At 42.2% G+C, this 72,089-nt stretch overlaps 2 long non-coding RNA genes across 2 annotated transcripts; both read left to right on the top strand.

Moving 5' to 3' along the window:
• Positions 1-22,911: 22,911 nt before the first annotated feature.
• LOC145806017 (uncharacterized) lies at positions 22,912-26,297 on the top strand. Its single transcript, XR_014348415.1, has 4 exons — positions 22,912-23,266; positions 24,140-24,184; positions 24,260-24,366; positions 25,691-26,297. It is a non-coding gene; the product is annotated as an uncharacterized LOC145806017 (long non-coding RNA).
• A 2,411-nt stretch (positions 26,298-28,708) lies between these two features.
• Positions 28,709-31,849, top strand: LOC145806018 (uncharacterized). Its single transcript, XR_014348416.1, has 3 exons — positions 28,709-29,201; positions 30,075-30,301; positions 31,626-31,849. It is a non-coding gene; the product is annotated as an uncharacterized LOC145806018 (long non-coding RNA).
• Positions 31,850-72,089: the final 40,240 nt, after the last annotated feature.

A 72,089-nucleotide genomic window follows, 5' to 3' on the forward strand; every position in this document is an offset into this window, starting at 1 on the left:
CTTTGCAAGAGTGAATCTATATAAAGGGAGGCCTTCTCCTCCCTCCTCAAGGGTTCCAAGAAATTCTAGAGAGCTCTGAGATTAGGGTTAGCTCTTGTATATCTATCTATCTCTATATCTCCCTCTATTTCACTCTTGTGTGTGTATAAGGTGTATTTGTTCTTAGTTTTACAGTAAGACACCCAGTATCACACCTTACCTTGGTTGCTGAGGTGCCAAAGTGTTGTTGCTAAGGTTTTTGAGTGGATTTAGTCTTGGAAAGGCTGCTGGAGCTCCATTCTTGAAGAGGTCTACAAGGGTGAGATTTTTTCCCCTTTATTTCCCATTTTTGCATAGGCTTTTAGCCATCCTTGAATCTGTTTTTAAGCTTAACTTATAAAATATAAAATTTCTGATTTTAAGTGCTTAAAATAGTTGTTTAAGGTTGTTTTGGTGTTTGGGGTTTCTTGACCCCTCTTAGGCCTTGTTTGGCCCCCATTTTGTGCTATTTCGGTGAGCTTCGGGACCACCTTGTTTGGGCCTCCTCATCACTAAAATCCAGTGGGATTTCAGTGGTGGGGATGATGCTTTAAGGTCCTAAGAAGGAGAGCGCCATCCCCTCTACTTGTTGCCTTCAATATTGGCCATTTTAGCCTCATGTGTGAGCACCATTCTTGAGTTCGTGTTGGCCATGTGTAGCACGCGCCCGCGAGGGGGGCCCCGCTGCTACAGCTCAGACTCGATTTGTGTCACGGTTCTAAGTCTGAACCAAAGAGTCCAAATCCGGCAAATCGTTTTGAGAAAACAAATTTTTGAAAAGAAGTGCCAAACATGGACTGCTTTGCCAGATACAGAGTCGCCACCTAAATATTTTAAAATGGGAGAATTTAGGAAACCCTGACTCGGTGCCGAAGGCCACATGTCCGTCATCACCAGAGTTACCTCGGCTCGGGAGCTAGGGTACGATCGGGGAAGGTCAGCTATGAGCACCCCCTCTCGCTCGATCCGAAGATCGGCCTCTACTAACCGTGATATCCGTTTTTGAAAACATTATGTGTTCTTATCCCATTATTAGCCTAGAATTACTATGTTATGCGCACAGCAAACAAGTATAGACTAGATCGCCTAATTTGGAAATAAGCATTGCATATCCGTTTGTTTTGGGAAAATGTTTTGGAATTTGCTACCCGCAGGTAGGCTAAAAAACACGGATTTCAACGAGTGTTTCCAACTCAGACAATCCAACCTTCACCCACAGGCATTCAAACAGTTTATCACATAAGCATCTAGCCACATGGTAAGCATGCTGTCATGATAGAATTCACACACATGAGATATGCTAAAGCATAAATGCTTACCGAGTACTCCGAGCCAAAACAATAAACTAGTTAGCCAACATGCATGGTCCTAGTTCATGTCAAATTGACTAATGCAACACATGCAGGATGCAATTAGAATAGGCTCGGCTAACCTAAACGTGGCATGTGAAAATGCACAAGTAGCAAGTATTCAAGTTAGATTTGAAATACTAATGCAGTTAGCATGATGCACCGAGCCCGGTGCATGCAAGACAAATGTATGAATGCACGCATGCATAGCATAAGGTATGCTAATTTAAATATGCCCTAGCCTACCATCATAAGCGGGTAAATAAAAGGGAAGAAAGACGAGGGGTTGGAAGACATACACACACTCACGCACACTTATTACACAATTGCCCTCACTCGGAGGGTCCAAATAAATATTACAGCCCAAATAATAAACGCATAAATTATTACAAAATTTCTAATTAATTAACAGAATGAATACAAAAAGAAAGGTGGCCACAACCCCCACCTTGGGATGCGCGAATGATGCATGCTCGAACCCGTCTCGCCCGGAAAGTCCGCACCATATCACTGCCGCCTCTGTTTACATTGCCCTGCTTCTCTAAAAATTTCCAAAGTTCTAGGACAGGTTCCTGGCACACTATAGAATACCATCGGCTGGAGGCAATTCCTACCGGCCATGTATAGTTTCCATCTGCTGCTGTTGGAGTTATCGGCCATTCACCAATGGCTGGTCGGCATTAAATTCTGCCGGTCGGCAGAAACTTCCTGCAGAAGATAGTTTTGACAGCAACAGAGGACAGACAGTATATGGCATGGAATTTCAGGCACATGTGAGCATGGACATGTTTCCCATCATGTGTTGAACTCAGGGAAGCATGGCCCTCGATCCTCGAGCCATCAATTGTGCATGATGGCCTAAGTGATCAAGCTTGCCGTTTGATGTAAAAATGCATGCAACACACAAATGAGAACCAAGGCCCTATCATGTCTAAATCAAAGGCCCCGGTGACCGAGAGTTAAGACGCGTTACATCACTTATAGTATGAACGCTCCTTAACCCTCACACTTGGTTTGACACCCCAAACCAAGTAATGCAATGCATGTTATGCAAACATGGCTCAAAATGCAACATGATACTAATTATGCAAGGCATGCCAAATGCCGTGCAACTACTATGGCAAACATACAATGCTAGGCATGCAAGATGCAAATGTGATGCAAATATGGACCAATATACCATAAGGCTAGCATGGGACAACACCTTAATGAACCAAATAAGCAACAAGCATATGATAAGCATGCAATGGTGGACTTAAACCAAAAGGGGCAGACCTCAATCCACCCCAAAACAGTGGCCAAAAGTGCCCAAAATGATGGACAAACACTCATGCCAACGCAAGCCAATGGACCTAAGGCTAAGGCACAAAAAGAGGCAATTTACTTCCACCAATATGACCATTCATGGCATGAATTAGACAAGTAAAAACAGAATTTTAGTGTGCAAAAATGGACTCCAAAACCCACTAATATGGCAGCTTAAGTGGCCCCAATGAGATGCATGCACCAAAACTCATTTCTAGGCATAAAAGGGCACACCCTCAAAGCATGAAAGAGGTCACATATGCAGGCATACAAACATGATTTATGGACTAAAATATGACCCTAAATGATGCCAAATCATGAGGATGGTCTAAGCTACACATGTTAGAGGCCAATATACTCAAGGCTTACAAGCCAAAACACAAAAGGATGACACCAAACATGGCAAGCAAGACTGAAACAGATGGCTAACAGGCCTTAAACATGGTAGAATAATGCCAATACCTTCATGAAATTAGGCTAACATATGCATGAATCATGGCTTAAACACAAGACGCATTTCTAGACCAAATAGAGGAATGTAAAGCAAGTATGTTAAGCATGCAAAAGGGAACAAATCCGACCAAAAATAGAGATGACATATGACCTAGAGACACCCAAAAACCTCTGAAATACGGCCAAAATCGATCAAGCATGCATGTTACCCTTTAAGCCAAAAGACAAGGAAATAAGGCAATGAAGAGAGAGGGGTATCCCTCCCCTATACAAGACTTCAAACCACCTTCCTCACCACTGAAAATCCACTGGTTTTTAGTGGTAAGAAGACCAAGATACTCAAGCAAACAAGGCCTCACAAAGGAGGCACCAAAAAGGCCAAATAAGGCCTAAGAGGGTGAGTTTGAACTCAAACCACAAAACAACCTTAATGAAAGTTCTTAAGCATGAAAATATAAGCCTTTTTATGTTATGCACAAAGCCCAAATCAGCAAGCAAGACAGGTAAAAAAACTAGTGCAAGTTTGGGGAAACCAAAGCAAAGTGATTACCCTTGAAGAACACCTCAAGAACAGCCAATGTAGCCCTCTTTTTTTGATCAAAATCAGTCCAAAAACTCAAGAATCAACCCTCCAAGCCTCTCAATCTCGGAACAAGGTGTAATGGTGTGTGTTTTAGTGCAAAAGTAAGGCCAAAATGCACTTTTGGGCTACCAAACACACACTAAGGGAGGAGAGAGAGGAAAATATAGAGAGAGATTATATATCTAGCAGATATATGTATCTAAGCTCTGGTTTTTAGGTTTAAAACTCTAACCTTAAACAACGGAGGAGGAGGGCTCTATATATAGACTAAGCAAATGGTTCTTGGCTTCTCCAAGAAGCCAAGTGAAAGGGGCAAAGGGTGCAAAGGAGTCTAGGCTTCTTGGAGAAGCTAAAAAGCTGGCAAAGCTTCTCCAAGAAGCTTAGCCAAGGGTTCATCCTTCTAGAAGGAACCAAGGGGTTCAAAGGCTCAAACCAGCCAAAACTGAATGGGGAGGAGTGATGGTGCATTCCAGCTGGCACAGCTGGCATGCACCATGCCTCAAGGGTGCAAAGGAGTCACACCGGCCAGCAAAAGATGTCGCCGGCAAAGAAAAGTGCCGATCGGCAGTATATTATACCGACCGGCCATTGATTTTAAGAAACCAAGGCCGGCGGCACCCCTGAACAGCCGATGATGTGAGGGGATGCCTCACAAGGCATTCCCTGCCCCTCCAAGGCAAAACACAAGTGTTTGGTATAAAACCAGACACTAAACAAGCAAGTTCGGAGATCCCGAGGCAAGGCGCATAGCCGAGACCTCCGGGAACTCCAAACGAACACAAACATGGATGATCACCGGGTGTTCAAACGGTGACGTCCAAGTCTTGAGGACGGTCAAAAATGGGGTGTCTACACCATGTCTTAAGTGTCATTTGTGCTTATTTTGCCATGATATTGCACTATTTTAAGTTGGTTTAGACAGACCATGCTTGCTTTGCATACTTGTCTTGTAATGCCATGAAATTGCCTTAACATGTACTTAGCATCTAGACCACTATGCTTAGTTGTTTTGGCCTAGCTTTGTGAAGCTTTTATGCATGTTTTAGTATGCCTAAGGTCTGTTCATGGTTGTTTTGGCCATCCATGACATGCTTTGTATAGCCACCTTGCATTTTGGCTTGTTAGTCTTGGGTGTGTGAATGTTGAGCATGCATTGCTTGGCTTGTTTCAGTGGTTTGGCACCACTTATAGCATCAATTCAGTCCTTGTGCTATGCTTGTATGCTTGCATTTGATGTTCCTTTAAGGCCTTAAAGAGTTTGTGTTTCATGCTCCATGAATGTGTCATTGCGTATGCCATCATATTTAGGCCTCTAGGATGCCATGTCAATGTGTTTTTTGGCTTTGTTTTAACATGCTAAAACTCTAATTTTGGTTGTTCAAATCATGTCATGTTTGGTTTTGCTAAGTGTAGTTCAATACCTCTTTGGTGAGCCTTAAGCTTTGGGCTTGCTTGCATGCCTTACTTGCATGGTTTGTTTGGTTTGGCACCTTTCCTAGCATATTCTCGGAGTTTAACATGCTGGTTATATATCCATGCTTGTCCCTTTTAAGTGTGCTTAAAAGTCCCTCTTTTGTGCCTTAGTCTTTAGGCCAACCTGCATGCATGTTTGTATGTATTTTAGACTTCATGTTCTTGGCATTTGGCCACTGTTTTGGGCCCATTAGAGAGCTGTCCATCTTGGTGTAAGTCCATCATTCGCATGTTGTTGCATGCCCGCCTTGTGTGTTGTTGCATACTTGGCCTATCGCATGTGTTGCATGCTTGAATCACATTGCATTTGGCATGCATCCTTCCTTTTATCTTGGTTGCTCAACATGTAATATGTCTTGCACGTTTGCATGTTGGCATTGCATCTTGCATGCTTGTTAGCTTGTATATGTTGTTACATACCTCACATGCTTGTTTGCTTAGGTTGTGTGCCTAACATACATTGCTTGTGCCTATGCTCATATTGCATACTTAGCTCGCATGCTTAGGTTGCATTTGGCATGCATGCCTTGCCTCTTGAATTGATTATGATAGAGGTTGGGCCTTTTGCGTTTGTATGCATTACATTTGACATCAAAATGCACAACTTGACTCATTTGGCCATCACGCATTGAAATGCGCGATTGGTGATCCGAGGGTCAAGGACCATCCTCCTTGGAGTCATGAACATGATAAGGAGGGTGTTGGTGCACACATTTGCTTGAAATGCATTGCCATGCCTTGTTTGCCCTTTGCTGCTGTCAAAGCAGGATTCTGCAGGAATGGATGACCGATCGACTGCTTAAAGTGCTGACCGACCAATAATATTTGGCCGAGAGCTGAATATTTGGTCGATGACCAATTCCCTATGGTCGGTGGTGTTCCCCCTTAGCCGGTGACATCCCACAACCCTCAGTGAGTGATGCTGAAGCATTCTTGGGATTCATGTAAGTCTCAGAAGTGAAAAGCAGGGAAAACAGAGGCAGCTTATGCATGGCGGAAAATTTTCGGGCGAAGCCAATCCGAGCATGCGTGCATCTCTCTTCCCGAGGCATTTTACTTCTTTCAATAGCTTAATTGATTCGTTAATTGGTTAAGTGTTGTATAAATTAATTAATTAGCTTGTAGGTTAATTAATTTGTTTTATTCATTCGGTCTCTCCGAGCGAGGGCGAATTTGTAATAAGTGTGGGTGCATGTGTGCATGTCTTCCAACCCCCACTTCTTCCTCCCTTTTACTTACCTGCTTTTGATGGCTAGTATTAGGACATATTTAATTTAGCATCCTTATGCTATGCATGCGTGCATTCATTCATTTCTATTGCATGCACTGGGCTCGGCGCATCATACTAACTGCATAGTATTTCAAATCTAACTTGAATACGTGTTACTTGTTGCATTCCACATGCCACTCTTAGATTAGCCGAGCCAATTCTAGATTGCATTTTGTATGCGATGCATTAGCCACTTAATATGGACTTGGATCATACATTTGATTGCTAACATGTTCATTGTTTTGGCTTGGAGTACACTGTAAGTGTTTTATGCTTTAGCATCTCGCATGAGTGTGAATGTTAACATAACAGCATGCTTACCAAGTGGCTATATGCTTATGTGATAAATCTGCCTGAATGCCTGTGGGTCAAGGTTGGATTGTTTGAGTTGGAACAACTCATTGAAATCCATGTTTTAGCCTACTTGCGAGTAGCAAATTTCAAACTGATTTCCAAACAAACGGATATGCGATGCTTTGTTCTAAATTAGGCGATCTACTCTATACTTTTGTGTCATGCGCATCACATAGTAAGATTAGCTAATTAGTCGGAATAAGAATGCATAATGTTTTCAAAACTAGATATCATGGTTAGTAAAAGTCGATCTTTGATCGGGCGAGAGGGGGTGCTCATAGCTTACCTTCCCCAATCATATCCAAGTTCCTTAGCCGAGGCAACTTTGATGATGACAGACACGTGGCCTTGGGCAAACGAATCAGGGTTTCCTAAATTCCCCCATAAAAATATTTAAGTGGCGACTCTGTATTTGGCATGCATCCTTCCTTTTGTCTTGGTTGCTCAACATGTAATATGTCTTGCACATTTGCATGTTAGCATTGCATCTTGCATGCTTGTTAGCTTGCATATGTTGTCACGTGCCTCACGTGCTTCTTTGCTTAGGTTGTGTGCCTAACATACATTGCTTGTGCCTATGCTCATATTGCATACTTAGCTCGCATGCTTAGGTTGTATTTGGCATGCATGCCTTGCCTCTTGAATTGATTATGATAGAGGTTGGGCCTTATGTGTTTGTGTGCATTACATTTGACATCAAAATGCACAACTTGACTCATTTGGCCATCACGTATTGAAATGCGCGATTGTTGGTCCGAGGGTCAAGGACCATCCTCCTTTGAGCCATAAACATGATAAGGAGGGTGTTGGTTCACACATTTGCTTGAAATGCATTGCCATGCCAATGTTTGCCCTCTGCTGCTGTCAAATAGGATTCTGCAGGAATGGATGACCGATTGACTGCCTAAAGTGCCGACCGACCAATAATATTTGGCCGAGAGCTAAATATTTGGTCGATGAGCAATTCCCTATGGTCGATGGTGTTCCCCCTTAGCCGATGACATCCCACAACCCTCAGGGAGTGATGCTGAAGCATTTTTGGGATTTGTGTAAGTCTCAGAAGAGAAAAGTAGGGAAAACAGAGACAGCTTGTTCATGGCGACAGATTTTCGGGTGAATCCAATCCGAGCATGCGTGCATCCCTCTTCCCGAGGCCTTTTACTGCTTTTAGTAGCTTAATTGATTCGTTAATTGGTGAAGTGTTGTATAAATAAATTAATTAGCTTCTAGGTTAATTAATTTGTATTATTCATTCAGTCCCTCCGAGCGTGGGCAAATTTGCAATAAGTGTGGGTGCGTGTGTGCATGTCTTCCAACCCCAATTCTTTCTCCCTTTTATTTACCTGATTTTGATGGTTTGTATTAGGACATATTTAATTTAGCATTCTTATGCTATGCATGCGTGCATCCATTCATTTGTGTTGCATGCACTGGGCTTGGCGCATCATACTAACTGCATAGTATATCAAATCTAACTTGAATACGTGTAACTTGTTGCATTCCACATGCCGCTCTTGGATTAGCCGAGCCTATTCTAGATTGCATTTTGTATGCGATGCATTAGCCATTTAACATGGACTTGGATCGTACATTTGATTGCTAACATGTTCATTGTTTTGGCTTGGAGTACACTGTAAGTGTTTTATGCTTTAGCATTTCGCATGAGTGTGAATGTTAACATGATAACATGCTTACCATGTGGCTATATGCTTATGTGATAGATCTACCTGAATGCCTGTGGGTGAAGGTTGGATTGTTTGAGTTGGAACAACTCGTTGAAATCCATGTTTTAGCGTACTTGCGAGTAGCAAATTTCAAACCGATTTCCAAACAAACAGATATGCGATGCTTTGTTCTAAATTAGGCGAACTAGTCTATTCTTTTGTGTCGTGCACATCACATAGTAGGATTAGCTAATTAATTGGAATAAGAACGCATAATGTTTTCAAAACTAGATATCATGGTTAGTAGAGGCCGATCATTGATCGGGCGGGTGGGGGTGCTCATAGCTGACCTTCCCCAATCGTACCCATGTTCCCGAGCCGAGGCAACTTTGGTGATGACAGACACGTGGCCTTAGGCAAACGAGTCAGGGTTTCCTAAATTCCCCCATAAAAATATTTAGGTGGCGACTCTGTATCTGGCAAAGCAGTCCATGTCTGGCACTTCTTTCTAAAAAAATCTGTTTTCAAAAACAATTTGCCAGATTTGGACTCTTTGGTGATTTATCAATCTCAGATTGCACATTGTGAGATCAGATTAAGAACCGTGACAATTTGAGTCCGAATTGTAGTAAACCCACAAACGAACAAAACGGGATTCCTTCCCGGGGCGTTCGGGGACGTCTACAGTTTCTGGCGACTCTGCTGGGGAGTTTAGAGAGCTTAACTCGAACTCATGATATTTTGTTTTGATTACACTTATGTGTTTCTTTGCATTACATGTGCATTGGTGCGCCTAGGACACCGTGTTTGCCATCTGCTATTCCTAAATGGTTTGCTGGAGGCTGCGTTCCATATGGCTGACCGGTTACGGGCTCTACCACGATGGGAACACAAACCCCGGTACCCGGTTGTCACCGAGGCACCCTTTTGACCATTCGACCTAGTGCATGTTCAAAATCCATAGTGACCATTCCAAGCTAAGACAGGTTGCTACCTGATTATAGGTTGTTTAAAACCGCTGCGTGCGTAGTGAAACCCTAGTTCCTGACAAAATAGGACAGCGAAACCCTACCCCAAGATAGGGGTGTTTTGGTTCTCATTTATTTGCTATGTGCTTTTAGAGTGTATCTCTACAGGAACGCATATATCAGTTTGCAAGTTTAGTACCAGGCCTAAGGGCATCAGTATCAGTGTTTTGGGGAATCGGTTATATCAGCGGGTAACAGATTTAGTTTTTTGGGGCAGTGATTTTGGGGAACAGTGATCAGTAGTAGAGTACAGTTATTCAGCTACGCTTGTGTCTATTCCGTTTGGGCTGAAATGCTGCTTGTTTTCCCTTTCAGTTTAGAGATTTGGTGTTCTCCTTCGCTGAGGCAAGGCAGACGTCTAATCCGTCAATCGCCGGTTGCACAATCTCCGTTCAAGTTCAGCGGACTTATGATGACCCAAGGTTCGGAGGAAATTGTGGTTATAGCAGCCGCATTAGACCAAGGAATCATCTTGCAGGATAAGGCCAATGTTAATGTACCACATCTACCCAGGTCGCCTGTTGCGCACCCGATCTAGACACCCCAGTTGTATCAAGCTCGTGAGCCCACCACGTTCGAGTTGATGGGAATGATTGGTGACCTCTAGAGGTCTATGGTAGATCTCGCTTACGGAATGTCGGCTTCGCCAGCAACTGCACCATATGCCGGGAATTTCATACCGCAAGAGCCCCCGCTACTGGGATGAATTGTGATCGAGCTTAGCCAGCCTGAGGCTGTCTCAAGCTAGGGCAATGACATGTCAACAACAATCGGGTTCCGCTCTGATATAGCATCCCAAACCCTCGATCAGGCTGATGCTAGAGGTAAGAATAAAGTGGGAACAGATGCTGGTCCCGTTGAACAACTGCTATGGGCAGTCGAGGCTTTGAAAGCCGGGGGGTTCAATAAACAGCAAGTATCCGCAATTATGACTAAAACTATGGATGATGCTTTCCCCACTCCAGCCGAGGGCAGTTCAAGCCAGGCGAAAAATCGGGATAGGCCCCGTCATGCCAGAACAGTTCCTTCCACTCCCAATCCCATCCCTAGGAAAGATCAGAAAGCCGAGGCAGTGCATGTCAACCCTTTTGCTAGTGTGTCTAGCAAGAATCCTCAAACTTCGAAGTACTTTCCTCGAGGGCGCAGAGTCTTTCATGCCCTCTATATGCCTTTGTCTAGGGCATTTCAAATTTTGGCTAAAAAAGGGGCATCTTAAACCCCCCGAACCTCGTCCTCTCCCGAAGAATCTCCCTCTCACACATGATGCTGCCTTGTGCTGTGCGTACCACCAGCAAACCGGTCACAGCACCGACGGTTGTTTCCTCCTTCGCCACGAAGTGCAAGATTTGATCGACAATGAGGTCATCCTCTCACCTACCTCAGCAAAGTCTATTACCACTGAGTTGTTGGACTTCGAGGATACTGCAAGTATGTGATCCGGGGTTGGACCACCTGCGGACAGCGCTCAGTGTATTTCAGATGTGGCGTTTGGCACGCACTGTTGGGAGCATTTGCGAATGCAGTTTTGTAATTTCTGGCTTGGGTGTCGAGTCAATTCTTTGTTTTGTTTTCGGTCTGTCTCATTCCTTGAGTCAGTCTTTTGCTTAAGGGTCTGTCTTGTTGTGTCGAGTCAGTCCCATTGTATAGAAATCAGGTGATTCTAGGGTTGTTGCCTCGGATATCATTATTTTGTTTTGTAATTATCCTTTTGCTTTCTTTTGAGTCTGTCTCTGCTGTGGAGCCAGTTGCAACCAGGAAATCTGAATGAAACAGTTGCGGCTATCATGTTTTCGTGCTTATTGCTACTTTGAGCTAGTTGTGCCAGAGCATTTGAATGAAAAGGCGGAGCATCTCACTTACTCTTCTGCACCTCGAATTCATTACATTGACCTTAGTTTTTCAAAACATTTTTAACACTGTGGTGGTGAAAACGAAGAGGAAAGAATTCCTTGGGATTTGCAAAAATTTGATCAATGGAGATAAAGAAAGACATGCTAAGCCCTTAATGAACGAAATCATGCTTGTTAGTGTGAGTACTGAGAAGGACCCTGGCTTGATCCAGATTGGTTCCACACTGTCTTCAGCACGAGCGATTAGTCGCTTTCTTAAAAATTTTCAAAAAATGTTTTGCGCAGTCCTGCGAAGACCTGTGTGGAATAGCTCTTGAGATTGTGCAGCTTAGGATCGCTCTCAGCCACGAGACTTGACCCCCCCTTTTACTTTCAAACCTTGAACGTGCATTCAGAATGTTCAACGGCCAACCGCAATATAAGGCCTGTATGGCCAAATTAGAAGCACCCCTGGAACTAGGGGCAAAAGACGTTAGAGAATGCACTCGAAGAGTCCACGGCGAAGATCGGCCAGAATACCAAGTCCCAAAAGGGAGGAAAGAAGGAAGCATTGCTGAAGAACAACCGAGTTCCTATCCACAACATTTGGATGGACTTCTACAGCATCAGTGAACAGCAACCATTCAGATGGCTTTGAAATCCTAAAACCATTTGGCATGGACAAAGCTACGCTTTTACCCTTGAGAGGCTCGCTGGACCGAAAACTCGGAAGGGCAACCCAGGCAAAAGTTAGAGCAAGAAAAAGAAGAAAAAGAGCAAAAACAAAAGAGGAAAAGAAGAGAAAAGAATACAGAAAAAGAAGAAAAAGAAAAGAATACAAAAAAAGAAGAAAAAGAAAAGAATATAAAAAAAAGAAAAGAAAATTGAGAAGGAAAGAAAAACAAAGCTCGCAAGGTTGAAAACCCGGAAGGGCGGCCTTGGCAAAAGTTAGAGCGTAGATGGTGAGGGTTAATAAACGAGTGAACCCAAATCGGAACTACGTAAGGCTTGATTCCCATGTTTGAGATACGTAGGCAACTTCATCCTGAAGTCTAGGCATCAACGCTTTCAAAGTGATTGTGTCCAGATATTGGTTTTGACCATCTTCGTCTTCTCTGTATCCGAGAGTTCGGTTGCGATCATTACTAACAAGGAAGGTTTACAGTATGCTGCGGCGATTATCCAGACAAGGGGCAACTTTCCGTTGCTATGAGTCGCCATTCAAACAAGGGGCAACTTTCCGTTGCCATGCAGCTCTCTTCAAGCAAGGGGCAATTTCCCTTCGGATCCGAGGTTGTGCATCTCGAGAGTAAGTTTCATGCTCGTTGAGCACTAGCTGTTTGCCAAAGTGGTTTTTGAGAATTTTTACTAATGTTGACTATTTTTTCAAAAATTATTCCATCTTTTCCAAAACTGGACCATTTTTTTGGACCCAAAAAAGAAAAAAATTTCAGTGCTCATAGCCTGACTTGCATGATTGTCAAATAAAAAATCGAACAAGTATGTTAATCTAATTCTCATTTTGGTCAAAATTGTTTTAGTAGAAAACCAAAACAAAAAATGGTCAAAATAATGAACTAAGTGGCATAGTTGAGTCAGGCTTCCTGTCTTTCCCCCATCGCCAGCATACTTGCCAGAAAGGGCACAACTAGAGCTATCTATAAAGGGCTGAAAGCACTTTCACCCTCCGAGCAACGAGGTATCAAGCCAAGAGCGAAGCACGAGTCAGAATGGATCAAGATGCTCCACTCCCTCATCCGGAGCATCAACTAGACGTCGCCGGAAGAAGTAGCTGCGAGCTAACAGTGTTGGGCATGAACCCGCAACCTCTTGTTTATCCATCAAACCACCCAGGGGAGGGATTAAAAAAAAAATGAGGGAATGAAGAACAGAAAGATGTGCGTTGAGAGAAAAAGTGGAAAAAGGGCTTTTTCAGAAAAATAGAGCCTGAGGGTCGAGTGATGTGAGAATCACAAATAAGAAAGGGTGGGAATAATACCCGGAGAAACTGGCTCCTCGCGACCTGAGAGGTCTCTTGTCTTTGTAACACATCTGTGTGTCTTGTCTTTTGTTTTGTTTACCTCAACTTTTGTTTTAAGTCTTTTTCCAGTGTTACTCGATGTGTTTAGGTCGTGTACCTTTTGTTGAGTCGCAATACGCTGTGTTCAGTTGTAGGCTCAATACCCAGTTGAAAACCGTTTCCTCAAATCATTTTGCGCTCAGAGTGCTGTGCCATTCCCCACATTTGTGCAAAACATAATTTGGTTCTTTCATAAAACTGCATGGTCCACCCCCGATAAGTGTGAACAAAAAAATCTGGACCTATCTGAAGCTTTTGGGTTCCAGATTGCGAAGCAAGAAATTTTGGAGCATCTGAGTGTGTTTCAACTTCTGCAGAGTTCAGAATGAACCGTGTATTCAGAATGAGCAATATGCTGCTGTGGGCTATGAGTTCAGAATGAGCAGTGCTCAGAATGGGCTGTGTGTTCAGAATAAGCAATGCGTTGTATGAACTGTGTGTATAGGCTGTATGAAGAGTAAACCAGGCACTGTGTTATAGGCTATGTGTTCAGAATGAGCAGTGGGTTGTATGAGTTGTTTTGTCATTAGCTGGTTCACTACCTGGTTATTACAATACAAGTGTTTGATTTTCAGACAAAAGATCAATCTCATTTACATTGTTGTGTAATGTGATGCGATGCGGTGTATGAAATACACAAATGTAACACTTTTTCAGGTAAAAAGTTTATTTCATTTCATCATCTTTTCAAGTACAAAGTTTTGAAGAAAATAAAACCTGCCTGCGGCAGTACAAGGTACTCAAGCTACCAACAAAAAGAAAAAGTAAAACAAAAAGAAGAAAAGCAACAAAAATCTAGATCAGCATCGATCATCTTAGGCCTGAGAGTCTGTCCTCGTCCTCTTCCTGGACGAAGGTCCAGAAGCGTCATCGCCACCTCCATAGTCTGAGCCCGAGTCCGAGTCATCTCTGGTTTCCTCCTCAGATGCCTCCGCCTCCGTCTCTGCCTCGGACTCGTCATCATCTGGGATCGGTGCTCAAGAGCTACTCCCAACATGAGTGCGCCCCACTTTGGTGCGGGGGAATACTGTGCCACCTCGCCCTCCTCCTCGAGTAGGAACAGAAGGCCCAGCTGGAGCACCTCCTGTAGTAGGAATCTGGAATGGAGACTGCAAAGCACAAATGGCAAACGCATCAGTATGCTACGCAAAAGCAGAATATGAATGCTGTGAGCAGTGTATCAGTACAGGATGCAGTGTATGAGTACAGTGTATAAATACATAATGCAGTGACTGAGTGCAGTGTATGAATACCGTGAGGGTTGTGTATCAAGTGCTGTGTTGATAAGTGCGATGCATCAGATTGTGTAAAGTTTAAGTCGGTGGTCAGAAAGACTTACCGGGATACTGTAAATGGCCAGCAGGTCGAGGCTCCGCTGAAGCATCTCCATCATGGAGGCGGTCAACTCCAGGGACTAACGAGTATACTCGGAGGAAGCCTACAAGAATGTTAGAAGTATCAGTATTCTGCGGAATATCAAGAAAAATGAAATGAAATGACTGTGCAAAATGCAAAATGTAGTAGTACATACTGGGGGCAAGTCGTAGAACCCGACTAACTCGTGATCAGCCGGAGGGGGAGTGATGGGGATCTGGTAAGTCTCCCCACCCTGCCCTCTGCATGTCATCGTCGTGAGCAGTGCTGGCCAACTAGCCCCCCGTTCTCTCCGGGTTCCACTCCTACCACGGGCCCGATCCATCCTCTGTGCCTCTGCTCCTGCCCGAGCCACCCTCAGTGCTCCTGCTCTAGCCGCCGACGCTGCTGGCCTCTCCCTCTCAGCTCGACCGCCACTACTCAGAGGTTGCATGATATAGGTCGGGACGTACTCCGTGTAGTCGCCCTCGCCCCTGAAGCCCTTCGCATCCCAGCCGATGGTATAAGTGGCCATCTCCCGTGGGGTGTATCTCTCTATCTGCCTCATGGTCGTAGGAGGTGGACCCAGGGCTATCTGCTCTAGTAAACCTAAGGTCTGGTGCAGGAAACGCTTGCCCAGGTACCAAGCCCGACAGACCAGGGCCTCCAGAAGAATCCTGAACCGGGCAGTCTCCTCAGCACCAGCATACCGCTCCCGAACTCTTGCTGGCAATGAAGCCCAAGGCTGCCAGGTAATCTGCAAATGATACACAGTTGGTTATCTACTGTTATTGAAAGAACAATGTAAAGCAAAGCTTAAATGAACTACAAATTCTAAAATATCTCTGCAGCGGTAATGGTATCGAAGTAGCGACGGAAGAATAAGAATGACTCCCGTGGTCTCCGCACGCATCTCACATCGAAGCGTCGAGAGAATGGAACGCCGATGGGGGTCTCCTCATCTGGCACTGGGGCAAGCCTCAGGAAGTAGGCATAGACCCACAACTGCAGAGCAAATATCAGTATGCTTATCAGATAAAGCAGAATGCAGATAAAGCAGAATGTAGGATAAAGCAGAAATTGCAGAACCGTGTATTGTGCAGTGTATTGTGCAGAGTGTACAGTGTGTGCTGTATACAGTCAGTGTAAAGTAGATTGCTTGTTTGCAGTATATACGGTGTACAGTCAGTTGGCATTAGATTGTGCAGTATGTCAAGTATTATGCAGTATACAGTCAGTGTAAAGCAGATTATATGTGTGCCGTGTGTGCAGTATACAGTCAGCGTGAGACAGACCACAGTATGTGCAGTGTACAGAATACAGATAATGTAGAGCAGAAATGTAAAACAGAGAAAGAGGATGTACCGCCCAAGCCCGCCAGTAGCCTCCGAGCAACTGTCCGCTGAGGCGAGAGAATGAACTCATGTAGCTGTACAGTGTGGCCAAGCCTGCGCCACCCCAGTCATAGCGGCGGATCTGCGTGACGTCCACTAAAGCGCTCAGCAGACAGAGGGTCACAGTGTTCGCCTGGTTGGCGAAGAGAGTCGTCCCCAGCAAAAACATAAGGAAGCCACATACATACTGCTTCGCCTCCTCCTGAGCCATTGGCGCCTCTTCAGCTAAGGCTGGTTGAATCCTGAAGTGGTCCTCGAACCACGAATATCTGACAAATCCTAAATGGGCAAGAGGCGGTAGGTCGCCAAGCAAGTACATCTGAGCGGCCTCCCACTCGTCCATGTCTGTATCGAAGGGGATCAGATCACCTCCTACCATGATGCCGGTGAGCATCAAGAAATCGAAAGGAGTCATCGTCATGTCTCCCGTGGCGAAAAAGTGGAAGGAATCGGTAGTGTCCCACCACCTCTCCACCAGAGTGGCAAGAAGAGGCCTGCTCGCAGTAAGGCGCGACAGTACCCTACAGAAAGTGTCGAAGCCGGCCTGATTAACAATATGGCGGACCGCATCCGGTAGCTCCATATACCATCCTCTGGCGGGAACATTCCCATACCCCCAGAAGGTATGGGAATCCCCCTGTATTCAAAAGCAAACATTTGCGAAGCAATATTAAATGTACAGCTTTGAAGAACAGTCAAAATTGATACACATACAGCGTGTGTGCACGTTTTCAGATTCAAACAGATATCGAGTGCTGGTGTGCTCGAAGTGAACTACAGCATATGATGTATCAGTGTGTTTGAGTGGTTCAACCTAAATACAGCGTGTGTGCACGTTTTCAGATTCAAACAGATATCAAGTGCTGGTATGCTCGAAGTGAACTACATCATATGATGTGTCAGCGTGTCTGATTGGTTCAGTGAAAACACAGCGTGCGTGCGCATTTTCAGGTTCAAACAGATATCGGGTATCAGTGTGCTCACAGATGAATTACAGTGTGTAATATATCGGTGTATCCGGGCTAAGCAGTTAAAGAACAGAATCAACTATTGCAGTTATGTTCTACATTGCGAAAAATAAAACAGAGGGAAGACTGTACCTCAGAAGTGCCATAAGACAGATGTGACTCTAGCTCGCATAGAAGAAGCTCTCGTGGCACGCCCCTATCAAAAGTCCTAAACTGGCGAAGACCATCAGGAGGTAGCACGTGAATCGCCGTCCTGTAGGTCGCCGAATCGAACGGCCGGATGTGAAGAGGCAGGAGCTCAGCCTCGGGGTCCATCTCCTGCTCCAGAGGAGCCCTACCGCCTAGAATATCGTCTGCCATCTTAAGGGTAGTGCGAAAATGGCCGGAAGTGCGAAAATCGGGCGAAAATATGAAAAGTCAACTGAAAAATCAACCCCGAGAGGGCAGAAAAATGGCTGGAAAGGTCGGGGTGCGAAAAAGGCACAGAGATCAAGGTAAACTCGAGGGAAACAAACCCTGAGTGGCGGAAATCAAGAAAAAGACACCGAAACAAAGATTTGTTCAGTTCAAAATGTTCAAAACGGCGAGGGTTTCGCGAATCAAACGTTGAAATGGGCCCAAAAACCAAGGAAAGATGGGGATAGAAGATTGGGAAATAACCTAGAGACAGAGGGGGCTGTTTTTCGACCAAGAGGAAAGTGAAAATATAAGCCTTAAAGCCCTATATTTACAGACTCGTGCCGAATTGACCAAACTGTCCCGACACAGGCACTTTTGGCCAGTTGGCCAAATAGATGGCCGATAGACTTTTTTTGTGGCCGATGGATGGCCGGTGACCTCCCCCGCTGGCCGGTGAGTCTCCTACACCTTTGTTTGGGTCTTTTATGTGGTTTGGGGCCTCCATTGCTCAACACAGTGCAAGAAAATGCATTTCCGAAGCTTAACCGGTCTTTGTGCCGTGTCTTCTGTGCGTACCACTCGAATATGTGCAAGGTGTATCCTTTTTGTATACTTTTGTCTCTTGAGGGACTCGAAAATTGCTTTCCATACATTATGTTACAACGTTTTGTCGTGAACGCGTGTTGAGTTATACATTATCTTACTTGCATTGTTATGCATTTTAATATCGGTCTAGGAGACCTTAAATCCTCTGAAGGTGAAAATCCTTCAGTGTTTGTCGTGCCCAAACGGCTTTTGGTAGGTTTTATCTTAGGTTGCATTGTCATGCATCCCTCGACTCGCATTGTCATCCATATCACGTGTTCTCATACGCACCTTACATGCATTGTCATGCATTTTCCTTATCTCGTATTATCATGCGCAGTTCATTTGCATTGTCATGCATTTCAATAGACTCGCGTTGTCGCGCATTTGTGTCTCACTTGCATTGTCACGCATTTCAAAAACAAAAAACAAAAAAAAAAAACAACAAACATTCATTGTAAATATTGCATTTACATCCATTGTAAATAGTGCATTGTTATGCATTCATTGTAAATAGTGCATTGTCATGCATCATTGTAAATACTCCATTGCATATTGTATATATTGCATTGTAGCTTGCATGCATTCACTGCATCACCTCCATTTACGGCTTGCGCCTTCCCATGTCGAGCTTGGTCTGGTATGTGCCCGTACCTTTCGCGTTGAAGCACGGTTATGATATTATGTATACGCACCTAGTGTTGTGGGTGACGACACCGTTTCCGTGTTAAACGCGATTTGTATGTGTCCATGCCTTTCTTAGGCAAGATACATTTTGGCCACAGGCCTTATCCATTCAATCCATTGCATATTGTATATATTGCATTGTAGCTTGCATGCATTCATTGCATCACCTCCATCTATGGTTCACGCCTTTCCATGTTGAGCTTGGTCTGGTATGTGCCCATACTTTTCTCGTTGAAGCACAGTTATGATATTATGTGTACGCACCTAGTGTTGTGGGTGACGGCACCGTTTCTGTGTTAAACATGGCTTGTTTGTGTCCATGCCTTTCCTAGGCAAGATGTGTTTTGACAGTGAGCCTTATCAATTTCATTCATTGCATTGTAGTGTACTGTTTTGCATCCAACATTTAGGATCACAATCTTTCCCGAACAGAGCATGCCTCACTTGTATCATCCCACCCAATTACTTGTATCTTGTGTTCCGTCTACATACACATAGTTTTGCATGTATACGCGCCTATTCCACTGATGGGATTGTGGTTTGAGGGTGTCGACACCTTTTCTATGGTAGACGGATTTTGCATCTCCATCATCTTCATGATATTTGTGTGGTTTTGAACTGCTTATGGTTTGATCATCCCAAATGCATTGCACATCATTTGCATTGTTTATACATAGTTTTGTAAATATTGCATATCATTTTGCATCCTTTCCGCATTGTCATGCGTTGTCACACGAGTTGCATTGTCATGCACCCCTTCGCTTGCGTTGTCACGCACCTTTCAACTGCATTGTTATGCATGTTTCTAACGATATTCTACCTGTTAAGTTTTCTTTCTCTTTCAGGCACGATATTGTATGTACGGTTCATTTGAAGCTGGCACGACCAGACGAACCGCACAAGTATTGTATTCTCCGCATCAAACGTAGCGAGAATCACATAATTCTCTTACATCCTTTTTGCATTGTAATGTAGTTGGATTTGTGTTTGATTGCTTAAACTGTTGCATTTATTGTATGTATATGCTTCGTTACAGCTTTCTTTACATAATAATAAGTTATGCTCGGCTTTGTGCATTTTCTTGCATTTTGCCCCTGCCCTCGGGCCCATATCTTTGTTTGTAGCTTGTATGCTTTGTCTAAGTCTTCGGCCTTGTCAAAAATGGGTCGTCTCTGGGCTTTGACACTCAATCCCCTCATTGTTATGACTTTCGACTTCTGACAAAGAGGGGCAACTGTAGACACCCCATTTTTGACCGTCCTCAAGACTTGGACGTCACCATTTGAATACTCGGTGATCATCCATGTTCGTGTTCATCTTGAATTCTCGGAGGTCTCGGCCACGCTCCTTGTCTCAAGACCTCTCGACTTGCCTGTTTTGTGTTTGGTTTTGCACCAAACTCTTGTGTTTTGCTTTTGAGGGGCAGGGAATGGCTTGCTGGCCATCCCCACACCTCACCAGCCATGGCTTGAGGCCACCGACCATTGTTTTGTTGCCATCGGCCAAATGTTTGGCCGGTCGGCACTATTTTTGGTCGGCCGACCATTGTTTTGGTCAAATTGTCATTTTGGTTGGCGGACCACTGTGTATATGCTTTTGGCAGATATTTTGTGCCAGCTAGGATAGCTGGCATCCACTTTGCACTCCCTCCTTACACGTTTATGGAGGGATTTCACTCTTGCTCAGCTTGTTTTGCAAGAGTGAATCTCTATAAAGGGAGGCCTTCTCCTCCCTCCTCAAGGGTTCCAAGAAATTCCAGAGAGCTCAGAGATCAAGGTTGGGTCTTGTGTATCGATCTATCTCTATAACTCCCTCTATTTCACTCTTGTGTGTGTATAAGGTGTGTTTGTTCTTAGTTTTGCACTAGGACACCTAGTATCACACCTTACCTTGGTTGTTGAGGTGCCAAAGGGTTGTTGCTAAGGTTTTTGAGTGGATTTAAGCTTGGAAAGGCTGCTGGAGCTCCATTCTTGAAGAGGTCTACAAGGGTGAGATTTTTCCCCCTTTATTCCCCATTTTTGCATAGGCTTTTAGCCATCCTTGCATCTATTTTTAAGCTTAACTTATAACATATAAAAGTTCTAATTTTAAGTGCCTAAAATAGTTGTTTAAGGTTGTTTTGGTGTTTGGGGTTGTTTGACCCCTCTTAGGCCTTGTTTGGCCCCCATTTTGTGCTATTTTGGTGAGCTCTAGCACCACCTTGTTTGGGCCTCCTCACCACTGAAATCCCACTGGATTTCAGTGGTGGGGATGGTGCTTTAAGGTCCTAAGAAGGAGAGGGCAATCCCCTCTCCTTGTTGCCTTTAATATTGGCCATTTTAGCCTCATGTGTAAGCACTTTTCTTGAGTTCATGTTAGCCATGTCTTAAGTGTCATTTGTGCTTATTTTTCCATGATATAGCACTGTTTTAAGTTGGTTTAGACACACCATTCTTGCTTTGCATACTTGTCATGTAATGCCATGAAATTGCCTTAACATGTACTTAGCATCTAGACCACTATGCTTACTTGTTTTGGCCTATCTTTGTGAAGCTTTTATGCATGTTTTAGTATGCCTAAGGTCTATTCGTGGTTGTTTTGGCCATCCATGACATGCTTTGTATAGCCACCTTCCATTTTGGCTTGTTAGTCTTGGGTGTGTGAGTGTTGAGCATGCATTGCTTGGCTTGTTTCAGTGGTTTGGCACCACTTATAGCATCATTTCAGTCCTTGCGGTATACTTGTATGCTTGCATTTGATGTTCCTTTAAGGCCTTAAAGAGTTTGTGTTTCATGCTCCATGAATGTGTCATTGCGTATGCCATCATGTTTAGTCCTCTAGGATGCCATGTTAATGTGTTTTTTGGCTTTGTTTTAACATGCTAAAACTCTAATTTTGGTTGTTCAAATCATGTCATGTTTGGTTTTGCGAAGTGTAGTTCAATACCTCTTTGTTGAGCCTTAAGCTTTGGGCTTGCTTGCATGCCTTACTTGCATGGTTTGTTTGGTGTGGCACCTTTTCTAGCATGTTTTCAGAGTTTAACATGTTGGTTATATATCCGTGCTTGTCCCTTTTAAGTGTGCTTAAAAGTCCCTCTTTTGTGCCTTAGTCTTTAGGCCAACTTCCATGCATGTTTGTATGTATTTTAGACTTCATGTTCTTGGCATTTGGCCACTGTTTTGGGCCTAGTAGAGAGCTATCCATCTTGGTGTAAGTCCATCATTCGCATGTTGTTGCATGCTCGCCATGTGTGTTGTTGCATACTTGGCCTATCGCATGTGTGGCATGCTTGAATCACATTGCATTTCGCATGCATCCTTCCTTTTGTCTTGGTTGCTCAACATGTAATATGTTTTGCACGTTTGCATGTTGGCATTGCATCTTGCATACTTGTTAGCTTGCATATGTTGTTACATGCCTCACATGCTTGTTTGCTTAGGTTGTGTGCCTAACATACATTGCTTGTGCCTATGCTCATATTGCATACTTAGCTCGCATGCTTAGGTTGCATCTGGCATGCATGCCTTGCCTCTTGAATTGATTATGATAGAGGTTGGGCCTTTTGTGTTTGTGTGCATTACATTTGACATCAAAATGCACAACTTGACTCATTTGGCCATCACGCATTGAAATGCACGATTGGTGGTCCGAGGGTCAAGGACCATCCTCCTTTGAGTCATGAACGTGATAAGGAGGGTGTTGGTGCACACATTTGCTTGAAATGCATTGCCATGCCTTGTTTGCACTATGCTGTTGTGTACCCAAGACGAAACTGGACTTGTGGCACTGTGAATCAAGTTTGGAGGACCAAACTTTTTAAGGTGGGGAGGATGTAACGACCCCAAAATCCGTATTAGAGATTACCTTTACGGCCTATTGGGTTAATGCATTTTGATTTATTGATATGTGTTCAAATTGAGGAATTATTTGTTGAGCTACGACTGTAAAATTGAAATTACCGACCTTTACGGGTTCAGAAATCACAATTGAGGACTTGGATGTGTTAATGAAAATTTTTAGAACTATTTGGGAAACCTAATTGGAAATCTAATTTGTTTGATTTGTTAATGTGCGTTTGGGTGGTTAACTTTGTACTGCAAATTGAAGGCCTTAGAGGTTTCAGAAACCAGAATAGGGGACATATTTATGATCATCATAATTTTTAGAGTCATCTGGAAAGTTTAATTGAAATTTAATTTTTCGCGATTCGTAAGGGCGTGTTTGGCCCTCCTTATTTGTGATAAAGCTTGTATAATTAATATATAGGTGTGTATGAGTTATATAAGTGGTGAACTCATACTTTTGGAGTCAAAAAACAAAATATCTAAAGAGAGAGAGAGGAAACCGTGAAAGGGAGAGAGGGAAGAGTGTCAATTTTCTCAACATCCATGGAGGCTTTGAAGATGAAGGAAGAGAATTGAAGGAAAGAAAGAAGATCACCCATGGGACTTGGAGGAATTGAAGAGAGCTAAGAGGTAGACAAAGATTGAGTTAGGTATGAAAATCTATCTTGAAATCTTGTGTTTAAAGTATGAATTTGGTAAAATCATAGAGATCTTGGAAGATTTAAACCCATTTGGGGTTAAGGTTTATCTATGTATTTACTTGAGCTAATTTGAGGAATTAGAAATTGAGTTCTTTAATTTTGTTTATGAGTGGAGCTCAAGCTCATGGATATCATGAAATAAACTTTAGATTATGCAAGAATCATGTGAATTTGTGGGTTGTGGGTTGTGTTTTTAAGAACCTTGAAGATCATGAAAGATTAAGCATTAATCTTGAACTTTGAGACAAAGATTGAATTGTTTGAAATGAAATTACACTTGGTTGATGTTAGTTTATCATGTTATAGGGCAATTCTACATGTTTTTGAGTGATTTATGTTAAGAACCAAGCTTAAAAATGGAAAAAACCAAGTGTTGGAGCAAAAAGAGCCATTTTCGGACTACACACTGCCCAGAGCCGCACGTGCGGCCCTGTTTCCCGCACGTGCGGGAGATAGCTTTGTCCCGCCATCTTTGAATAAGCATATCTTTTGCCTCGGGGCTCCGTTTTGAGTGATTCTTGAGCCTAAAATCAAGCCCCGGAAGTCTAGTTTCCAATGGAAGTGGTCTCACTCCCAAATTCTAAATACAAAAATAGTTATGCCCAAATTAGTGACAACTGTTCACTTTCTGTCAACTAATTTTATACCATTTCTTCGCCTAAACCATTTTCCATTGATTTCTCCTGTTTCTGTGACATGGAGTATAACTTATTAAGAAATAATGAGCTTGGTACCACCATGGCTAATTGATTGAATGATCAAAGAGAATAAGTTAATGAGCGAGTATAATCTCATATTATGTGTTGTGCACTGTACTTGTAGGTCGAGACGAGGATATCGTCCTATTACCACCGGGAACCAATCACTGTGAGTAGTAGTTCTGCAATAGTACGTTTACTTACCGTAAATAATTCTTATTGTTAACGCACTGTTCTTTGTAAGCATTTATGTTGTTTAGGGATCGGTGAGAACATTGAAAGATTATGTGCACTTCGGTATGACGCTGAAACTACTCTACATTCTGGTTATGGTTAATGGTTATCCTTAAGGTATAACAACCTGTAAATTACCTATAACTCCGCACAAGAATTATTAATATTATGCAACTGGTTGGTAAGAAGGGATTATGACTATAAACCCCGCTTAATGGGAACATGATATTTTGAACGTCCTATCCTGGACTCCTACAGCCTTATTTAGTTCTATACATGTTTTATGACATAGACATCTGCCTAAAATGGATTAACGAAATGAAAATCGAACAGAACCATGGGTTTCCTCATACGTCAAAGAATTGAATATCAATAACATTGTTATATGACTCACGTTATGGTGCGAATTGTTCTATTCCGATGAATAGTACTGTAACGACACATGTGTTTCTGTAAATAATTATTATTAATACTTTGTTATATGTAAGATGACTATGGCTACATGTAATGAATCATAAAGGGAAATTTATGTGCACCATTGTGAACGGTATTCGTATGAACCTGGCATTATTATGTTATGTTTATTCACTTCGTTTATGCTATGACATAATATGAATTGTTCAGTCTTCAAGAACTATTGATTCCCAGTACGAAACTAAGTGCTGCAATGCGAACCACCTCTTGAGTCCATACATACAAGAACTGGGCTTGAAGCCAATTTGGTCCCTTTATGGGTCACCCGGTTATGTGAAATTATGAAAGATATAATTTGTGAAGATATGAAAGGAATAACTTGTGAACTTATGAAAGATATAATTTGTGAAGATATGAAAGGAATAACTTGTGAACTTATGAAAGATATAATTTGTGATGATATGAAAGGAATAACTTGTGAACTTATGAAAGATATAATCTGTGAAGATATGAAAGGAATAACTTGTGAACTTATGAAAGAAATAATTTGTGAAGATATGAAAGGTATAATTTGTGAACTTATGAGGCCGAGGGCCACTTTGTGAATTTGTGAACTTATGAGGCCAAGGGCCACTTTGTGAATTTGTGAACTTTTGAGGCCGAGGGCCAACTTGTGAATTCTGAAATTATGAGGCCGAGGGCCAACTTGTGAAGTATGAATCTGTAACTTGTGAAACTATGAATCTCAAAGGCCGAGGGCCAATTTGTGAAGTTATGCATCTAAGTTATGCCAAGGGCTAATTTGTGAATGTGTGAACCCATCAGGCCAAGGGCCAACCTATGAAGTTATGAACCGACAAGACTGTTCTGAAATGTGTACAGAATCAAACTAACCACAGGATTTTTTCATTTACTTATCTAATTATAAAAATGTGTACATTGTAAGTAAATTAAGTTAATCTTTAAATTGTTTATGTACTACTGTTCACTGAGCTTGACTCACTTTGTCTTATGTCTGTTTCTGTAGGCACTCCACCTGGAGGTCAGTTTTAACCCATGGCATCCGTGCCTCTTTTGTCAACCTCAGAGTATCCAGGCACTTAAGTGAAGGCAGCCTTTTTGCTAAACTTTTGATTTTACACTCTGATTGTTTGCTTAAGGTTGATGTATATATAATTCCTTTGCCTGTCCATGTTGTTTTACGCCCAATTCTAAGGGCTGGGTCTGTATATATATATGTACATAACTAACTCTCTGGTGCACGTCACTGTATGTTTATTTGCCTTATGTTCTGTCTGTGATCCTGGCATGATAGTGGTCGCTCAATGGATGCAGTTCTTTTATTTATGTTAATTTATATTGGTAAATGCTTCCGTTCAGGCCCCATATGATATGTATACCAGGTTATGCGTCCGTTTCTGTGTAGGTCATGCCCAAACTTTTAGGGGCAAGTTTGGGGCGTGACAAGTGGTATCAGAGCACGAGTTGCTATCTCACACACGAGTCCATTGAGCCTTAGGGTGTCTAGAAAAGACTTAGGCATCATGCATGACATTTTGAATGAAAATGGAAAATTGATAGCAACGTTAAATGTACTCTGTTAACGCTAACGATTATAACCCATGTCCATTATATATTCTTTGTGTATATTGTGAATGATTGTTATGTAGAACATAATAAGACATGCAGATGCGATTAAATCAACAAAATTACACTGCAGAAGCGTGGTAAGGGTTCGAGCTGATCGGTAAGACAATCCATTTGTCAATGATTAAATAAGATGTAAGGTATCGGTTGTTATTTGTGGATTGGAAGTTACTTACCATCTGTTTAGGTGAAGTGATTAAACTCTAAGTATAGAATATTTCTAAGACTAAAGAAAATGATATAGTCCTCTTTGCCACAACAATGTTTAGATCTGTGATTTCGAGCAATTACTACACATGAGTATTTTGATAAAATGTGTTTGTGTGCTAACTGAAGTTGTGCTGAGTACGATTGGCTGTAAGAAGAAGTTAGGCATATGATGACCCCTATTAGAATTGTGTGTAATTTGTTTATGGAAACCTGCGATCTGAAATCTGTAATATGAAATTTGAAGTTGAAATTTGAAAGCTAACTCTGTTATTCGTAATCTATTTTGTTATGTGTAAACTGTAATCCGTAATCAGGATTTCTTATAAAGAGTGGTTGAACAACATGGAGGACCTTACCCACATTACGTGTCTGTTTACATGAGACTTGTAACAAGATAGACAGTTATGGACTACTTCGAGATCAAACTAAATGATTGATAAACGGATAAGTTACTGTAAGAATTAAAAATTCTGTTTCTGTATACTAATGACTTAAGATTGAGAAATCATTTCTGTGATATACTTCTGCGTAAATGTGCAAATGTTAGATATTGCAATTGTTCTGCACGACACTGTGAACTTTAGAAAAAAGAAGAAGAAGAAGAAGAAGAAGAAGAGTGGGCATGGGCATATTCTATATTGATGGTGAGTTAACAGTATGTACTGGACATTTACCTCCTCCGGTGTATTTATATTGATTTGTATAATATGTGCGACGTGATTCCGAGTTGATTTCTTATTTTATTAAACTGATCTGGCTAAGTGTTCTAACTCTGATATTAAGTGGTCAAATTATTTCGTCGCTAAATTGTTGAATTTCAAGCCAATATGGAATCTGGATGGATGTGAATACTGTAAACTTAAGGAAATCTATGACCTTATGGTTATGACTGATTAATCAAGCATGATTTTGAATTTGATTTTTGACTTTGTTTTGAGTGGCTCCCTTTGCTCAAAATAATGGTTGTTATAGTTGTATTTAATATTCGATTGAATTTATGACGGTATGACCAAGTATCTACAATGGTATGTTTGCGTGAATTTATAACACTATAGGTTATTTACTTTGGTATAGTCATAACTACTTGATTTCTCCTTGTGTTACTGTATTTAGAAGTAATACTGTGAAGAATTAACGATATTGATTGGGATTCTTCTTCCCATCGTTCTGATCTTGTTACGAATTAGTATATATGGTTTTAAATCCATATAACGAAATGATTTTGTTGTGTTTTCGGAAATGGAAAATACAAAGAACAATTGTGAAGCTAGAGACTACATGCCTATACGACTTATTCATGTCTGTTGAAATGATGTACAGCTTGGGTTACCAGCTTATCACTAAGTGACTTCTATTATAGGAATTACCAAGTGCTGAGATTTGTATACGGACTATTAATGCCTGTTAACCATAAAGGTTTGAGCCGCATTTGATTTTACTAATAATTTACCCTGAACATGTAATTCCTTGATATGGGATTTGAGCTGTTCTTTGGAGTCTGTTAGAAATTTGATTTGAATTGATAATTTATAATAGGTACGGCAGAAGTCACGAAGTCGTTGATTTAGAACATATGTGTTATTCTAGATTTAATTGTTGTAAGAAGCATATGCCTTTGAAACGTGAGTATGTAGTAAATGTCTCCTTAACCTTTGAGGAATTACGATAATGGGGGTTGTTGTGAACCTAAAGAATTTGAATTATGTTTAATAGCTTATGAGTTGCATGCAATCGAATACTCGAATGAATTCATTTCTGTGAGTAATAAATTGAAATGTACAAGATTCATGAATAATGAGATGATGTTTTGATGATATTCAGTATTTTTATTAATTGGGTTACCAATTAGCTAGTAAAGATGAATTACTTGTGACTCTTGGAGCAAACTCCATTGAAATTGACTATATAGGATTGTGAATTGTTAAATAATTGAGAAATGTTGTGTACCCAAGACGAAACTGGACTTGTGGCAGGGTGAATCAAGTTTGGAGGACCAAACTTTTTAAGGTGGGGAGGATGTAACGACCCCAAAATCCGTATTAGAGATTACCTTTATGGCCTATTGGGTTAATGCATTTTGATTTATTGATATGTGTTCAAATTGAGGAATTATTTGTTGAGCCACGACTGTAAAATTGAAATTACCGACCTTTACGAGTTCAGAAATCACAATTGAGGACTTGGATGTGTTAATGAAAATTTTTAGAACTATTTGGGAAACCTAATTGGAAATCTAATTTGTTTGATTTGTTAATGTGCGTTTGGGTGGTTAACTTTGTACTGCAAATTGAAGGCCTTAGAGGCTTCAGAAACCAGAATAGGGGACATATTTATGATCATCATAATTTTTAGAGTCATCTGGAAAGTTTAATTGAAATTTAATTTTTCGCGATTCGTAAGGGCGTGTTTGGCCCTCCTTATTTGTGATAAAGCTTGTATAATTAATATATAGGTGTGTATGAGTTATATAAGTGGTGAACTCATACTTTTGGAGTCAAAAAACAAAATATCTAAAGAGAGAGAGAGGAAACCGTGAAAGGGAGAGAGGGAAGAGTGTCAATTTTCTCAACATCCATGGAGGCTTTGAAGATGAAGGAAGAGAATTGAAGGAAAGAAAGAAGATCACCCATGGGACTTGGAGGAATTGAAGAGAGCTAAGAGGTAGACAAAGATTGAGTTAGGTATGAAAATCTATCTTGAAATCTTGTGTTTAAAGTATGAATTTGGTAAAATCATAGAGATCTTGGAAGATTTAAACCCATTTGGGGTTAAGGTTTATCTATGTATTTACTTGAGCTAATTTGAGGAATTAGAAATTGAGTTCTTTAATTTTGTTTATGAGTGGAGCTCAAGCTCATGGATATCATGAAATAAACTTTAGATTATGCAAGAATCATGTGAATTTGTGGGTTGTGGGTTGTGTTTTTAAGAACCTTGAAGATCATGAAAGATTAAGCATTAATCTTGAACTTTGAGACAAAGATTGAATTGTTTGAAATGAAATTACACTTGGTTGATGTTAGTTTATCATGTTATAGGGAAATTCTACATGTTTTTGAGTGATTTATGTTAAGAACCAAGCTTAAAAATGGAAAAAACCAAGTGTTGGAGCAAAAAGAGCCATTTTCGGACTACACACTGCCCAGAGCCGCACGTGCGGCCCTGTTTCCCGCACGTGCGGGAGATAGCTTTGTCCCGCCATCTTTGAATAAGCATATCTTTTGCCTCGGGGCTCCGTTTTGAGTGATTCTTGAGCCTAAAATCAAGCCCCGGAAGTCTAGTTTCCAATGGAAGTGGTCTCACTCCCAAATTATAAATACAAAAATAGTTATGCCCAAATTAGTGACAACTGTTCACTTTCTGTCAACTAATTTTATACCATTTCTTCGCCTAAACCATTTTCCATTGATTTCTCCTGTTTCTGTGACATGGAGTATAACTTATTAAGAAATAATGAGCTTGGTACCGCCATGGCTAATTGATTGAATGATCAAAGAGAATAAGTAAATGAGCGAGTATAATCTCATATTATGTGTTGTGCACTGTACTTGTAGGTCGAGACGAGGATATCGTCCTATTACCACCGGGAACCAATCACTGTGAGTAGTAGTTCTGCAATCGTACGTTTACTTACCGTAAATAATTCTTATTGTTAACGCACTGTTCTTTGTAAGCATTTATGTTGTTTAGGGATCGGTGAGAACATTGAAAGATTATGTGCACTTCGGTATGACGCTGAAACTACTCTACATTCTGGTTATGGTTAATGGTTATCCTTAAGGTATAACAACCTGTAAATTACCTATAACTCCGCACAAGAATTATTAATATTATGCAACTGGTTGGTAAGAAGGGATTATGAATATAAACCCCGCTTAATGGGAACATGATATTTTGAACGTCCTATCCTGGACTCCTACAGCCTTATTTAGTTCTATACATGTTTTATGACATAGACATCTGCCTAAAATGGATTAACGAAATGAAAATCGAACAGAACCATGGGTTTCCTTATACGTCAAAGAATTGAATATCAATAACATTGTTATATGACTCACGTTATGGTGCGAATTGTTCTATTCCGATGAATAGTACTGTAACGACACATGTGTTTCTGTAAATAATTATTATTAATACTTTGTTATATGTAAGATGACTATGGCTACATGTAATGAATCATAAAGGGAAATTTATGTGCACCGTTGTGAACGGTATTCGTAAGAACCTGGCATTATTATGTTATGTTTATTCACTTCGTTTATGCTATGACATAATATGAATTGTTCAGTCTTCAAGAACTATTGATTCCTAGTACGAAACTAAGTGCTGCAATGCGAACCACCTCTTGAGTCCATACATACAAGAACTGGGCTTAAAGCCAATTTGGTCCCTTTATGGGTCACCCGGTTATGTGAAATTATGAAAGATATAATTTGTGAAGATATGAAAGGAATAACTTGTGAACTTATGAAAGATATAATTTGTGAAGATATGAAAGGAATAACTTGTGAACTTATGAAAGATATAATTTGTGATGATATGAAAGGAATAACTTGTGAACTTATGAAAGATATAATCTGTGAAGATATGAAAGGAATAACTTGTGAACTTATGAAAGAAATAATTTGTGAAGATATGAAAGGTATAATTTGTGAACTTATGAGGCCGAGGGCCACTTTGTGAATTTGTGAACTTATGAGGCCAAGGGCCACTTTGTGAATTTGTGAACTTTTGAGGCCGAGGGCCAACTTGTGAATTCTGAAATTATGAGGCCGAGGGCCAACTTGTGAAGTATGAATCTGTAACTTGTGAAGCTATGAATCTCAAAGGCCGAGGGCCAATTTGTGAAGTTATGCATCTAAGTTAAGCCATGGGCTAATTTGTGAATGTGTGAACCCATCAGGCCAAGGGCCAACCTATGAAGTTATGAACCGACAAGACTGTTCTGAAATGTGTACAGAATCAAACTAACCACAGGATTTTTGCATTTACTTATCTAATTATAAAAATGTGTACATTGTAAGTAAATTAAGTTAATCTTTAAATTGTTTATGTACTACTGTTCACTGAGCTTGACTCACTTTGTCTTATGTCTGTTTCTGTAGGCACTCCACCTGGAGGTCAGTTTTAACCCATGGCATCCGTGCCTCTTTTGTCAACCTCAGAGTATCCAGGCACTTAAGTGAAGGCAGCCTTTTTGCTAAACTTTTGATTTTACACTCTGATTGTTTGCTTAAGGTTGATGTATATATAATTCCTTTGCCTGTCCATGTTGTTTTACGCCCAATTCTAAGGGCTGGGTCTGTATATATATATGTACATAACTAACTCTCTGGAGCACGTCACTGTATGTTTATTTGCCTTATGTTCTGTCTGTGATCCTGGCATGATAGTGGTCGCTCAATGGATGCAGTTCTTTTATTTATGTTAATTTATATTGGTAAATGCTTCCGTTCAGGCCCCATATGATATGTATACCAGGTTATGCGTCCGTTTCTGTGTAGGTCATGCCCAAACATTTAGGGGCAAGTTTGGGGCGTGACAATTTTGGTCCAGAAGCTGCTGGCTCTTTTGACCACAGGGGTAACTCTCATTTTCTCCCTTTTTAGCATTATTTTGCTTCATATCATAGCCTAGTTTTCCTGCATATTTGGGCTTTGTCATAAACTAGAAAAAGTCTTGTTTTAAGCTTCTTAACATGTTTGTTTAAGACCTCTTTTCTATTGGGGGTCATCTACCCCCTTGCATGCTTCATTTCTCTTTGTTTTGAGCCATGCATTAGGGCCTTTGTGTTAAGCTTTGTTGGCCCTTTTGACCACTGAAATCCAATGGATTTTCAGTGGTTATTATGTGTTTTTGAGCATCAAAATCAGAGAGGGGTGACCCTCTCACCCCTTGTCTTGTTTTCTAGCATTATTGGCCTTACAAAGGAGCCCATATTTGCACACTTCTTGAGCATGTTTCAGGCCATTACTTGTGAGTTTTATGACATGCATGAACTCTTTCCAGAGTTTTTTTTGCCATGTTAGGTGTCTATCTTGAATGTGTAGAGTAATACTCTTCATGGCCTTTCAAGGGAGCCTTCATTTCCATGCTTCCTAGCCTCATTTCAGGCCCTTTTCAGTGAGTTTTAAGGCCTTCATAACCTCTGTCCGGAGTTGTTTTTGCCATGTTAGGTGTCTATTATACATGCGTAGAATAACCCTCTTATTGGCCTTTCAAAGGGACATATCATTCTTGCATGCATTGACTGAGTTTCAGTGGGTTTTTGGTCATATTTTTGCATGGCATACTTCTGTTTTTGGTTGGTTTTGTGACCTCTCATGTGCTTCATATAATTGTAGTCCCAATCATGGTTCACTAGCTTGTTTTGCATGATGTTTTGGCCGCCTTTCCTAGCATATTTTGGCCATGCCTTAAACTGATTTTATGCATGTTTTGAACTGCCTTAGCTCTGTTTTTGGGTCTCATGGTCGAATGATGTTTTTTTTACATGCCTGTAGTTCAATATCCATGCTTAACTTTGAGTTTTGAGGTCCATCGCATGCATATACTGAGGTGTTTTCATGTTTTGGGCCCATTGCACATCATATTTCGGAGCTTATATGCATGCCATATTCCCATAATTTCCACTCTTTATGTGCATTAGAGAGTCGAGCTTGTATGTCTCATTTACCGACCACTACATGGGCTTCATTTGAATGCATTCCGAGCCATCATTTTAGACCAATTTCCCACTGTCTTGGACCTGCCTAGGGTCTGTTTGGGGTTGGTTTTTCCATTTGTGCATGGCTTCGTGTACCTCTACTGTAACGGACTTCACTAGTCTCGGTACTCGGGCCATCTAGCATGCATCGGGTGAAGTGTTTGCATGATTCGGGACCATTGCGCATCATATTTCAGAGCTGGATCATGTGCCATTCTATGCCATATTTCATCATTTGCCATGCTTTGTTAGAGTTGCATGTTGTTCCTTAAGATCGGTTCTTTGCATTCGTGCATGTTTGCATGTATTTCGGTTGTCTCATTTTCATCATATGGCCACTGATTTGAGTGTGGCTGAGGTCCACTCATACTGGTTTAAGTCCACCTTGCATTGTGTATGCCATTTGGTTCATGTTGCTGCAAGTTTGACCATCGCATTGTGTATGCTTTGATTATGCCTTTGTGTATGTCCATCTCCGTATGTGTGCATTGTGTATGCCATTTTAGTCCATAGTATTGCGTATGCTAGGTTGCATGTGCGCATATCATCCCTCGCATGGCAGCATGATTTGGTTGCATTGCATTTAGGGTTGCATGTTAGCCGCATTGTGTATGCCATCTCATTGCATTGTGTTTGGAGTACGGTTAGTCCAAGCACGGGAAACGAGGAACGTTTCGTACTCAAAATGAAGAAACGTGTCTCAATTCCCGGTCGCCGACCCTCCCGATTATCCATGATAGAGTCGTTGGCTTTAGTTGCTTATATGTGCATTCATGTCCCATTGAGTCGTGAAATTCGACTCCTCGGCCATTATGCATCGAGATGCATGATTGATGGCACGAGGATCGAGGACTACACTCCCTAGAGCTTGTGCAATGATAGGGAGAGTGGTTATGCACACATTTGTTGAAAATACATTGCCATTTCTCTCTCTTGCCTTTGTTGCAGAAAAACCAGAAACCAAAGGTGGAAACTGGTCGGCCGACCAGATTTTCTGGCAGGCCGACCACCCTCTTTGGTCTCTACCACAAAGGGTGGTCGGGAGGTGGTCTCCCATGCTATTAACTGGTCGGTGGCCTTCCCGAGGTGGAGTTTCAGCCTTCTGAAGCTTTGTGCAAGTTTTTGAGATCAATTGCAAACAAGGGTGAGGCGAGGCATCGTGATGGAATTTACTAACAAGGCGACTCGAGCACGCATATACCTTTCATCATTCAGAACAGAGCTGAGGTGGTCCATTTAGCTTGCATGCTAATTTATTTGATTTTCTAGTTAATTTGTTGATTAATTTGGGTTTTGTAATATTTAATTAGCTAGAGTAATTAATTATTTATTCGAACCCTCCGAGCGAGGGCACAACTGTAATAAGTGTGCATCTGTGTGATGTATGTCTTCCAACCCCACGTCTTTCTCCCTTTTATTTACCAGCTTATGATGGTTAGATTAGGGCATGTTTCAATTAGCATACTTATGCTTGCATGTTTGCATCATTCATCTATATTGCATGCACCAGGCTCAGCGCATCATACTAACTGCATTGTATTTCAATTCCGAGTTGAATACGTGTATTAGTTGTTGCATTTCATATGCCATTTTAGAATAGCCGAGCCTATCTTAGTTGCATTTTTGCATGTGTTGCATTTGGCATCTTAACATGAACTAGGATCATGCATTGATTACTAACTAGTTTTTGTTTTGGCTTGGAGTACTCGGTAAGTATTTATGCTTTAGCATCCTTGCATGCGTGTGAGTGACTGGCATGATAGCATGTTTACTATGAGGCTAACTGCTTATGTGATGTACCTGCCTGAATACCTGTGGATGAAGGTTGGATTATCTGAATTGGAATAATACATTGACTGTGAGTTTTAAGCCCATTTGAGAGTGGCAAATCATCTTGTTTTCTAATCCCACTTGAGGCTGGCAAATTCACATTTTAGCCTACTTGCGAGTAACAAACCGTTTCAAAAGCAAACATGAGGTGTTTTGTTCCAATTCAGGCGATCCAATCTATACTTGTATGCTGTGTGCATCATGCAGTAAATATAGGCTAATAACCGGAATAAGAGCACATAATGTTTTCGAAACTCGATATTCTGGTTAGTAGAGGCCGATCTTTGATCAGGCGAGCGGGGGTGCTCACGAAGTGACCTTCCCCAATCGTACCCAAGTTCCCAAGCCGAGGCAACTTTGGTGATGACGGACGCGTGGCCTTAGGCAAACGAGTCAGGGTTTCCTAAATTCCCCAAAATAAAATATTTAGGTGGCGGCTCTGTATCTGGGAAAGCAGTCCATGTTTGGCACTTCTTTCAAAAAAATCTATTTTCAAAAACAATTTGCCGGATTTGGACTCTTGGATGATTCATCGGTCTTGCATTGCACTCTGCGAGATTAGATACAGGACCGTGACATTTGAGTCCTGAACTGTAGTGAGCCCCAACGAATAAAACGGGATTCCCTCCCGGGACGTTCGGGGACACCTACAGTTTCTGGCGACTCTACCGGGGAATTAGAGAACTTGACTCAAGCTCGTGATATTTAGTTTTGACTACACTTATGTGTTTCTTTGCATTGCATTTGCATTGGTGCGCCTAGGACACCGTGTTTGCCGTATGCTATTCCTGAACGGTTTGCCGGAGGCTCGTTTCAAGAAGCGTGCCAGAAAGCTGACCGGTTTCAGGCTCTGCCACGACGGGAACACAAACCCAGGTTTTACCGGGGCACCCTCTTTGACCCTTCGACGTAGCGCATATTCGGAATCCATAGTGACCATTCCAAACTAGGACAGGTTGCTTACCCGATCGTAGGTTGTTTGAAACCGCTGCGTGCGTAGTGAAACCGTAGTTCCTGACAAAATAGGATAGGGAAACCCTAACATAGGGGTGTTTTGGCTCTCATTTGTTTGCTATGTGCTTTTAGAGTGTGTCTCTACAGGAATGCATATATCAGTGTGCAAGTCTGAGTATCAGGCTTGAGGGCACCAATATTTGGGAATTAGTTTTACCTAAGGGTATCAGTTTGCAGGCAGAATTTGGGGCAGAATCCAGTAGAGAGCACAGTGATTCAGCTTTTCTCATATCTATTTTGGTGAAATCAGGCTGAGATGCTGTCTATTTTCTTCTTTTACAAGGTCTCAGAACCATAGCTTCAGAAGGCTCCAATATCCTCCGGTACATTGGGCTTGTGCTGATAGACTTTGTTAGGTCAGAGATTCAGTTCAAGGGCAAATCAGTGTTCCTTCGCCTGAGGCAGGGTAAAAAGACCAGTCAGGCGCAGATCATCAGTTCAACAGTCCTCGGATCAGCTGTCATTATCCATCTCACCTGTGCGCAGTTGGGTTGAGATATCTATTTTTACAGAGACAGATATATTGATAGATCAGTTAGATCAGGGCAGTATGGCAGGAATGGAGGAGATGATGCGTCAACTCAAAGAAAGTATGAAAATCATGCAGCAGGACGCTGTTTGTCAAGCCAAATTTGCGAAAAAACAGGCCGAGGTCATGGCTCAACAAGCAGAGTTGATCGCCAGGTTACAGCAACAAACCGGAGCATCTGCTTCACACCAAGCCCCTCCTCCACCAGGAGTTCCAGCACCCGAAGAGGCACCAAATGTCCAGGGAGATACGGACATTCTGACAAGACCGGCTCCGCTCCAAATCCTACCCAAATTATCCAAAACACCCACCAACCTGCCGGATTCTCCCTTTGAGTCCGAGGTGGACCCCACAACATTGAAGGTGAGCAAGCTTGAAAAGCTGTTCAAGAAATCTCAGGGCATCAAGTCCATCCTGGACATTGAGGATGGGTACACTGATGCGGCCGTGACGCTGCCAGACTGCTTTAAAATGCCACATATTGACCGCTTTGACGGGTCCGGGGATCCCATGGTGCACTTACGGCTTTTTGCAGACATATTAAGGCCGATGGGCCTCACCAGACTACAGAAGCTTTCTTTATTCGGCTGGACCCTGTCGGGTGTGGCGGCCACCTGGTGATGGCGCATGTTGTGCTCGTTCTGAGGTTACAGAGTCTCGGCTGAGTGCCTTGCCTCCGGACTTCGGGAGTCTTTTGTGCTTTGCCTCAGTTTGCGAACCAAGTTTTGTTTTCTCTTTCCGAAGGGAGGGAGAGGTCTCGTAGACCATCTCTCAGTGGCCGTAGGCTACTTTTCGTGGTCGTAGACCACTGTTCCCGTTTGGAGACAAGTTTTTGATTTTCGGAGCCGTCGGCCGTGCGCCTCGGTTCGGGACTGCTTAACTTTCTCCATTTGCTCCAATTTTTGGCACACACCTTGTTTCCTCTCTTTAGAGGGACACTGTGGCCCGGGGAGACCACCTTCGTGGCCGGACGCCACTTTCGATGCTTAATAGTCAGTTTTCGGGGCCCCAAGCTGCGCATTTTTGCCCCCGAACCTTCGTTTTGCATCGGTGTGGATTTATTTTTGGCATGGACCCTAGTTTTATTGTTTGGAAGGTGGTACAAGGGTGGGAGACCACATTTTCTTCTTGGAGACCACTTTTCTCCCGCTGGCCGATTTTCTTGTCAGGTAGCTGGTCTCCCTCACTTCTGGGCCACAATTTCTAGTCTCCCATACCACCACTGAGTTACATTCACTTGGGAGACCACCAATATGGGCTGGCCGACAACCTTTCAAGCTTGACCCTTTTGAACCTGGTCGGCCGACCAGGGCAAGGGGTCGGCCGACCACCTGAACTGATCGGTCAGCTTTCTCTTTTTTTGTCTCACTGAGTGCTATCCAGCTGTGCCAGCTAGGAGGTATTTGCTCCATCCTCTATACACGTGTATGGAGGATTGACCCTCTTGTTTTGGCTTCTTAAAGAAGTTGGACCCTTTTCTCTAAGCTCCTTAGAGAAGCTTGACTTTTCTTAGCTTCTTGAGGAAGCTTGACCCCTTCGGTCTAGATTCCTCAAGAAGCTTGACCCTTTTGGTTTAGCTTCCTTATGAAGCTTGGCCCCTTTGCTCCAAGCTTCTAAGAGAAGCCTTGGACCTCTTCTTCTATAAGAGAGACCCTCCTCTCCACTTGCAAGGGTTGAGAAATTTTGGCTAAGGCATATACATACACCTCTCTTTATCTCTCAACATCCAAGCTCCAAAGCTCCATTGTTCTTGCACCAATGGACTACACCTCCTATCCTAACACCTCCACCATCACTCTAAGCACCTTGGAGCTAGTTTTCAGAGGTGGAAGGCTTACTATTTTGGTCCAGAAGTTGCTGGCTCTTTTGACTACAAGGGTAACTCTCATTTTTCCCCTTTTTGGCATTATGTTGCTTCATATCTTAGACTAGTTTTCAAGCATATTTGGGCTTTGTCATAAACTGAAAAAAGTCTTGTTTTAAGCTTCTTAACATGTTTGTTTAAGACCTCTTTTCTTTTGGGGGTCATCTACCCCCTTGCATGCTTCATTTCTCTTTGTTTTGAGCCATGCATTAGGGCCTTTGTGTTGAGCTTTGTTAGCCATTTTGACCACTGAAATCTAGTGGATTTTCAGTGATTATTATGTGTTTTTGAGCATCAAAATCAGAGAGGGGTGACCCTCTCACTCCTTGTCTTGTTTTCTAGCATTATTGGCCTTACAAATGAGCCCATATTTGCACACTTCTTGAGCATGTTTTAGGCCATTATTTGTTTGTTTTATGACCTGCATGAACTCTTTCCAAAGTTTTTTTTTTCATGTTAGGTGTCTATCTTGCATATGTAGAGTAATACTCTTCATGGTCTTTCAAAGGAGCCTTCATTTCCATGCTTCCTAGCCTCATTTCAGGCCCTTTTCAGTGAGTTTTAGGGCCTTCATAACCTCTGTCCAGAGTTGGTTTTGCCATGTTAGGTGTCTATTATACATGTGTAGAATAACCTTCTTATTGGCGTTTCAAAGGGACATATCATTCTTGCATGCATTGACTGAGTTTCAGTGGGTTTTTGGTCATATTTTTGCATGGCATACTTGTGTTTTTGGTTGGTTTGGTGACCTCTCCTGTGCTGCATATAGTTGTAGTGCAAATCATGGTTCACTAGCTTGTTTTGCATGATGTTTTGGCCGCCTTTCCTAGCATATTTTTGCCATGCCTTATACTGATTTTGTGTATGTTTTGGACTGCCTTAGCTTTGTTTTTGGGTCTCATGGTCGAATGATGTTTTTTTTGCATGCTTGTAGTTCAATATCCATGCTTAACTTTGAGTTTTGAGGTCCATCGCATGCATATACTTAGGTGTTTTCATGTTTGGGGGCCATTGCACATCATATTTCAGAGCGTATATGCATGCCATATTCCCATGATTTCCACTCTTTAAGTGTATTAGAGAGTCGAGCTTGTATGCCTCATTTACCGACCACTGCATGGGCTTCATTTGAATGCATTCCGAGCCATCATTTTAGACCAGTTTCCCACTGTCTTGGACCTGCCTAGGGTCTGTTTGGGGTTGGTTTTGCCATTTGTGCATGGCTTCGTGTACCTCTAGAGTAACGCACTTCACTAGTCTCGGTATTTGGGCCATCTAGCGTGCATCGGGTGAAGTGTTTGCATGATTCAGGACCATTGTGCATCATATTTCAGAGCTGGATCATGTGCCATTCTATGCCATATTCCATCCTTTGCCATGCTTTGTTAGAGTTGCATGTTGTGCCTTAAGATCGGTTTTTTGCATTCGTGAATGTTTGCATGGATTTCGGTTGTCCCATTTTCATCATATGGCCACTGATTTGAGTGTGGCTAAGGTCCACTCATACTGGTTTAAGTCCACCTTGCATTGTGTATGCCATTTGGTTCATGTTGTTGCAAGTTTGACCATCGCATTGTGTATGCTTTGATTATGCTTTTGTGTATGTCCATCTTCCTATGTGTGCATTATGTATGCCATATAGCTCATGTGCATTGTGTATGCCATTTTAGTCCATAGCATTGCGTATGCTAGGTTGCATGTGCTCATATCATCCCTCACATGCCAGCATGATTTGGTTGCATTGCATTTAGGGTTGCATTTTAGCCGCATTGTGTATGCCATCTCATTGCATTGTGTTTGGAGTAGGGTTACTCCAAACACGGGAATCGAGGGACCTTTCATACTCAAAGTGATGAAACGTGTCTCAATTCCCGGTCGCTGACACACCGGATTATCCATGATAGAGTCATTGGCTTTAGTTGCTTATATGTGCATTCATGTCCCATTGAGTCGTGAAATTCGACCACTCGGCCATTATGCATCGAGATGCGTGATTGATGGCACGAGGATCGGGGACTACACTCCCTAGAGCTTGTGCAATGATAGAGAGAGTGGTCATGCACACATTTGTTGAAAATACATTTCCTTTTCTCTCTCTTGCCTTTGTTGCAGAAAAACCAGAAACTAGAGGTGGAAACTGGTTGGCCGACTAGATTTTCTGGCAAGCCGACCACCCTCTCTGGTCTCCACCACAAAGGGTGGTCGGTGGCCTTCCCAAGGTGGAGTTTCAGCTTTCTGGAGCTTTGTGCAAGTTTCTGAGATCAATTGCAAACAAGGGTGAGGCGAGGCATCGCGATGGAATTTACCGGCAAGGAGACTCGAGCACGCATACACCTTTCATCATTCAGAACAGAGCTGAGGCGGTCCATTTAGCTTGCATGCTAATTTATTTGATTTTCTAGGTAATTTGTTGATTAATTGGGGTTTTGTAATATTTAATTAGCTAGAGTAATTAATTATTTATTCGGACTGTATTATTTATTCGGACCCTCCGAGCGAGGGCACAATTGTAATAAGTGTGCGTGTGTGTGATGTTTGTCTTCCAACCCCACGTCTTTCTCCCTCTTATTTACCAGCTTATGATGGTTAGACTAGGGCATGTTTCAATTAGCATACTTATGCTTGCATGTTTGCATCATTCATCTATATTGCATGCACCGGGCTCGGCGCATCATACTAACTGCATTGTATTTCAATTTCGAGTTAAATACGTGTATCAGTTGTTGCATTTCATATGCCATTTTAGAATAGCCGAGCCTATATTAGTTGCATTTTTGCATGTGTTGCATTTCCCATCTTAACATGAACTAGGATCATGCATTGATTACTAACTAGTTTCTGTTTTAGCTTGGAGTACTCGGTAAGTATTTATGCTTTAGCATCCTTGCATGTGTGTGAGTGACTGCCATGATAGCATGTTTACCATGAGGTTAACTGCTTATGTGATATACATGCCTGAATGCCTTTGGGTGAAGGTTGGATTATCTGAATTGGAGTAATGCATTGACTATGAGTTTTAAGCCCACTGGAGAGTGGCAAATCATCTTGTTTTCTAAGCCCACCTGAGGGTGGCAAATACACATTTTAGCTTACTTGTGAGTAGCAAACCGTTTCAAAAGCAAACATGAGGCGTTTTGTTCCAATTCAGGCGATCTAATCTATACTTGTATGCTGTGTGCATCACGTAGTAAATCTAGGCTAATAACCGGAATAAGAGCACATAATGTTTTCAAAACTCGATATCATGGTTAGTAGAGGCCGATCTTTGATCGGGCGAGCGGGGGTGCTCACGAAGTGACCTTCCCCAATTGTACCCAAGTTCCCAAGCCGAGGCAACTTTGGTGATGACGGACGCGTGGCCTTAGGAAAACGAGTCAGGATTTCCTAAATTCTCCAAAATAAAATATTTAGGTGGCGACTCTGTATCTGGCAAAGCAGTCCATGTTTGGCACTTCTTTCAAAAAAATCTATTTTAAAAAAAGATTTGCTGGATTTGGACTCTTTGATGATTCATCGGTCTTGCATTACACTCTGCGAGATTAGATACAGGACCGTGACATTTGAGTCATGAACTGTAGTGAGCCCCAATGAACAAAACGGGATTCCCTCCCGGGACGTTTGGGGAGGTCTACAACGTGCGATGGGGATCATCAGAGCCTAGAATAGCTGCCAACAAATCAAACACATGCTTCTTTTCTTTCCCGACATGCCGAGAACTTACTCTAGTCCCCTCCAAAGCAGTGATGGATTCCTTATATGCACCTTGCAATGATCATGAATGTGATGCCCCTTGCATGGGCACTCTTAGCTTGTTTATGAATTCAACACATGGACTTGTTTTAGAGCTTGGAGTGAACCTTTGATTATGGAATTTAGGCAATGCCACTCTGTTGAGCTTTGAGCGACAAATATGTTATGGTGACTCTATGAAAAGTGCTTTTCATCGACAAGTATGCTACGATAACTCGATGAAGAGCGCAGAGTGAGACAAACATCAGGCACAACACAACAAAACTCACAACTAACCCAAAAGCAGAAAAAAAAATAAAAGGCTTAAGGTAACTGATCATTCATAGTTCCCCTTGTATTACTCATGCTCCCTTTAGAACACAAATTCACAAAACCCAAGTTTCGATTCCTTTTTTGCTCAAGATAGAGATTTTACTGATACGTTCAAGTATTAAAATTTCTCCACTTGTTGAGTCAAGCTAGTTCTTTCTTACCCAACTTAAGTATATGATATACACAGCAGTCGATGTAGCTCATGGATTGATATGAAGCTGACGATGTGAATTGGGCAGGATGATTATGTCAAGATGGATGAAATGGATATGGTTGAGACCGAACTTCTAGATGAAGTTGCCTACGTATCCCAAGAATGGGAATCAAGTCAACGTAGTTCATGGCTGAGGTTCACTTGGGTGTTGACACTCTCCTTTTGCGCTCTAACTTTTGCCAAAGTCGCCCCTTTGGGGTTTTCAACCTTGCGAGCTATATTTATTTGATTTCTCATTTTTTAAGCTCTAACTTTTGCCTAGGTCGCCCTTTTGGGTTTTTAGCCTGGCGATCCTCTCAAGGATAACATGACAACATTTGTGGGGAATTTCATCAATAGTCATCCTTACCCGAACACTGGAAATGGCTTCTCCATGATTTGAGCTTCGTTCTCCATTCTTTTATGCATGTCTTTGTCCTATATTTTGCTCCATTTGGCCTCCCCAAATTTAGACAGAAGTCCATTTCCTCACAGTTGCCTAGATTTCATTCAAATGAATCACGGTTGATTGGATTCCATTCCAATGGATGCCCTTGGCTTGATGGTTGACTTCTTTTCCCTTTTTATTTTTTCTCTTTTTCATTTCATTTCTTTTTCTCCTTCTCTTTTCATCTTTCTCTTTTTTTTTTCTTCTTTTTTCCCTTTCTTTCTCTTTCTTTTTGGTTTCTTTTATCTTTTTCTCTTGGAAATAATGAAAACACTAGGGGAGAAATTCTGTTTTTTTGTAAGGTCTGACATCCACCTTGTGCTTACAGAAATGATCACCTAACGGCGAAGAGAATGTCCAGGACAATGTAGAATACCATGCACGATTTTGAGTCTATCTTTGCAAGTTTTGTAAAGAAACAACTTAAAATTTTTGAAATCAAGCACAACTTTGTGCCGATAAGTCAAAGTTCACTCAAACCATTTATGGAATCATTCTAAACACTCGAGCTTATTAATAGAATCTCATTAAAAAAACAAATTCAAAACTTTTTCTATTTTTCAAAGGTCACACATGCATTACTGTAGGCACAATAAAATGATCGGAAATTTGATTCCCACTTTCTTATTATTAAAACAACAAAATAAAGACCTGAGGGTACATAGGAGTGACTCAAATGAGCAATGCAAGAAAAGACAAAGAAAGCAAAACTCACAACACAACTATTTGCAGGACACAACTCAAAACACAATAAGCATTTCTGAGACAAAAGGGGTTTTCCCTCTCCAAGTCCATCTGTAGAATTTTAAAAACAACTTCAAGTAGCCCACGGGAAGGTCTAGACCTGCCTTCAAGTCAGCAATACTAACATTCACACTCAGAAGTATTGATTTTTGACATTCAAATCAGGTCTCACAGATTGAACCTCACAATTACGTTGCACCCATAGATCTTCTTGACCGAAACAATTGCTTTTTCTCAGCATGCCCCCAGTTCAGAAGGTCCTCCAAGTGCTTTCGACAATTCCCCTAGCTGAGACTGAGGTTCATCATTCCAACTATCAGTGCCGGCATCTCTAGAGAGCCCACTGCTTCATCAAGCTTGAACTCACCAAGATCGACTAAACTTTCCATCTCTTCAAAGATTTTATTCCTTTTGCTCAGATCAGAATCAGCAGATTCAGGAATGAACATAATGGGTTTGGGCTCATTGGCGGGTATAATGTGTTAGCCAGGGTAATTGTTGGTTGTTGGCAAGCTGTGAGTGGGTTTTATGTTATGGAGTGGCAATCTATTACGGTAAGTGAGAGGGTTATTGACAGCTTTGGGATTTTTCAGGTAGGGTGATGACCTTATTGTGAATCAAGTCTTGAATTTCATGGCGAATGTGGAAGCAACGTTCAGTATGGTGACCATACTGCTGATGGAATGTGTAATATTGGGTAAGGTCATGTTTAGGTGGGAGAGGATTAGGGAGAGGTCAAGGATTGAGCAGTTTGAGATATCCTTTCTCCATCTGTACCTTCAAGGCACAGGTTAGGCTCACAGGGAGATGATCATTTTTGGGAGCAGGGAACACTTGTTTTGGAAATAGTGGCAAATGGGTTGGCGGGTGTTGGTTGGGTATTCATGGGCCTGGGACTAGAATTAGGATGGGTGTTTGTGGTAAAACATCCCTTTTTACGGCTTACCTCCCTGATTCGAAATGCTCTCAACCTGAGCCACAAAAGTGTCATCCACCGTCATTAAAACAACTACGAGCACTTGTTACTTGTTTAACCCTTCAACCTTCAAAGTCTCAATAGCCCACTAGAGATGTACATAGGGATCAATACTTGTCCCGGCCTTGTTCTTGCCACTTGCTTCAGCTTGACCAAGGGATTGGGTGGCTATATCAAAGCAAGACCCGTTTGTTGTTGATCTATCATCACCTAGACTTAAGATAGCTTCATGTTGGCCCTTTTCAACTGCAGCTCGCCCCAAGATTAAGGAGCTTTTTGACGGGATTGAAAACCAAATGTTAAATCTGCCACCATTCCTTGAAGGTCTTCAATCATTCCCAACATCTCAGCAGTAGTGGGTTCGGCCATTTGGTGCTCTTGGCATACTCGAACTGGATTGGGTGTATCCATGATGCACAAATTGGTACTTTCAACAATGAACACCTTTGGCTTGGGCAGATGGACTGAGGTGATGTATATGTTGGGGTTGAAGGTAGATGGGAGTATATGGATGAGGTTAAGCTAAAGAGAAGGTACTTCGTCATGGATGGGACATGGGTTGGTGGTAACATTAGGTTCTTGAGTTGGAGCTATTGTCTGGTTGTCGATAAGATTCTAAACCTCATGACGAAGGCGGTATCAACGATCGGTGCCATGATTGTGCTGCTGATGGTACGCACAGTATTTGGTGGGGTTATGTCTAGCATGGAGTGGGTCAGGAAGAGGTTGGGGATCAAGGGGTTTGAGATACCCTTTTCCATCAAGACTTTTAGTGCGCTGGTTAGGCTCATATGGAGGGGGGGTGAAAGTTCTACCTTGAGCTCAAGTTGGGCCGGTTGTTTGTGGCCTTGTATTGGCAAAGGGGTCGGTAGTTTTAGGACTGGCGCCAATGGTATTGATTTCAATGGGTCTGGGAATAGTGCTACTACTAGCATTGGTACTCCCAGAAAACACCCTCCTTGTTGGTTCTCTTGTTCTGGGAATAATTCCTTTGTCCAATGCATTCCCAAGCTGAACCCCTAATTCACGCAATGTTTTGAAAGTGAATAGTGGAGCGACTATTAACTTTTGTAACATATCAGGCTCAAGGTTCTGCACCACTATCCGTATTTGGTCCCTCTCAGAAGGCCGATCTGTCATTTGTGCTGCTTTTACTCTCCACCTTGCAACAAATTCCATAAAAGTTTCTTCAAGATTCTGGTGGGTTGTTTCAAGCTCTTGGGTGGTCATTTCAATTTGTGTATTGTAAGAATACTGATTGACAAACGCCTCAGCCAACTTTTCCCAGTTTTGTTTCACTTTATCCTCTAACTTGGCATACCAAGTGACTGCTATACCGGACTAGGTTCTTCAATATGGAGAGAGTTTCTGAGGCTTGGTCAGACCCATCGGTTTCAAGACGTCCAAGAAAATCTGAATATGTACCATAGGATCTCTAGACCCGTCAACATAGTCAATGGGTGGCATTTTAAATCTATTTGGGAGCCTTACGACAGCCTTAGTGTACCCATCCTCAATATTGGGAATAGAGCTAATTCCTTGTTCCTTTCTGAATTGCTTCTCAACGTTAGTAATTTTTAACAAGGTCGATTTGAGCTCATTAATATCAAGGGGAAAAAGCCCATTATTAGGCTGCACTGGGGGTCTGAAAACCCGAGCTCGAACCAACCCTTCTCGAAGATCTGGACTCTACAAATCTTCAGTTGGCGGAGGTAGGTCAAAACTCGATTGGGAGCCTGGGACTGGATGTGCAGCAGATGCCCCAGATGGGCGTTGCATTTCAACATTAGACTCATCTTGCATGGCAATTCCCTAGTTTAGGGCCTCTATCATGGCCATAACTTCTTATGGACTTTGTGCCATCACGTGTCTGCCTACTGAGTTGGCAATTTTGGGGAATTGTATGGGTGTAAGCTGAGAGTTGGCTAACAAGGATTTTGACTTGGTTATACTTGATGTATCTGAACTGATTAGTCTAGACTGGTTTGAATGGATTGGGCTTTTTTAGAATGGATCTTTCGGTATTGGATGGATATTTTCTTTTTGGGATCAGATGGACTAGACCTTTTTTGAGTAGATTTTTTTCTTGAATTGGATGGACTGGGCCATTGCTGAGTTGGGTACGACTCTTTCTTTTGGCTCAGTCAAACCTAGTACTGAAAACAATTGCCGCATCAAATTGGAATACCGGGTATTCCAGTCAAAGCAAAGCAAGATACAATTTTTTTGGTCCTAGTTCTGGTTTTGCTGAAAATTCTCCCATATCAAATAGAAACCCTTGGATTTCAACCCAAATTATGATTCTGATGTGATCCTCATGGTTGAAAAAAATCGCCCCAAGATTAAGACTCTCTCAGGATTGCATCAGACATTGCCAAAGATTTCACATTTTGTACAAAAACATTCAAAACACCCGTATGAGAGGTTAGGGTTTCCCTGTCTTAGCTTTGGAGTGATCTACAGCTTTACTACTCAAACAAGCGGCATCACATCATCCCGCATATGGGAGAGTATCTTGTCCTAAGTTTGGAACAATCACTATAGCTTTACTATATGCAGCTAGGCCGATTGGCCAAAAAAGGGTACCTCGCCAAGATTACCTAATATACCTCTCACACCTAACACCGAGAAGTGAAAGGAGGATCAAACAATACAGTGGTAGTCCAGATCCAAGGATTGTGTTCCCAACATGGCAGAGCCTATGACCGGTCAGCCTTTTGGTAAGCTTTTGGGCAAACCTCCGGCAAACCATCCAGGAATAACAGATGGCAAACACAGTGACTTAAGCACACCAACGCAATGCAAAGTACATATAAGTGTAGATAAAATTTCACATCATGAAGTTCGATTCAAGTTCTCTAAATTCCCTAATAGAGTCACCAGAAATTATAGCGTACTTTTGTACTTCTTTCGGATATGATATCCCTACAGTTCGGACTCCCGTGGTTCTGAACCTGATTTCACAAGTGCAATGTGAAATAGATAAACACAAATGAATCCAAATCTGGCAATTCTTTTGAAAAATTGATTTTGAATCAAAATGCCAAAAATGGACTGCTTTGCCAGCTTATAGAGTCGCCACCTAAATATTTTTGAGAAATTTAGGAAACCCGAGACTCGTGCCAAAGGCTACTTATCTGCCATCACCAAAGTGTCTCAGCTCGAGAACTTAGGTACGAGAGGGGAAGGTCATGAATTGAGCACCCCACTCGCCTGATCAAAGATCGGCCTCTACTAATCACGATGTGATTCTTGTTTACGATATATGCTCTTATTATGATTTATTTAGGCTAATTTACTATGTGATGTTATAAGTATAGACTAATTTGCAAAAATTGGGGCACTTTGATTCTATGTTTGTTTGAATATCTACCACTTGGAAAAGTGATCTCATATGTACATCTAAGCAAATCACCCCAATTTAAGCAATTAGTCTTCATCCACTGGCATTCAAATAAGTATATCATTTAAGCACTTAGTCTCATGGTATATATGCTAGATATGGCCACAATCACACACATGCAATATGCTAAAATAATAAGTGCTTACCTAGTACTCCGAGGCAAGCCAAAAGAAGCAAAAGAATTAGATAGCATGCATGTCTCTAACTAATGCAACATGACTCATGCAACACATGCAATATGCAATTTAAATAGGCTTGGCATGTGAATCAATTTGATAGCATTAGGTTCAAGCACGTTTTCAAAGAAGTAATACATAACAATGTGAGTTAGAATGATGCGCCGAGCCTAATGCATGCAAGACAATGGATGCAAATCATAGGAAATGCTAAACGAAATATGATGCTCTAAACTAACCATCATAAGGAAATAAATAAAAGGAAAAAAGACGTGGGGTTGGAAGACATACACACATTATTATATATTTGCCCTCGCATAAGAGGGTCCAAATAAATGTCCTAGCTAATTAAGTTAATTATTACAACACCACTAATTAATTAACTAACTATTCTAGCTACTTAATTAAGTACAACACAAACTAACTAGCTATTCTAACTAATTAGTTAATTACAAATTCACTACTTGAAGCATAATATACTACTTATTAAAACATAATGTTAATGGGCCCTAAGAGACGAGGGATGGATGATGCATGGATGCAGATTTCCATCCGAAAATGCTCTCCTTTTTGCTGCCAGAAAACTTCTGTTGTACAGCCAGAAAATTGCACGGTTTTTGCCTGGCCTCTGCTCTGTCCTGCAGGAAAAATAACACTGCCTGGTTGAAAAAATGGTAGTCGGCTGGCCACTAATGTGTGGTACTGCCTTGCTACAACAGACAAGAAACAGAGCACAAACAGAGTATTTTCAGGAGATGTTTGTCCACCCTGCCTCTCCTTATCATTAAACAGATCAAAGAAAGGGTAGGCTTGATTCACAAGCCATCAATCGGTGCAAATTTGTTACGTGATGACTTATGCACCAAGGTATACAATTTCAATAAATGCACAATGGAAGAAGCACAAACGTCTTACCTATCATGGTTTTGATCAAGGGGAGTAGTTGACCTTGGAACCTTGAGCCATTTTCATCACTAACAAGTATGAAATGACTCAAGACTCCATGGGTTCAATTAACGTCCGATTGAATCCTAGTTGATTTTATTATCTTGCTTCATTTTAGCCCCAATTTTATTACTCCATTTAATTACCTTTCCATTCATTCATCGGTTGAGTTCAAAAATAAAGATTAAGTCCACTAACGGAGAAGAGTGTCAAAACGAGGGTAGTTTTAGGCATGGGAAAGAGATCATGCCGTTGGTAATGAACCTTCGAAGAGATTATACCCTTAAGTGCAAGGTCACCTCACAAGCTTAAACAACACTCACTTTGAAGCAACTCTCAAAACAAATGAAATGCCAAGAAAAGAGGGGAAGTGCAAAGGTAATTAGAGGTGAACACAAGTATGAAAAACATGAAATAAATGCTATCAACTCAAATAGGTTGGTGGCTAAGGCTTAAACCACCAAATCTATGAGGACCATTACACTACAAGACTACTATACAAAGCATAAATGAAAATAATCTAAAACAATGCTGGAATTAAGGTAAAAAAAAATTTAAAAAAAAAAAAGAAGCTAAAAGAGTAAGCTAAAATAATGAAGAAATTAAGCTAGTAAACAAGCCAAACGAGGGGTGGCTAACCCCTCCACTTTTGGGATTTCAAAATCACATTTTTAGCCTTTGGAAACCTCTGAAAATCGTTGCTAAAAAGTTGGGAAAAAAAGTTGAGACAGAGATAGGACACACAAGGGAAAAAACTTAAGAGACAAGGTTCAAAGAAGGATGGTTAACCCCTCCACCTTTGGTAGCTTTACGCCAGAAGTTTCAACCCATAAAAATAGTATAAAAATAGTCCAAAAATAGTAAGAAAAGATAGGAAAGAAGTAATGAAGAGATGCTCAAAATTATACCTCTTGAAGCAAGGTAACTCTTTTGTTAACAAACCCACAAGTTCTCACTCTCAAAGGCTGAGATTTGAGCTCAAGAACCTCAACAAGAAGAGTCAAATTTTTGGTTTAGGAAGTGTAGAGAGAGAGTGTGTAGGTTACGAGAGAGAGAGAGAGAGAGAGAGAGAGAGAGAGAGAGAGAGAGAGAGATTTTCAAATTTGAACCTTTCGAATTTTTTGTAACCTAATTTCAAGAAGGGTGGTCATCTATATATAGAAAAACATGTTGCTTTGTTGGAAATATCTGTACAGACATAGTTGGTGCAGTGCATGCACCTATGGGGACAACTAACACAACTGGTAGTAAAATATCTGTTTTTTTGCCAGCCACTAAAAGGGGGCGGCCATCCACTAATAGTGTCTGGCCAAGAACTTGTAAAAAGTGGCCGACCTTCCACAAAAATCTATTTTCAAGCCCGGTTTCAAACGGGCATATCTCCCTCATCCGGACTCGGTTTTAGGTGATTCTTGAGTCCAAATGGAAGCCCTGGAAATATAATTTCCAATGGTAATAGTGTCACATATAAATTCTAAGTGTGCAAAGAGATATGCCAATTTCATTGAAGGCTGCTCATTTCTATCTTAACGATTGAAGCCCAACCTCTTCCCCAACTAGTTTTCTTCCCTGCCCACTTGTTTTCTTTACCTCTAAACCTATAAATAAGATGTTTTAAAGATTTTTCAAAGAGTTAACCTCCCTTTCATTTATTTTCGCATTGTCCTTACTCGATTTATCGAAAAGTGTAATATTTTAAACGAAATGCGAGCCTTGGAACATCGTAAAAATATTTGAAAAAAAATATTTTGAAAAAAAGAGTTTTAAGATCTAAAATAGTTTTGGTCATAATGGGGTGTAAGGCTGGGATTTAGAAGCTCTTCTTGCTTAAGAAATTGAACGTTTGTACAACATAACTTTCATTATCGAGTGATCGACATGAGGCACCCAAGTCTTAAGAGCGGTCAAAAATGGGGTGTCTACAACTACCCTATTTGCAAACAGGGAGAATACCATTGGATTATATTTTCTGAGCACGATGGGGGCCATCTCCCCGAATGAGGATTACGATTGAGGAGGCGCTAGCCTTTGCTACATTGTATAGTTATGCAAGCTCCTCCTCTCGTCGGAAGGCGAGGCTGCCTGGGAGGTATTAGAGTACATGGGAGGTAGCTTCGACCCTCTTTCAGTTTGCTTTGCGACATTTTCTATTTTGTACATTTATGACTTTATTTCAACTCGCAATTGGATGCCATCCCTCATTTCTTCTGCAGACATGGGCATATTCTTACTTCTTTGAGCTTGCCTCGGTTCCTATATGTGAGATTGATTGAGCGGTGCCACAGTCTTTATATTTTGATAAGGCCCTCAGGCCACATGACTGCCAGTCTCGCAGCTTCACCCATTTCCACTATTTCTTTGACACTATGACTCATGCCCAGGTAAACATTCTGAACTTAGAACTCATACTGATTTGTTTCATTCACTTGCTTCCTTTATCTGGACTACTGATTGCGACTCCTTCTATCAAACATGTAGGTAGACTAGCACCCTTAGGTGGCCACGTCCGAAGCTAAGAGAAAGCTCGGAGGTCTCGGCTACGCGCCTTGCCTTAGGATCTCTGGACTTGCTTGTTTTGTGTTTGGTTTTGCACCAAACACTTGTTGTTTTGCTTCTGAGGGCAAAGAATGGCATGTTAGTCATCCCCACAGCTCACCGGCCATGGCTTGAGGTCACCGGCCCTGTTTTGTTGCTACCGACCATTGGTGATGGCCGCTCAGCACTCTTTATGGTTGGCCGACCATTGTTCTGGTCAATCTATCATTTTTGGCTGGCCGACCACTGTTCATCTAGTTTTGGCAAATATTTTATGCCAGCTGTGTTAGCTAGCATCCACAATGCCCCCCTCCATACACGTGTATGAAGGGATTTCCCTCTTGCTTAGCTTGTTTTGTAAGCTTTGCAAGATTGGAATTCCTATAAAGGCAAGGCTTCTCCTCCCTTCTCAAGGGTTCCAAAAAAGTTCCAGAGGTCTGAAACTTAGGGTTAGGATATTTGTATCTATCTATCTCTATATCTCCCTCTCCTTGCATATTTGTGTGTGTTGAAGGTTGTTTTGTTCTTAGTTTTGCACTAAGACACCTAGTATTACACCATACCTTGGTTGCTGAGGTGCGAAAGGGTTCTTCTTGGAGTTTTTGAGCTGGTTTTGACCTAAGGAGGCTGCTGGAGTGGTCTTCTTGAAGAAGGTCTTCAAGGGTAAGAACCTTACCCCTTTATTCCCCATTTTTGCACAAGCTTTTGACCTATCTTGCATCTGTTTTTGAGCTTAGTGAATAACTAATAAAAGTTCTAATTTTGTGTGTTTTAGAACTTTGTTTAAGGTTTCTTTGAGGTTTGGGGTTGTTTCCCCCCTCCAAGGCCTTGTTAGGCCTTGTTTAGGGCCATACCTTTTGGCCCTCGCTTTGAGCTTTGCATGACCTCTCTACCACTGAAATACAGAGGAATTTCAGTGGTGGAGAGGTGGTTTTGAGGTCCTTAATGGGAGAGGGTCATCCTCTCTCCATGTTGCCTTTGATGCTTGCACAAATGGCTTGTGTTGTAGCTTGTATGCCTAGCTTGCTTTAGCTTCATTTCAGCCAGTATTTGTGCTTATTTTTTCATGATATAGCACTGTTTTAAGTTGGTTTAGACATACCACGCATGCTTTGCATACTTGTCTTGTAATGACATGAAATTGCCTCAACATGCATCAGGATGTACCATGACTTTCTAGCATGATTTTGGTTTAGCTTTGTGAAGATTTTATGCATGTTTTGGTATGCTTAAGGTCTGATTTTGGTTGTTTGGATCATCCATGACTTTCTTTGTATAGCTACCATGCAACCTAGCTTGTAGGCTTTGAGTATTGGATCCTCTAGCATGCTTTACTTGCATTATATCAGGGACTTGGAGTCACTTACCATGTCATTTCAGTCCATATGGCATGCTTGTTTACTCACAATTGATGCTTCTTTAATGTCTTAAAGAGTTTGTGTTTCATGCTCCATGTTTGTGCCATTGTGTATGCCATCATGTGTAGGCATCTGGGATGCCATCTAAGTGTGTCTTTGGCTTTATTTTGGTCTGCCTTGGGACTGTTTTCAGTCCCTTTGGCCCTTTGAGGCTTGGTTGGCATGGTCATGGCTTGAGCCCTTTGGCTAGCCTTGAGCCTTGGACCTTGTTGCATGCATTGCTTGATTTGTTTAGTTCGTTAGGCACCTTTTCTAACATGATTTCAGAGCTTACGATGTATGCCATTTGTCCATGTTTGTTCCTTTTAAGTGTGCTTAAAAGTTGCCTCTTTATGCTTAAGTATTGGACCATGTATGCATGCATGTTTGTATGAACATTTGCCTCCATTTCCTTAGCATATTGGCCACTATTTTGGACCTAGTAGAGAGCTGTCCATCGTGGTGTAAGTCCATCCTTTGCGTGTTGTTGCATGCTCGGCCTATCACATGTTGTTGCATGCTTGAATCACTTTGCATTTGGCATGCATTTTCTTTGTTAAGTTGCCTTACATGCTTCCATGCTTAGTCCTCTTTACATGTTGTTTCATGTTTGTCATTAGCATGGTTGTTACATGCCTCGCATGCTTGTTTGCTTAGGTTGTGTGCCTAGTACACATTGCTTGTTTGCATGTTCATGTTGCATACTTAGCTTGCATGCTTAGGATGCATAACATTGTGCATATCATGCATGCCTTGCCTCTTGATCAAGCATGATAGAGGTCGGGTCCTTTATGTGTTTTGTGTGCATTCCATTTGACATTGAAATTGTACACTTTGGCCTCTTGAACCATCATGCATTGAAATGCATGATTGGTGGTCCGAGGGTCGAGGACTAAACTCCCTTGAGTTCATAACATGATGGCGAGGTTGGTTGTGCAAACATTTGATGTGAAATGCATTGCCATGTCTTGTCTGTCCTCTGCTGCTATCAAAACAGGGTTCTGCGGGAAGATATGGTCGACCGACCATTTTCAGTGCCGATCGTCCAATAATGGATGGCCGAGAGCATCATAGATGGTCGATGACCACTTTATCATGGCCGGTGACCATTCCTCTTGGTCGGTGACCTTCCACAGTGATCAGGGAGTGATGCTGAAGCATCCTTAGGACTTGTGCAGTCTTCAGAGATGCAGAGCAGTGTAAACAGAGGCAGCTTGTGCATGGTGGTGGATTTCCGAGCGGAGCTGAGCACGCATGCATTGGACCCTCTTCCCGAGGCTATTTTACCGCTTTATTAGCTTAGTTAATTTTCTTAACTAATTACGTGGTCTGTAACTATTTAATTAGCTTGTTAGTTAGTTAAATTTGTATTATTCTTTTGGTCCCTCCGAGAGAGGGCGAATTGTGTAATAAGCGTGCGTGTGTGTGGTGCATGTCTTCCAACCCCACGTCTTTCTCCCTTTTATTTAGCAGCTTATGATGGTTAGATTAGGGCATGTTTCAATTAGCATACTTATGATTGCATGTTTGCATCGTTCATCTGTATTACGTGCATCGGGCTCGGCGCATCATACTAACTGCATGGTATTTCAATTCCAATTTGAATACGTGCATCGAGTTGTTGCATTTCACATGCCATCCTTAGATTAGCCAAGCATGTTCTAGTGACATTTTGTATGCGATGCATTAGCCATTTGAACATGGACTTGGATCATACAATGATTGCTAACATGTTCTTTATTTTGGCTCGGAGTACACTGTGAGTGTTTATGCTTTAGCATATTGCATGTATATGAGTGTTAACATGAAAGCATGCTTGCCATGAGGCTAATTGCTTAGTTGATTTACTGTCTGAGTGCCTGTGGGTGAAGGTTGGGTTGCTTGAATTGGAATAATTCGTCGAAACCCGTGTTTTAGCCAACTTGCGAGTAGCAAACCTCAAACCATTTTCCAAACAAAACGGATATGCGATGCTTTGTTCCAAATTAGGCGATCTAGTCTATACTTGTGTGTTGTGCACATCACAAAGTAAATTCTAGCTAATTAACTGCAATAAGAACACATATGCTTTCAAAACAAAATATCATGGTTAGTATAGACTGATCTTCGGATCGGGCGAGCGGGGGTGCTCATAGCTGACCTTCCACAATCGTACCTAAGTTCCCGAGTTGAGGCAACTTTGGTGATGACGGACACGTGGCCTTAGGCAACGAGTCAGGGTTTCCTAAATTCTCTAAAACAAAATATTTAGATGGCGACTTTGTATCTGGCAAAGCAGTCTATGTTTGGCACTTCTTTCAAAAATCTATTTTTCAAAATGATTTGCCAGATTTGGACTCTTTGGTGATTTATCAATCTCACATCGCACATTGTGAGATCAGATTAAGAGCCGTGACAATTTGAGCCCGAACTGTAGAGAGCCCAAATAAACAAAACGGGATTCCCTCCCAGGACGTTCGGGGACGTCTACAGCAGTGCTTATCACCCACAGATAGATGGCCAATCTAAACAAACCGTTCAAACCTTGGAAGATATGCTCAAAACGCGTGTGTTAGATTTCCAACAAAATTAGGACACTTATTTGCCATTGGCCGAGTTTGTGTACAACAACAGCTATCACTCAAGTATTGAGATGGCTCCTTACGAAGCTCTTTATGGTAGGAAGTGTTGATCTCCAATTTGTTGGGCCAAAGTAGGTGATAGACCGTTATTGGGACCAGAACTTGTGCAAGAGACGACTGTGAAAGTAAAATTGATTCAGCAACAGTTCAAAACCGCATTGAGTCATCAAAAGAGGTATCCAAATGTTCGAAGAAAAGATAGAGAACATGAAGTCGGTGACCATGTGTTTATCAAGGTGACTTCTATGAAATGGCAGGCATGGTTTGGGGTTAAAGGAAAACTGGCACCGCAGTACATTCGCTCGTATGAAATCCTTGACAAAATTAATTCGGTGACGTATCAAGTGGCCTTTCCTCCAGTTATGGAGAATATGCACAATGTTTTTCAAATCTCAATGCTTTGGGATTATTTAAGAGATTCGGTACATGTGATTGAGCCAACTCATGTGCTACTGAAAGATGATTTTACTTATGAGGAACAACCAATCTAAACTATCAACCGAAGAATCAAGAGATTGAGGAACAAGGAGATTCCATTGGTGAAGCTTGATTGGTAAAATCATGGAGGAACTCATGCAACATTGGAAATAGAAGAAGATATGATGAAAAGATATCCGGACTTGTTTCCATTGGACCCTACGTTCTTCCGAAATGAAAGTAATTTGAGTTTGCAGAAAGAAACTCTTTAAGGAGGGAAGACTATAACAACCCTGACCTGTGATTAGCTTATCATCCTCAATTAATAATGCCTAATAAGAAATTAAGATGAAATTATGAGTTAATTGCACGTGCTATGTGTTAATTGTGTTTATATCTGTCTATAGTAGGAATATCTATCTGTGTTTCTATTTCAGTATGTGAATTGAAGGCCTTATCAATATCCGAACACGAATTTGACTAGGTCATCATGTAATTTAAAATTTTTGGCATTTTATGGTAGGTTTAATTGAAATTCGATTCGGAACCAAATAATTAGAACAAAAAAATTGTAATTGGTTAGTTTAATCAATGATTAATTAATTTAGCCTAACCAAGCCAATATAAGGCTTACATGATTCTATAACTCATTTATATTAAATACTCCCTCATGTTCTTTGAGCTCAACAAATGTTTGTGTGTGTGTGTGTGTGTGTGAGAGAGAGAGAGAGAGAGAGAGAGAGAGATCAAAGACAGAGAATTGAAAGAGAGTTGGTGAGATTAGAAAGATTTTGGAAGAATTAAACTTCCGTACTTGAGAATTCAACGCTTAAGGTAGGAATTCACCCTTTTAATTGTGTAATAGAGTTGTTTAATGCATGAATTTAAGGAAATTAGAGATTAAAGACAAGAAACAAGCTAAAGAGTAGACTTGAGAATCAATTCATACATGCATGTGCATTTCATTGCATTTTAAGCATGTTTTCTATGAAATTTTCTCATGCATGTAATAATTCGAACTTAGTTTTGGGAATTTGTCATGTTTTCCATCATTTTACCTTATTTGATCATGATTTGGAGGGTTTACATTCAAAAGATTACATGCATGTTATACATATGTACATTTCAAGTTTGACTTTGAACAATTCGCTTGCTTTTGGGCCTTTATTTTGTGAAATGATCTTTAATTCATAATGTTTTACAAGTTTACAAGTGTTTTCGTAAGTTTTGGCCCAAAATGATGAGTTTTGATGCATTGGAATTGAGTTTTGCAGCTTAGAGAGCAATCTGGAAATTCCAGAATTTGCACTCTTCACTCGAGCGGGAAAAGTTGCGCTCGAGTGAAGAATGCAAGCTTTCAGTAGTTTTGTAGAGTTTGGGGGTTGGCTCAAGTGGTAAAGTTGTGCTTGAGCGACCACCCTTATTTTTGAACCTTGACTCGAGCGAAAAAAGTTGCGGTCGAGCGTAAAATTCAAGCTCCCAGTACTTTTGTAGATAAAACCTTCGCTTGAGCGACCGCCCTCTCTTTTAGACTTGGCTCCAGCAACCTAGATCTTCGCTCGAGCATAAAATGAGAGCTCTTAGATGTTTTGTAGACGATGGGGTCCACTGGAGCAAAGGAAGTTGTGCTCAAGCGAAATGCCTTGTTTTTTAAAATTTGACTAAGTGCTTCAAATCACATTTTGGGATACTCATTGTATCTTAGGCATTCCTAAGTCTTAATCATGATATAATAATGAGGATAAGGATTAGAAACACACCAAGATAGAAAAAAATTAAGTATGAAACTTTATGTCCCACGTTCGTCTGCATAGCTCTATGGACATAATATTTTGATATTGCTTCCGCTAGCCCCTTAATTTGACTGATCTGTTAAGAGGGCTTCGATAATCCCAAGATTGCTGACCGGTTACGATACTAAACCTATTATGGTGGGTTTGGGTTGTGACACCTCAGGTGGAGGATGGATAGATGAATTCCCAAAGACAGTGGTGATCCTCCCAGCATGTAGGTATTTGACCAATTGATGCATTGTGGAAAAAATGAATTTCATTTTATGTAACCAAGTCCTGCCCAATAGCAAATTGAAAGACATCGGCACATCCATGACGTGGAACTCAGTTTTGTGCTCAGATGGTCCCACTAGAATCTGTATTTTAATCGTGCCCCATAACCTCCCAAATAGTGTTGTCATATGCTCGGATAAGCTAATTTGTTGGTCCAAAGTCTACTAGCTTCAACCCTATCGCATAAGTAGTGCGTGAAGGGAACACATTTATGGCTAACCCGGTGTCACTTAGAACCACAGGGACTCACTTTTTTCAGCATTCTAGAGACACATACAAAGGCTTGTTGTGCTCTGATTCCTCTGGAGAGAGTTCCTTATCCCAAAAAGTCATAGACGTAATACGCCCCGTTGGTGTGATCAATGACACTAGCTGGTCTGGTGTAGTATCAATGGACAACGTAGCCTTTCTTAACACTACGAGCATAGCCTATTGGTGTTCTCGTGATGCGATAACCAATCCCCAAATTGATATGTTGGCTTGGATTTTCTTCAATTGTTTAAGGACTATATCTTTCTCTTCTTCCTTTTCCTTTTCTTTTCCTTTCTCTACATCCTTTCCCAACAGCTCGCCCTAATTTAAGTGTGAGGGCTTATAGAAACACCCGCTCCTAGTCAGATGATCTATCTCTTTAGAATACCAAGTATCATCTGGTGCATTGCTTCCCCAGCCTTCATTGGTATGGGGGAAGTGTAGATCATTATATTTCCTCTATTCCCCTTTATTTATAGATATGGAATCATCTAGCTCAACATGTATCATTCCTACATTGCAATCATCTCCTTTTGGCGGATAAGGTTATGTTGATTGGATTTCTGTAGAGATCTCCCTTTTCCTCAAATGTGCCCATGCTCAGCTAGCTCTTTGCATTTCTACTTCAGCTATCGACTAGTCAACCCAATGTTCTCGGATTTAGGGACTACCCTCTCAACTGCTTCTCCTGGCACTTCTTTTTCATTCCTCTTTATTTTGGGCTCTTCTGGCTTACTACTTTCTCTAGTTTCACTACTTTCAACTTCCTTTTCCTTCCTCATTGTTTTTATAGAAGCTTGTGCTATTTTTCTTGTTTCCTCATCATTTCCTTCTGTTTCTGAATCCTCCTCACCGCTTGCCCATCTGTGGACATTGGCCAAATTGTTTGGGTTCCACCATTCAATTTGTTTATCTTTCAAATTTTTCTCTTTGAAGAAATGAACATTATCCAAATCCTCTTCTAAATCAGCCAAGTCGTTCAGCCCTTGCTTGGGTACATCCCTTCTGATGACATTAATGGAGAATGTACCAGGTAAAGCAACCTTAGGTTTTGGATAACGAATTGGTATAATATATCTGATGGGATCATACCTTGACAAATCCCTAATTTCTATCACTGGTGCCTTTATTGTCAACACAAGATCTTTTGAGTTTTGAATGAGATTGAATTGAATCCACCACACATAGATTGATACTTTTGGAATGTGGACTTCAGGTTTAGGTAAGTGAGAATGGGTGATGTATACGATGGGGTCAAAGGAGGAAGATAGTGTATGGATATGTGTAGACACCCACTTTGGACCGTCCTCAAGACTTGAACATCATCGTTTGAACACTCGATGATCATCTATGCTCGTGTTCATTTTGAGTCCCGAAGGTCTCGGCTGTGCGCCTCGCCTTAGGATCTCTCAACTGGTTTGTTTTTATGCTTGGTTGTGGACCAAGGACTTGTGGTTTTGCTTCTGAGGGAAGAGGGTGGCTTGTTGGCCATCTCCTCAACCCATCGGCTAAGGCATTGTGCCATCGGCCATGTTTTCTTGCCATCAGCCATAAGTGTTGGCCGATTGACACTATTTTTGGTCGATCGACCATATTTTTTAGCCGAGACCTTTCCATCTGCTTTTTACAGATATTTGGCGCCAGTTTTGACAGCTGGTGGGCACAATTCTCATGCTCCATACAAGTGTATGGAGGGATTGCATTCAAGACTCAAGCATTTTCAACAAGCTTGAGAATTGAAATTCTACAAGAAGGGAGCCTCCCCTCCATTTCCAGAGGTTCTGAGAATTTGAGATACAAATTCTATATCTCTCTATATTTCCTCTTTCTCTCCATATTTACCTTGGTTTGTGCCAAAAAATGTAAATCCTTCACACTATTGCACACAAACACCTACTAGAACACCATCCTTTGGTTGGTGAGGTCCTTAGGAGTTGGTTTTAGAGTTTTTGGAGTGGTTTAAGCTCAGAAAAGGTGCTGGAGTAGTGTTCTTGAAGGTGTTCTTCAAGGGTGAGGAACTAACCTTTTAATCCCTCATTTTTGCTTAAACTTTTAGACCTATTTACATATTGTTTTAAGCTTAACTCTAAGCTGCAAAAGTTTTGCTTTTGTGTTCTTGAGATGTTTGTTTAAGGTCACTTTTTGGTTTGGGGTAGTCTACCCCCTCTTAGGCCTTGTTTGGCCTTGTTTTGTGCTTTCCCTTTTGAGCTTTGGAACCATCTTGCTTTGACCTTCTGACCACTGAAATTTAGAGGATTTTTAGTGGTGGAGTAGTGGTTTTGGAGTCTTGAATAGGAGAGGGGCACCCTATCTCCTTGTGTCTCATTTGCTAGTATAAATGGCTCATAAAAGTAGCATGTTTTGGCCCCATTTCAGAAAGTATATGGTGTTATTTTTCCATGCTATACCTCTGTCTAAAGTTGGTTTGATAGCCTCTTACATGCATCATGCACTTGTAGTGTAATCCTCTCTATTGCCTTAACATGCATCTTGCGTTTGGATCATTATTCTTGCATGTTTTGGCTCAACTCAAAGAAGCTTTTAGTCATGTTTTACCATGCTTGAGCTCTATTTCAAGTTGTTTTAGTCATGCATGCACTATTTTTTATAGCCATGGTCCAATCTAACTTGTTAGCTTTAAGTGTCCAAGTCATTAGCATGCATTGCTTAGACCATTTTTATGATTTGGCATCATTTCATATGTGATTTTAGTCCATGTGTTGTGGTCATACACTTGCATCTTTCATCCTTTTGATGTTTTGAAGAGTTGGGGTTTTATGCCTTGTAACATGGGTCATTGTGCATCCCTCTATGCTTAGGCCTTTGGGATGCCATCTCAGTGGGGTTTTGGGCTTATTTTGACATGCCATAACTCTAATTTTTTCTAGTTAAGTCATGCCATGTTTGGTTTTAATAGGTGTAGTGCAATCCCCTTTGTTGGCCTTACTTGCATCATGCCTTATGCCCTTCATTATTGGCTTGTTTTAGCTTTGGCCCTTGCATGTTTTAGACTCCTTTTGGCATGATCTAGGACAGTTTTGGTTGTCCTTGGCTCTTTGGAGGTTGATTCATGTGGCCTTAGTACAAGCTCCTTGGCTAGCCTTAAGCCTTGAGCTTTCTTGCATGTTATGCTTGACTTGTTTGTGTGATTTGGCATCATTCCTAGCATCATTTCAGAGCATGTAATGTTGTCACACTTGCATGCTTTTCACTCTTTAAGTGCTCTTGAGAGTTATCCTCTTTATGCCTTAATTCTTGGGCCAATTGGCATGCATGTTTGTCTTGCATTTCATGTCATCAATTCATCATGTTTGGTCGCTGATTTGGGCATGGCCGAGGTCTGCCCATTTTGGTTTAAGTCCATCTTTGCATGTTGTTGCATGCTTGTCACATTGCATGTTGTTGCATGCTTACTAGTTTGCATCTTGTTGCATGCTAGTCCATCTTTGCATGTTGTTGCATGCTTGTCACATTGCATGTTGTTCCATGCTTACTAGTTTGCATCTTGTTGCATGCTAGTCCATCTTTGCATGTGGTCATATGCATGTTGTTGGCATTGTTGTTGCATGCTTATTACATTACATGTTTGCATTTTGCATGCTTGCTACACTGCATGTTTGCATGTCTAGGTTGTATTGCATTTTGCATACTTGTTACACAACATTTGGCATGCTCATGTTGCATTGCATAACATCTCCATGTTGCATGCATTGCATTGTGTTTGGTTTGGGTGTTAAACCAAACACGAGGAATGAGGGACGTTTCATACTCGACGTGATGAAACGTACCTCAATCCTCGGTCGCCGACACACTTGATCCAACATGATAGAGTTCAAGGCATTTGTGTGTTTTTGTGCATTCATTCCATATTGATTTGTGCAATTCGGCTTCTTTGACCGTCATGCATCGAAATGCATGATTGATGGCTCGAGAGTCGAGCACTACACTCCTTTGAGTTCCAAACATGATAAGGGGTATAGTTTCACAACATTTTCTTGCAAATGTATTGCCATGCCCTTGTTTGTCCTCTGTTGCAGCAAAAGGAGCAGTCTGCAGGAAGAGATGGCCGATCGGCTATCTGCAGTGCCGATCGGCTAACAGTTTTTGGCCGATGGAGTAAAAAGTGCTCGATGACCCTTTTCCCTTGGCCGATGGCCACATATTTTGGCCGATGGCCTCTCAGCATGTCTGTGAGGTGGTTCAGAAGCATCACAGAGATTTTCGCAGTTTTCAGCGGTGCATAAGTGTGCAAACAGAGGCAACAAGAGACATGGCAACGGATTTCCGAGCGAAGCCGATCGAGCATGCATCATTCATCATTCCAAGGCAGAGCTATGGCAGCTTGTTTTAGCTTCTTTCTCTTCTTACTTAGTTAGTTTTGTAACTTAATTAATTTGCTCAATTAGTTAAGGTTTTGTAATAATTAATTAGCTGGGGTAGTTAATTAAATAGTTGGTTTGTATTATTCATTCGGACCCTCCATCGAGAGGGCCAACTTTTGTAATAGTGCGTGAGTGTGTGAATGCCTTTCAACCTCACGTCTTTCACCCTTTTACATAACTGCTTACAATGGTTAGTTTCAGGTCATGTTTCAATTAGCATTCCTATGCTCGCTTGTTTGCATTCATTCATTTTTCTTGCATGCACAGGGCTCTGCGTATCATACAAACTGCATTGTATTTCAATACTGATTTGAATACATGATTATCAAGTTACATTTCACGTAACATCTAAAAATAGCCGAGCCTATTTCTAGTTGCATTTTGCATGTGTTGAATTAGCCATCTTAACATAAACTAGGGTCATGCATGATTTCTAACTAGTTGTTGTTTTGGCTCGGTGTACTAGGTAAGCTTTTATGCTTTAGCATCTTGCATGAGTGTGAGTGTTGCCATGATAGCATGCTTGCCATGAGGCAAACTGCTTAAGTGATATAACTACATGTATGCCTGTGGATGAAGGCTTCATTGCTTGAATTGGAACAATTCATCAAAATGTGTGCTTTAAGCCCACTTGAGGGGGCAAAATCATGTTTTCTAAGCCCACTTGAGGATGGCAAATCCACGTCTTAGCCTACTTGCGAGTAGGACCTTCAAACCATTTTCAAACAAACAAACATGAGATGTTTTGTTCCAACTTAGGCGATCTAATCTATACTTATATGTTGTGCACATCACATAGTAATTCTAGCTAATAACCAGAATAAGAACACATGTGTTTTCAAAAACAAGATATCATGCTTAGTACAGGCCGATCTTTGATCGGGCGAGCGGGGGTGCTCATTGCATGACCTTCCCCTCTCGTACCCAAGTTCCTGAGCTGAGGCAACTTTGGTGATGACGGACACGTGGCCTTAGGCATGAGTCAGGATTTCCTAAATTTCCCAAAACAAAAACATTTAGGTGGCGACTCTGTATCTGGCAAAGCAGTCCATGTTTGGCACTTCTTTATAAAAATTAACTTTCCAAAACGATTTGTCGGATTTGGACTCTTTTGGTGATTTATCGGTCTTGCATTGCACTTTGCGGGATTAGATTCAAAACCGTGACATTGTGTCCGAAATGTAGTAGCTAATGAACGAAAATGGAATTTGCCTCCCTTCGCGCGCGGAGCCCGGGACGTTCGGGCACGTCTACAGTTTCTGGTGACGCTGCTGTGGATTTAGAGAACTTGACTCGAACTCATGATATCTTGTTTTGATTACACTTATGTGTTTCTTTGCATTGCATGCGCATTGGTGCGCCTAGGACACCGTGTTTGCCGTATGCTATTCCTGAACGGTTTGCCAGAGGCCCGCTTTGAGAAGTGTGCCATAAGGCTGACCAGTTGCAGGCTCTGCCACGACGGGAACGCAAACCCCGATTTTACCGGGGCACCCTTACTGACCATTCGACCTAGTGCATATCGGAATCCATAGTGACTATTCCACACAAGGACAGGTTGCTTACCTGATTATAGGTTGTTTGATACTGTTGTGTGCGTAGTGAAATCCTAGCTCTTGACAATAGGACAAGGAAACCCTACCCCAACATAGGGGTGTTTTGGCTCTTACTTGCTTGTTATGTACTTTTAGAGTTGGCCTCTAAAGGAATGCATGTATCAGTTTGCAAGTCTGGGTATCAGGCCTGTGGGCATCAGTATTTGGGAATCAGTTTTACCTGCGGGTATCAGATTCAGATTTGGGGCAGTGATTTGGGAACAGTGATCAGTGGTTGAGAATAGTTCTTTCAGCTTGTGTTTGCCAACTGTGTGTTGTCTTTGTTTAAGCTATTATGCTGTCCGTTTTTCTGTTCATTATTTCCTTATTATGCTTTGTTTTTCTTTTTGCAAGGTAGTTTAGCACCATTGCATCCGACCAGGCAGATATTCCCTGAGCACTCTGGGTTAGAGGTCGTAGACTTAATCGATCCAGGGATCTGATAGACGGACAAATAGTGTTCCTTTCTTTACCCCCGGTTACCAGACGGAGGTAAAAAAGGCATAGTGTATCGGTACAGCGGTCGCCAGATCAGTGGTCTGCCCCGCCAGTGAACAGTCAGGCTAAGGTCTAAGTTTCTACTATAGGGACAGATATACCAGCTATTCAGCTAGATCAGCATAATAAGGCAAGTATAGAGGAGATGATGCGTCAGCTTCAGGAGAGTATGAAAGCCATGCAGCAGGATGCTGCCCGCCAAGCAGAATTTGCCGCACGCCAGGCCGAGGTTATGGCCCAACAAGCAGAGTTGATTACTAGATTGCAGCAACAACAACCACCTCAGCAAGCCGGAGCGTCTGCTTTGCACCAGGTTCCTCCCCCACCAAGAGTTCCCATACTCGGGGAGACCGTTAACGTCCAGGACAATACGGACGATACAACGGGACCGGCTCTGCCCCCAATCCTACCCCAGCTATCCAAAGCACCTACCAACCTACCATATTCTCCCTTTGAGCTCAAAGTGGACCCCACAGCGATAAAAGTGAGCAAGCTAGAAAAGCTGTTCAAGAAGTCCTAGGGTGTGAAATCCATCCCGGATATAGAGGACGGGTATACCGACTCGGCCGTAACTCTGCCAGACCAGTTTAAAATGCCGCACATAGACCGTTTCGACAGGTCAGGAGATCTGATGGTACATTTGCGGCTATTTTTGGATATCCTAAGGCCAATGGGCTTCTCCAAATTACAGAAGATTTCCTTGTTTGGCAGGACCTTGTCGGGTGTAGCGGCTATTTGGTATGCAAAACTAGAAGACTCTGTTAAGAGGAATTAGGAGAAGATGGCTGAGGCCTTTGTAGCTCAATACTCCTATAATACACAGATCGAGGTCACAACTCATGATCTCGAGACAACTAGGCAAGAGCCGAAAGAGAGATTCTCTAATTTTATGACCCGATGGAGGGCCAAGGCCTCGATGATGACCATCAGGCCTATTGACAAAGATTCGATTCGTATGGTTGTGTGCAACCTCCAGCCCAAGCTCATACAGAAGATGATCATTCTCCCCCTCCCCACCTTTGCAGATCTACATGAGATAAGGGTGCAGATCGAGGACGCTATGAAACAGGGCCTCATTGATCATGGGAGAGAACAGCCCAAGAGGGCATTCAACCGCAGTACGAAAGTAGGCACAAGCAGTGCTGCAGCTGCCAGAGCTTCAGATGTGAGTATGGTCACCACCACCACCACCCCAAGAACCCTTTCAGCTACACCATTCACCGGTGCGTCCGGAACTAGCTCACAAACAACCAAGTTTCCACCCCAAGGCCAAAGAACCTTCACCCCACTATACATATCTTTGTCCAAGGCTTTGGGGGTTTTGATCAGGAAAGGGTACTTGAATCCCCTAGAGCCATGGTCGTTGCCAGAAAAACTTCTCCCGTCCCACAACCTAACTAAATACTATGCGTTTCACTAACAACACGGTCATGACAACCACCAGTGTTGTAGATTGCATCACGAGATTCAGGATCTCGTTGTCAACAGGGTGATCGTGCCTCCAGAGAAACCAAATGTCACAACTAATTCTCTCCCACCACTTAACCAAGCTCCACCTCTCAAACGCTTCAATCTGATTCAAACTGGGGTTGTGTCATACGACCCTAGCATATATATCACTCCTTCTCACCTACCCAAGCCGGAGGTGTTCATTCCTGACAGCACTGACTTGTGTGTGTTGGACATCTCCCAAACCCAACCTGAAACGGTGGTGGTAGCTATTGAAGATAGTAGTGGGTCGACTGTGGGGCAGATCAGGATGATTATACAGAGCTAGAGGGGTCTGCAAGCTTTATGTACAACCCGAGCGATTACATTACATCAACAGACCAGGCTGGGCAGAATGTGGAATTGCCAGTGGGGGCAGAGATTTGTGTAGTACGGGAGGATGGACCTAATTAGGGGCTAGATGACCTAGCAGATTTGGAAGAGGACATTGCTAACCTTCAGTTTTTCAATGAACAAGATCCGGGAGACGTAATAGTCAATTGGTTTGATTTGGATGGGTTAGCAGAGTCTATTGGGTGGCTTGACGACCAGCCGGATGTTGCTGAACAACCTCAGTTAGAACAAGGTCTATCAGGGATGGGGACATCAACAGTGGCCGGAAGGGCCGGGAATCAGGATGCATCGCCGGAGAGCACCGGTGTTAAGAATTTTGCTCAGAATACGGGCAGTTTGGATACGGAAGATACTGAACAGCAGGCCGCAATGAAGCAGTTTGAACGGGAAAGGATCGAAGATTCTGAGAGGGCCAGAAAGGCCAAAGCCCCTACGAGAACAGAATGTGCTATGTGCACAAGAATAGAGCGTGCTGCAAGCACAGGAACACAGGGTGCTGCGGGCGCATGAATAGTTGTAACGGAGCCGGACAGGTGCCTGTCGGCTGCCGATGGCATGTGGTGGGAAGATGACGACCTATGTCTTGCCCATACAGATGAAGACTGGGGACAAGGTCAGTCAGATGATACCTGGTATGTTGGCGAGGTTGACCACATGACTAGGAGCGGGCGTTATTTCAAGCCCCCGCACTTAGATCAACCAGAGGCGTCCAGAAAGGACAATGAGGTAGACAAGCAGAAAGAAAAGCTGCTCGAAGAGGAGGCTGTGTTGAAATAGTTGAAGAAGATACAAGCAGACATCTCCATCTGGGGACTGCTAATGGCCTCAAGAGTTCACCGCCAGACTGTCATTTCTACAATGGACAAGGACAAACTTTCAATAGACACCATGCCTGAGCAGCCGGTAGGACCGCTCTTTCTGGGAGGAGCTTCCCCGATGTTAACCATTTCTGACAAGGAACTGCTGCTTGAGGGCGCAAACCATAACAAACCTCTCCATATCTCTGTCGAGTGTAAAGAAAAATGAATACCGGTAGTTCTTGTCGACACGGGATCCGCTATCAATGTGTGCCCATCGAGGAGGGCATATGCAATTGGGTTGAAGCTCGTGGATTTTGTGCCAACTGCCCATGTAATAAGGGCCTACGACAATACTAGTAGAGAGGTGATGGAGACCGTGAAGATTCGGGTTCAGGTTGGTCCACAATATTGACATTCATGTCTTGGACGTTCCCGCAACCTTTAATTTACTCCTAGGATTGTCATGGCTGCACCAAATAAAGGCGGTCTCTTCCACCCTGCATCAGATGTTGAAATACCCCCACAGGAAGGGGGTGGCTATTGTTTTTAGGAATTCGTCAATCCATCCACTGCAAGAGGTATCTACGCCAGTTTTGGAAATCGAGCATGGCACAGAGGATGTGTTCCTGTTAGGATTTACCCTAGCTGAGGCCCGAGTCGAACAGAACATTTTGGTTGTTAATGAGGGGTTACATGTCAGCGCACAGTCTATGTACCTCATGAACAAGCTCCAGCACATCCCTGGGATGGGACTAGGAAAAAGTGGCCGGAAGGGCATTACTGAATCGGCCGAGGTGCCGCATAACCCACATACCTTTGGTTTAGGTTATCTTCCTAGCAAAGAGGACTGGGTGAGGAAAGGCAAAGAGATGGCCGAAAGAGCCAGAGCCAAGCAGACCGTGAAGCATTATGAGTTGATGCATTGGCCTATCCAGGGCACCCTAAACGGACGCTTTGTCCGGGGGGGGGGGAGGAAGACTTTCCATTCTACAGCTTCCCAGAGCCATGGCTAAACGTAAAGAAGAGGTGCCTACTGGGATTTGAGATCTTTTTCGACTTGCAGTTGTACGAGGATGATGTTGCCGAAGAGCAGACAGACCCATCAGTTGAGGTTGAGCAGTGTAAGGAAGTGGATTCCGAGAGCACCAAGATTGAAATGGGGGTAGCACTGGCTTTTCTACTTTCAGATCCTCCGATCGTACATGAGTGCTTGGGGGATGACCTCTCAGTATCTATGATCGGGAATGAAACGACTGCGAGCCCACTTTCAAACATTTTGGATGCGTCCATCGCACCCTCCCTTGTCTGGTAGTACGAGGAGGGATTCTAATCGAACAGCACCAGGTCAAGTAGTGAGCTGGAATCTGATTCCACTGAGTCTGTGGAGTCAGAATCAAGTTCCAGCTCGTCTGAGTTCGGTATTCCTAGGGGTGATAACCCGGATACCACAGTCCTGTCTAGTTCATCTTTTTGTTTTTCCTTTGAGTTTGTTGTGGCAGAGGAATCAGGCGACTTGGAAGTGATTAATGAGAATGGAATGGTTGTGGCTTTCCAGTACTTTTTTGTGCCTTTGATTTATTGTATTAATCTGGACTTTCAAAATTTCGATGAAAACGACGAGGAAAAAATTCCTCTGGTTTTGAAATATTTGCTTGATCAAGAGCAGGAGAGGTCAGTAAAACCGCTGGTTGATGAAATCTCCCAAATTAATGTTGGTACTGGGAAGGACCCGCGGCTGGTCCAGATCGGGTCCACGTTCTTGTCGGAGGAGTGCGAGCGCTTAGTCACTTTATTAAAAGATTTCAAAGATGTTTTCACGTAGTCCTACGAAGACATGCCTAGAATCGATCTTGAGATTGTACAGCACCAGATCCCTCTTGATCCAGAGGCCTGACCTGTTAAGAAGAAACTCAGAAGGATCCGTCCGGACTGGGCTCTCAAGATTAAAGAAGAGGTCACCAAGCAAATTGACGCAGGGTTCCTGCTGGTATCTGAATACCCAACTTGGTTGGCCAATATAGTTCTGGTGCCAAAAAAGGACGGCAAAATTCGGGTATGTGTGGACTTCAGGGATTTGAACAAAGCCAGTCCGAAGGACGACTTTCCTCTACCGCATATCAATGAATTAGTGGACTTCACTGTTGGGCATGCATTGCTCTCATTCATGGATGGCTTTTCAGGCTACAATCAGATTCTGATGGCACCCGAAGATCGGGAGAAGACTGCTTTTACCACCCCGTGGGGGACCTATTGTTTTAGGGTGATGTCGTTTGGGCTGAAGAATGCTGGAGCTACATTTCAACGGGTTGCAACCGCGATTTTTCATGATATGATCTACAAAAAGGTTGAGGTGTATGTGGACAACATGATTTTCAAGTCCAAAGAAAGAGACGGCCACTACACCGCCTTGCAGAAATTCTTTCAACAGATCAGAAAATATCAGTTGCGGTTCAATCCTCAGAAGTGTACGTTCGGTGTTACAGCAAGAAAAATGCTGCGGTTCTTGATTACACAGAGAGGTATCGAAGTCGATCCTTCCAAAATCAATGCCATCTTAGAAATCCCACCACCGAGAACTGAAAAGGAGGTGCAAGGCTTTCTGGGTAAAGTGCAATTCATAAGATGGTTTATTGCAAAATTAACCTTGACTTGTGAACCACTCTTTGGTCTCCTGAAGAAAGGAAAGAAATTCCAATGGGACAGCCGATGCCAAGTAGCTTTTAAAAAGATCAAGCAATATTTACAGAACCCACCTGTGTTGTCACTGCTTGAGCCGGGGAAACCTTTGATTTTGTACCTTTCAGTGACTGAAACTACAATGGGCTGCATGCTTGCATAGGAGTCTGAGGACAAAGTGGAGGGAGCTATCAACTACCTGAGCAAGAAAATGCTGGATTACGAGACCCGCTACACTCCGCTGGAGAAGGCTTGCTTGGCCTTGGTATGGGCTACTAGGAAGCTGCGACACTACCTGTTAGCTCACTCTGTAATATTGGTTTCGAGATTAGATCCCATCAAATATCTCTTCGAGAAATCGGCACTTACGGGTAGGCTAGCCTGTTGGTTACTTCTGTTTTCTGAATTCGATCTGAAATACATGACGCGCAAGTCAATGAAAGGGAGAGCGGTAGCGGAGTTCCTAGCCGATCACCCAGTTGAAGGGGATGAAGCAGTTGAGTACCTGTTCCCAGACGAGTCCATTCTGCATATCGAAGAAGAGTTTTGGACGATGTACTTTGACGAAGCGTCGAACCAATACGGGTATGGGATAGGGGTGTTGTTGATAGCGCCCGACAATTCCCGCATACCCCTAGCATTCAAACTCCGGTTCAAAGTCTCGAACAATGAGGCAGAGTATGAGGCGTGTATTGTTGGACTAGAAGCCGCCCTGGAACTAGGGGCAAAACGGTTAGACGTCATCGGGGACTCGAACCTTGTTGTATCTCAAGCTAAAGGAGATTGGAAAGTCAAAGAAGAAAAGATGAGAATCTACTACCAGACCTTGGACTTGCTAATTCCTCGGTTTGAGAAACTGAATTTCGCTCATCTATTAAGAGAGAATGATAGGTTCACAGATTCATTACCAACTCTATCTTCTATGATAGACATCCCTTTTGGAGTCTAGATGTGTCCGATCATCACAGAATAGAAATTTGCACCGGCCTACGAGCTGATTGCTGCCATATATGAGGTATAAGATGAGAACCCTTGGTATTACGATGTCTGGAACTTCTTGGAAAAAGAGGTGCATCCACCAAGGGAAAATGCCAAAGATAAAAGGGCAATTCGATGAATGGCTGCCCAGTTCATCGTCTGTGGGGAAAAACTGTATAAGAGAGGTCATCTCAAGATGCATAAGCTGTGTGTTGAGGCTGAAGAGTCCAAGCGCCTGATAAAGGCCATCCATGGAGGAGAGTGTGGAGCACACATGAACGGGGTGATGCTAGCCCGGAAAATTCTCAAACAGGGTTACTACTGGTCCACCATGGAGGAGGATTGTATTGGCTTTGTCCGGCGATGCCACAAATGCCAGATCCATGCAAACCGCATGAACATTACGCCATCGAAGCTGTACAACATGACTTCGCCATGGCCATTTTCAGTCTGGGGGATTGATGCGATCGGGGCTGTCACTCCGAAGGGGTCCAATGGACATGAGTTCATTCTGGTCGCGATAGACTACTTTACGAAGTGGGTTAAGGCCCAATCTTATGCGGTGTTGAAGGCATCGCACATTGCAAAGTTCATAAGGAATAACATTATCTGTCGCTATG

The sequence above is a fragment of the Camellia sinensis genome, chromosome 13, assembly GCF_055761805.1.
Source record: "Camellia sinensis isolate YWXY chromosome 13, ASM5576180v1, whole genome shotgun sequence".
NCBI lineage: Eukaryota > Viridiplantae > Streptophyta > Magnoliopsida > Ericales > Theaceae > Camellia > Camellia sinensis.